This window comes from Ischnura elegans, chromosome 4 (assembly GCF_921293095.1).
Source record: "Ischnura elegans chromosome 4, ioIscEleg1.1, whole genome shotgun sequence".
Classification (NCBI taxonomy): domain Eukaryota; kingdom Metazoa; phylum Arthropoda; class Insecta; order Odonata; family Coenagrionidae; genus Ischnura; species Ischnura elegans.
This window is the reverse complement of record NC_060249.1, coordinates 134,380,388-134,452,476: the sequence shown is the minus strand read 5'-3', so window position 1 is coordinate 134,452,476 and position 72,089 is coordinate 134,380,388. Positions and strand designations below refer to the sequence as shown.

At 34.4% G+C, this 72,089-nt stretch overlaps 1 long non-coding RNA gene and 1 other non-coding gene across 2 annotated transcripts; one reads left to right on the top strand and one right to left on the bottom strand.

Moving 5' to 3' along the window:
* The first annotated feature begins 57,562 nt into the window (after positions 1-57,562).
* On the top strand, positions 57,563-57,669 carry LOC124158299. The gene has a single exon (XR_006864767.1). It is a non-coding gene; the product is annotated as a U6 spliceosomal RNA (small nuclear RNA).
* A 4,342-nt stretch (positions 57,670-62,011) lies between these two features.
* LOC124156952 lies at positions 62,012-66,885 on the bottom strand. The gene is made up of 3 exons (XR_006864466.1): positions 66,853-66,885; positions 65,901-65,999; positions 62,012-62,047 (listed from the first exon to the last, which is right to left on the bottom strand). It is a non-coding gene; the product is annotated as an uncharacterized LOC124156952 (long non-coding RNA).
* Between the last annotated feature and the right edge of the window lie 5,204 nt (positions 66,886-72,089).

The following is a 72,089-nucleotide window of genomic DNA, read 5'->3' as shown; positions in this document are numbered from 1 at the left end:
GAAATGAAAAAATTAAAAATGTGAGTTCGATATTAAGATGCTTGTTACAAACACGAATTCACCACGCGAAATGTAAAAATTAAGAAGTTTGTTTGATATGAATATTCTTGTCACAAACTTGAGTGAACAACTCGAAATGAAAAAATTAAAAAAGTGAGTGTGATATGAATATAATGGGTTGGGTTGGGTAGGTTGGATATCGGTGATAAGTTTCATTTCTAATGCTTTAATAGCTTAAAATATTCTACGACCTGTTGTCCCTTTGCGAGGTCACTGAAGGACATGAACAAAAGTCATTGAAGGTCATTGACATTTCAAGGTCATTCAAGGTCATTGACCTTTCAAGGTCATTCAAGTTCATAACCGTTCAATGTCATTAAAGGCTATTGATCGTTCAAGGTCATTCAATGTCATTGACCTTTCAAGGTCATTCAAGGTCATTGACCTCTCAAGGTCATTCAAGGTTATTTGCCCTTCAAGGTCATTGACCTTTCAAGGTCATTCAAGGTCAGTGACCGTTCAAGGGTGTTCAAGGTCATTGACCGTTTAAGGTCATTCAAGGTCATTGACCGTTCAAGGTCATTCAAGGTCATTGACCGTTCAAGGTCATTCAAGGTCATTGACCGTTCAAGGTCATTCAAAGCTAATGAACGTTCGAGGTCATTGACATATCAAGGTCATTCAAGGTCATTGACCTTTCAAGGTCATTCAATGTCATTGACCTTTCAAGGTCATTCAAGGTCATTGACCTTTCAAGGTCACCCAAGGCTTTTGATCATTCAATGTCATTCAAGGTCATTGTCCGTTCAAGGTTTTCAAAGTCATTGACCATTCAAGGTCATTGAAGGTCATTGACCGTACAAAGTCATTCAAGGTCATTGACCTTGAATGACTTTGAACTCATGACTCCTTACGGGTCGAGGTCATTCATGGTCATTGACGGTTCAAGGTCATTCAAGGTCATTGACATTTCAAGGTCATTCAAGGTTATTGACCTTTCAAGGTCATTCAAGGTCATTGACCGTTCAACGTCATTCAAGTTCATTGACATTTCAAGGTCATTCAAGGTCATTGACCGTTCAAGGTCATTCAAGGTCATTGACCTTTCAAGGTCATTCAAGGTCATTGACCGATGAAAGTCATTCAATGTCATTGACCTTTCATGGTCATTCAAGGTCATTGACCGCTCAATGTCATTCAAGGTCATTGACCTTTCAAAGTCACCCAAGGCTATTGCTCATTCAATGTCATTCAAGGTCATTGACCGTTGAAAGTCATTCAAGGTCATTGACACTTCAAGGTCATTCATGGTCATTAACCGTTCAAGGTCACCCAAGGCTATTGATCGTTCAATGTCATTCAAGGTCATTAACCGTTCAAGGTCACCCAAGGTTATTGATCGTTCAATGTCATTCAAGGTCATTTTCCGTTGAAGGTAATTCAAAGTCATTGACCCTTCAAGGTCATTCAAGGTCATTGACCGTTCAAGGTCATTCAAGGTTATTTACCTTTCAAGGTCATTCAAGGTCATTGACCGTACAAGGTCATTCAAGGTCATTGACCTTTCAAGGTCATTTACAGTAATTGACCCTTCAAGGTCATTCAAGGTCATTGGCCGTTCAAGGTCATTCAAGGTCATTGGCCGTTCAAGGTCATTCAAGGTCATTGACCGTTCAAGGTCATTCAAGGCTATTGATCGTACAATGTCATTCAAGGTCATTGACCGTTGAAGGTAATTCAAAGTCATTGACTCTTCAAGGTCCTTCAAGATCATTGACCGGGTAAGGTCATTGAATGTTATTGACGGTTCAAGGTCATTTAAAAAATTAAATTAAAAAATAATAAAAGGTTAGTTTGGTATAAATATTCTTACTAATAAACGCTAGTTCTCTACCGGAAATGATAGAATGAAAAATTTCAGTTTTATATGAATGATCTTCTTAGAAACACGAATTCAACAGTCGAAATGAAAAAATTAAAAAAGTGAGATTGATATGAATATTTTTGTTACAAACGCAAATACACCACTCGAACTGAAAGAATTTAAAAAGTGAAATTGAATTAATATTCCTATTACAAACGCAAATTCATTTCTCAAAATGAAAACATTAAAAAAGTGAGTTTTATTTGGTTTTTCTTGTTACAAACACTAATTAACCACTCCAAATAAAAATATTAAGGTAAGTTTGGTATTACTATTTTTGTTACAAACGCGAATTCACCACTCGAAACGAAAAAATTAAAGAAGTTATATCGATATTTTGTTACAAAGGCGAATTCATTTTTAAAAAAGAAAGTAATAAATAAGTGAGTATATCTTACTATAAACGCGAAGTCATCACTGGAAATGAAAAAAATAAAAAGTAACTTTGATATTAATTTTCTTGTTACAAACGCAATTTCAACTCTCGAAATGAAAATATTAAAATAAAGTGAGTTTGATGAGAATATTTTTGTAACAAACGCGTATTCACTACTCAAAATTAATAAATTTCAAAATGTGAATTTGATAGTTTTTCTTGTTACAAACACAAATTCACCGCTCGAAATGAAAAAATAAAGAAAGTTAATTTGTTACAAACAAGAATTCACCACTCAAAATAAAATAATTAAAAAGGTGAGTTTGATATGAATATTCTTGTTACAAACGTGAATTAACTACTAAAAATGAAAAAAATTAAAGTGTCTTTCATATGAGTTCATATGAAAATATTAAAAAAGTGAGTATTACATGTTTTTTTCTTGCTAGAAACAAGAAATCAACACTCGCAAAGCAAAACTTAAAAAGTGAGATTGATCTGAATATTCTTGTTACCAAAACGAATTTTTACTCGAAATGGAAAATTAAATAATTGAGTTTGATATAGTTTTTATGTTTGAAACACGAATTCAGCTCACGAAATGACAAATTAAAAAGTGAGTTTTATATAAGAATTCTTGCAAAACACTCGAATTTGCACACGAAATGAAAAACTTTTAAAATGTGAGTTTAATATTAAGATTCTTGTTACAAACACGAATTGACCACGCGAAATGTAAAAATTAAGAAGTTTGTTTGATATGAATATTCTTGTTACAAACGTGAATTCACTACTAAAAATGAAAAAAATTAAAGTGTCTTTCATATGAGTTCATATGAAAATATTAAAAAAATGAGTATTACATGTTTTTTTCTTGCTACAAACAAGAAATCAACACTCGCAAAGCAAAACTTAAAAAGTGAGATTGATCTGAATATTCTTGTTAACAAAACGAACTTTTACTCGAAATGGAAAATTAAATAATTGAGTTTGATATAGTTTTTATGCTTGAAACACGAATTCTCCTCACGAAATTACAAATTAAAAAGTGAGTTTTATATAAGAATTCTTGCAAAACACTCGAATTTGCACACGAAATGAAAAAATTAAAAATGTGAGTTCGATATTAAGATGCTTGTTACAAACACGAATTCACCACGCGAAATGTAAAAATTAAGAAGTTTGTTTGATATGAATATTCTTGTCACAAACTTGAGTGAACAACTCGAAATGAAAAAATTAAAAAAGTGAGTGTGATATGAATATAATGGGTTGGGTTGGGTAGGTTGGATATCGGTGATAAGTTTCATTTCTAATGCTTTAATAGCTTAAAATATTCTACGACCTGTTGTCCCTTTGCGAGGTCACTGAAGGACATGAACAAAAGTCATTGAAGGTCATTGACATTTCAAGGTCATTCAAGGTCATTGACCTTTCAAGGTCATTCAAGTTCATAACCGTTCAATGTCATTAAAGGCTATTGATCGTTCAAGGTCATTCAATGTCATTGACCTTTCAAGGTCATTCAAGGTCATTGACCTCTCAAGGTCATTCAAGGTTATTTGCCCTTCAAGGTCATTGACCTTTCAAGGTCATTCAAGGTCAGTGACCGTTCAAGGGTGTTCAAGGTCATTGACCGTTTAAGGTCATTCAAGGTCATTGACCGTTCAAGGTCATTCAAGGTCATTGACCGTTCAAGGTCATTCAAGGTCATTGACCGTTCAAGGTCATTCAAAGCTAATGAACGTTCGAGGTCATTGACATATCAAGGTCATTCAAGGTCATTGACCTTTCAAGGTCATTCAATGTCATTGACCTTTCAAGGTCATTCAAGGTCATTGACCGTTCAAGGTCATTCAAGGTCGTTGATCGTTCTAGGTAATACAAAGTTATTGACCTCTCAAGGTCATTCAAGGTCATTGACCTTTCAAGGTCACCCAATGCTATTGATCATTCAATGTCATTCAAGTTCATTGTCCGTTCAAGGTTTTCAAAGTCATTGACCTTTCAAGGTCATTCAAGGTCATTGACCGTTCAAAGTCATTCAAGGTCATTGACCTTTCAAGGTAATTCAAGGTCATTGACCGTTCAAGGTTATTCAAGGTCATTGACCTTTCAAGGTCACCCAAGGCTATTGATCATTCAATTTCATTCAAGGTCATTGTCCGTTCAAAGTCATTCAAGGTCATTGACCTTGAACTACTTTGAACTCATGACTCATTCAAGGTCGAGGTCATTCAAGGTCATTGACCTTTCATGGTCATTCAAGGTCAATGACATTGAATGACTTTCAACGGTCAATGACCTTGAATGACCTTGAAAGGTCAATGACCTTGAAAGGTCAATGACCTTGAATGACCTTGAACGGTCAATGACCTTCAATGACCTTGAAATGTTAATGACTTTGAATGACCTTGAACGGTCAATGACCTTGATTGACCATGAAAGGTCAATGACCTTGAATGACCTTGAAATGTCAATGACCTTGAATGACCTTGAGCTGTCAATGACCTTGAATGACTTTCAACGGTCAATGACCTTGAATGACCTTAAAAGGTCAATGACCTTGAATGACCTTCAACGGTCAATACCCTTGAATGACCTTGAAATGTCAATGACTTTGAACGACCTTGAGCGATCAATGACCTTGAATGACCTTGAAAGGTCAATGACCTTGAATGACCTTGAAATGTCAATGACCTTGAATGACCTTGAAATGTCAATGACCTTGAATGACTTTGAACCATCAATGACCTTGAATAACCTCGACCTTGAATGAGTCATGAGTTCAAAGTCAATCAAGGTCATTGACCTTTCAAGGTCAATCAAGGTCATTGACCTTTCAAGGTCATTCAAGGTCATTGACCGTTCAAGGTTATTCAAGGTCATTGACCTTTCAAGGTCACCCAAGGCTATTGATCATTCAATTTCATTCAAGGTCATTGTCCGTTCAAGGTTTTCAAAGTCATTGACCTTTCAAGGTCATTCAAGGTCATTGACCGTTCAAAGTCATTCAAGGTCATGGACCTTGAATAACTTTGAACTCATGACTTATTCAAGGTCGAGGTAATTCAAGGTCATTGACGGTTTAAAGTCATTCAAGGTCATTGACATTTCAAGGTCATTCAAGGTTATTGACCTTTCAAGGTCATTCAAGGTCATTGACCGTTCAAGGTCATTCAAGTTCATTGACATTTTAAGGTCATTCAAGGTCATTGACATTTCAAGGTCATTCAAGGTCATTGACCTTTCAAGGTCATTCAAGGTCATCTACCGTTCAAGGTCATTCAAGGTCATTGACATTTCAAGGTCATTCAAGGTCATTGACCGTTCAAGGTCATTCAAGGTCATTGACCGTTGAAAGTCATTTAAGGTCATTGACATTTCAAGGTCATTCATGGTCATTAACCGTTCAAGGTCACCCAAGGCTATAATTCGTTCAATTTAATTTAAGGTCATTAACCGTAATAGGTCACCCAAGGCTATTGATCGTTCAATGTCATTCAAGGTCATTGTCCGTTGAAGGTAATTCAAAGTCATTGACCCTTCAAGGTCATTCAAGGTCATTGACCGTTCAAGGTCATTCAAGGTTATTGATATTTGAAGGTCATTCAAGGTCATTGACCGTTCAAGGTCATTCAAGGTCCGTGACCGTTCAAGGTAATCTAAGGTCATTGACCGTTCAAGGTCATTCAAGGCTAATGAACGTTCGAGGTCATTGACCTATCAAGGTCATTCAAGGTCATTGACCATTCAAGGTCATTCAAGGTCAGTGACCTTTCAAGGTCATTCAAGGTGATTGACCTTTCAAGGTCATTCAAGGTCATTGACCTTTCAAGGTCATTCAAGGTCATTGACCGTTCAAGGTCATTCAAGGTCGTTGATCGTTCTAGGTCATACAAAGCTATAGACCTCTCAAGGTCTTTCAAGGTCATTGACCTTTCAAGGTCACCCAAGGCTATTGATCATTCAATGTCATTCAAGTTCATTGTCCGTTCAAGGTTTTCAAAGTCAATGACCTTTCAAGGTCATTCAAGGTCATTGACCTTGAATGACTTTGAACTCATGACTCATTCAAGGTCGAGGTCATTCAAGGTCATTGACAGTTCAAAGTCATTCAAGGTCATTGACATATGAAGGTCATTCAAGGTCATTGACGTTTCAAGGTCATTCAAGGTCATGACCTTGAATAACTTTGAACTCATGACTCATTCAAGGTCGAGGTCATTCAAGGTCATTGACGGTTCAAAGTCATTCAAGGTGATTAACATTTCAAGGTCATTCAAGGTCATTGACCTTTCAAGGTCATTCAAGGTCATTGACCGTTCAAGGTCATACATGTTTGATATTAATATTCTTGTTACAAACGCAATTTCACCTCTCGAATTGAAAAAATTAAAAAAAGTGAGTTTGATGAGAATATTCTTGTAACAAAAGTGAATTCACTACTCAAAATGAAAAAAATTAAAAAAAAGTGAGTTTGATGGAGTTTTTCTTGATATTTATATTCTTGTTACAAACGCAATTTCACCTCTTGAATTGAAAAAATTAAAAAAAGTGAGTTTGATGAGAATATTCTTGTAACAAACGCGAATTCACTACTCAAAATGAAAATATTTAAAAAAGTGAATTTGATAGAGTTTATCCTGTTACAAACTTGAATTCACTACTAGAAATGAAAAAAAATTAAAGTGGCTTTCATATGAGTTCAAATTAAAATATTAAAAATTGAGTTTTACATGTTTTTTCTTGCTACAAACGCGAAATTAGCACTCGCAAAGCAAAATATAAAAAGTGTAATTGATCTGAATAATCTTGTTACCAAAATGAACTTTTACTCGGAATGAAAAATTAAATAATTGAGTTCGATAAAGTGTTTATGTATGAAACACGAATTCACCTCACGCAATGACAAATAAAAAATTAATTTTATATAAGTATTCTTGCTAAACACTCGAATTTGCACACGAAATGAAAATATTAAAAATGTGAGTTTGATATTAAGATTGTTGTTATAAACACGAATTCACCACGCGAAATGTAAAAATTAAAAAGTTTGTTTAATATGAAGTCTTGTCACAAACACGAGTTAACAACTCGAATTGAAAGAATTAAAAAAGTGAAATTGAATGAATATTCCTATTACAAACGCAAATTCACTTCTCAAAATGAAAACATTAAAAAAGTGAGTTTGATATGGTTTTTCTTGTTACAAACTAATTGACCACTCAAAATGAAAAAAATTTAGGTGAGATTGGTATTACTATTTTTGTTACAAACGCTAATTCAACAATCGAAACGAAAAAATTTAAAAAGTGATTTCGATATTCATGTTACAAAGGCGAATTCATTTTTAAAAACGAAAGTAATAAAAAAGTGAGTATTTCTTACTACAAACGCGAATTCATCACTGGAAATGAAAAAATAAAAAGAAAGTTTGATATTAATATTCTTGTTACAAACGCAATTTCACCTCTCGAATTGAAAAAATTAAAAAAAGTGAGTTTGATGAGAATCTTCTTGTAACAAAGGTGAATTCACTACTCAAAATGAAAAAAATTAAAAAAAAGTGAGTTTGATGGAGTTGTTCTTGATACAAACACAAATTCGAAGGACATGAACAAAAGTCATTGAAGGTCATTGACATTTCAAGGTCATTCAAGGTCATTGACCTTTCAAGGTCATTCAAGTTCATAACCGTTCAATGTCATTAAAGGCTATTGCTCATTCAATGTCATTCAAGGTCATTGTCCGTTCAAGGTTTTCAAAGTCATTGACCTTTCAAGGTCATTCAAGGTCATTGACCTCTCAAGGTCATTCAAGGTCATAGACCTTTCAAGGTCATTCAAGGTCATTGACCGTTCAAGGTCAATCAAGGCTAATGAACATTCGAGGTCATTGACCTTTCAAGGTCATTCAAGGTCATTGACCTTTCAAGGTTGTTCAAGGTCATTGACCTTTCAAGGTCATTCAAGGTCATTGACCTTTCAACGTGATTCAAGGTCATTGACCTTTCAAGGTCATTCAAGGTCATTGACCGTTCAAGGTCATTCAAGGTCGTTGATCGTTCTAGGTCATACAAAGCTATTGACCTCTCAAGGTCATTCAAGGTCATTGACCTTTCAAGATAACTCAAGGCTATTGATCATTCCATGTCATTCAAGTTCATTGTCCGTACAATTTTTTCAAAGTCATTGGCCTTTCAAGGTCATTCAAGGTCATTGACGGTTCGAAGTCATTCAATGTCGTTGACCTTTCATGGTCATTCAAGGTCATTGACCGCTCAAGGTCATTCAAGGTCATTGACCTTAAATGACTTTGAACTCATGACTCATTCAAGGTCGAGGTCATTCAAGGTCATTGACAGTTCAAAGTCATTCAAGGTCATTGACATATGAAGGTCATTCAAGGTCATTGATCTTTCAAGGTCATTCAAGGTCATGACCACGAATGACCTTGAGCGGTCAATGACCTTGAATGTCCATGAAAGGTCAATGACATTGAATGACTTTCAACGGTCAATGACCTTGAATTACCTTGAAAGGTCAATGACCTTGAATGACCTTGAACGGTCAATGACCTTGAATGACCTTGAAATGTCAATGACTTTGAATGACCTTGAGCGGTCAATGACCTTGAATGACCATGAAAGGTCAATGACATTGAATGACTTTCAACGGTCAATGACCTTGAATGACCTTGAAATGTCAATGACCTTGAATGACCTTGAACGGTCAATAACCTTGAAATGGTAATGACCTTGAATGAACTTGAACGGTCAGTGACCTTGAAACACCTTGAAAGGTCAACGACGTTGAATGACCTTGAAATGTCAATGACCTTGAATGACTTTGAACCGTCAATGACCTTGAATAACCTCGACCTTGAATGAGTCATGAGTTCAAAGTCATTCAAAGTCATTGACCTTTCAAGGTCATTCAAGGTCATTGACCTTTCAAGGTCATTCAAGGTCATTCAAGGTCCTTGAAATTTCAAGGTCATTCAAGGTCATTCACCATTCAAGGTTATTCAAGGTCATTGATTGTTCTAGGTCATACAAAGCTATTGACCGCTCAAGGGCATTCAGGGTCATTGACCTTTCAAGGTCACCGAAGGCTATTGATAATTCAATGTCATTCAAGGTAATTGTCCGTTCAAGGTTTTCAAAGTCATTGACCTTTCAAGGTCATTCAAGGTCATTGACCGTTCAAAGCCATTCAAGGTCATGGACCTTGAATAACTTTGAACTCATGACTCATTCAAGGTCGAGTTAATTCAAGTTCATTGACGGTTTCAAGTCATTCAAGGTCATTGACATTTCAAGGTCATTCCAGGTCATTGACCTATTAAGGTCATTCAACGTCATTGACCGTTCAAGGTCATTCAAGGTCATTGACATTTCAAGGTCATTCAAGGTCATTGACCGTTCAAGGTCATTGACCTTTTAAGGCCACTCAAGGCTATTGATCATTCTATGACATTCGAGGTCATTGTCCGTTCAAGGTTTTCAAAGTCATCGACCTTTCAAGGTCATTCAAGGTCATTGACCGTTCAAAGTCATTCAAGGTCATGGACCTTGAATGACTTTGAACTCATTCAAGGTCGAGGTCATTCAAGGTCATTGACGGTTCAAAGTCATTCAAGGTCATTAACATTTCAAGGTCATTCACGGTCATTGACCTTTCAAGGTCATTCAAGGTCATTGACATTTCAAGGTCATTCAAGGTCATTGACCGTTCAAGGTCCTTCAATGTCATTGACCGTTCAAGGTCATTAAAGGTCATTGATCGTTCAAGGTCATACAAAGCTATTGACCGCTCAAGGTCATTCAAGGTCATTGACGGTTCTTGGTCATTCAAGGTCATTGTCATTTCAAGGTCATTCAAGGTCATTGGCCTTTCATGGTCATTCAAGGTCATTGACCGTTCAAGGTCATTCAAGGTCATTGACATTTCAAGGTCATTCACGGTATTTGACCGTTCAAGGTCCTTAAAGGTCATTGACCTTTCAAGGTCATTCAAGGTCATTGGCCGTTGAAAGTCATTCAATGTCATTGACCTTTTATGGTCATTCAAGGTCATTGACCGCTCAAGGTCATTCAAGGTTATTGACCTTTCAAGGTCACCCAAGGCCATTGATCATTCAATGTCATTCAAGGTCATTGTCCGTTCAAGGTTTTCAAAGTCATTGGCCTTTCAAGGTCATTCAAGGTCATTGACCGTTCAAAGTCATTCAAGGTCATTGACCTTGAATGACTTTGAACTCATGACTCATTCAAGGTCGAGGTCATTCAAGGTCATTCACGGTAAAAGGTCATTCAAGGTCATTGACATTTCATGGTCATTCAAGGTCATTGACCTTTCAAGGTCATTGACCGTTCAGGGTCATTGACCTTTCAAGGTCATTCAAGGTCATTGACCTCTCAAGGACATTCAAGGTCATTGACCTTTCAAGGTCATTCAAGGTCATTGACCGTTCAAGGTTATTCAAGGTCTTTGACCGTTCAAGGTCACTCAAGGTCATTGACCGTTCAAGGTCATTCAATGCTAATGAACGTTCGAGGTCATTGACCTTTCAAGGTCTTTCAAGGTCATTGACCTTTCAAGGTTGTTCAAGGTCATTCAAGGTCATTGACCTTTCAAGGTGATTCAAGGTCATAGACCTTTCAAGGTCATTCAAGGTCATTGAACGTTCAAGGTAATTCAAGGAAGTTGATCGTTCTAGGTCATACAAAGCTATTGACCTCTCAAGGTCATTCAAGGTCATTGAACTTTCAGGGTCACCCAAGGCTATTGATCTTTCAATGTCATTCAAGTTCATTGTCCGTACAAGGTTTTTAAAGTAATTGACCTTTCAAGGTCATTCAAGGTCATTGACCTTTCAAGGTCATTCATGGTAATTGACCTTTCAAGGTAATTCATGGTCATTGACCAATCAAGGTCATTGACCGTTCAAGGTCATTCAAGGTCATTGACCGTTGAAAGTCATTCAAGGTCATTGACATTTCAAGGTCATTCATGGTCATTAACCGTTCATGGTCACCCAAGGCTATTGATCGTTCAATGTCATTCAAGGTCATTAACCGTTCAAGGTCACCCAAGGCTATTGATCGTTCAATGTCATTCAAGGTCATTGTCGGTTGAAGGTAATTCAAAGTCATTGACTCTTCAAAGTCATTGACCCTTCAAGGTCATTGACCTTTCAAGGTCATTTAAAGTAATTGACCTTTCAAGGTCATTCAAGGTCATTGGCCGTTCAAGGTCATTCAAGGTCATTGGCCGTTCAAGCTCATTCAAGGTCATTGACCGTTCAAGGTCATTCAAGGTTATTGATCGTACAATGTCATTCAAAGTCATTGACCGTTGAAGGTAATTCAAAGTCATTGACTCTTCAAGGTCCTTCAAGATCATCGACCGGGTAAGGTCATTGAATGTCATTGACCGTTCAAGGTCATTTAAAAAATTAAATTAAAAAATAATAAAAGGTTAGTTTGGTATAAATATTCTTACTAATAAACGCTAGTTCTCTACCGGAAATGATAGAATGAAAAATTTCAGTTTTATATGAATGATCTTCTTAGAAACACGAATTCAACAGTCGAAATGAAAAAATTAAAAAAGTGAGATTGATATGAATATTTTTGTTACAAACGCAAATACACCACTCGAATTGAAAGAATTTAAAAAGTGAAATTGAATTAATATTCCTATTACAAACGCAAATTCATTTCTCAAAATGAAAACATTAAAAAAGTGAGTTTTATTTGGTTTTTCTTGTTACAAACACTAATTAACCACTCCAAATAAAAATATTAAGGTAAGTTTGGTATTACTATTTTTGTTACAAACGCGAATTCACCACTCGAAACGAAAAAATTAAAGAAGTTATATCGATATTTTGTTACAAAGGCGAATTCATTTTTAAAAACGAAAGTAATAAATAAGTGAGTATATCTTACTACAAACGCGAAGTCATCACTGGAAATGAAAAAAATAAAAAGTAACTTTGATATTAATTTTCTTGTTACAAACGCAATTTCAACTCTCGAAATGAAAATATTAAAATAAAGTGAGTTTGATGAGAATATTTTTGTAACAAACGCGTATTCACTACTCAAAATTAATAAATTTCAAAATGTGAATTTGATAGAGTTTTTCTTGTTACAAACACAAATTCACCGCTCGAAATGAAAAAATTAAGAAAGTTAATTTGTTACAAACAAGAATTCACCACTCAAAATAAAATAATTAAAAAGGTGAGTTTGATATGAATATTCTTGTTACAAACGTGAATTAACTACTAAAAATGAAAAAAATTAAAGTGTCTTTCATATGAGTTCATATGAAAATATTAAAAAAGTGAGTATTACATGTTTTTTTCTTGCTACAAACAAGAAATCAACACTCGCAAAGCAAAACTTAAAAAGTGAGATTGATCTGAATATTCTTGTTACCAAAACGAACTTTTACTCGAAATGGAAAATTAAATAATTGAGTTTGATATAGTTTTTATGTTTGAAACACGAATTCAGCTCACGAAATGACAAATTAAAAAGTGAGTTTTATATAAGAATTCTTGCAAAACACTCGAATTTGCACACGAAATGAAAAACTTTTAAAATGTGAGTTTAATATTAAGATTCTTGTTACAAACACGAATTGACCACGCGAAATGTAAAAATTAAGAAGTTTGTTTGATATGAATATTCTTGTTACAAACGTGAATTCACTACTAAAAATGAAAAAAATTAAAGTGTCTTTCATATGAGTTCATATGAAAATATTAAAAAAATGAGTATTACATGTTTTTTTCTTGCTACAAACAAGGAATCAACACTCGCAAAGCAAAACTTAAAAAGTGAGATTGATCTGAATATTCTTGTTAACAAAACGAACTTTTACTCGAAATGGAAAATTAAATAATTGAGTTTGATATAGTTTTTATGCTTGAAACACGAATTCTCCTCACGAAATTACAAATTAAAAAGTGAGTTTTATATAAGAATTCTTGCAAAACACTCGAATTTGCACACGAAATGAAAAAATTAAAAATGTGAGTTTGATATTAAGATGCTTGTTACAAACACGAATTGACCACGCGAAATGTAAAAATTAAGAAGTTTGTTTGATATGAATATTCTTGTCACAAACTTGAGTGAACAACTCGAAATGAAAAAATTAAAAAAGTGAGTGTGATATGAATATAATGGGTTGGGTTGGGTAGGTTGGATATCGGTGATAAGTTTCATTTCTAATGCTTTAATAGCTTAAAATATTCTACGACCTGTTGTCCCTTTGCGAGGTCACTGAAGGACATGAACAAAAGTCATTGAAGGTCATTGACATTTCAAGGTCATTCAAGGTCATTGACCTTTCAAGGTCATTCAAGTTCATAACCGTTCAATGTCATTAAAGGCTATTGATCGTTCAAGGTCATTCAATGTCATTGACCTTTCAAGGTCATTCAAGGTCATTGACCTCTCAAGGTCATTCAAGGTTATTTGCCCTTCAAGGTCATTGACCTTTCAAGGTCATTCAAGGTCAGTGACCGTTCAAGGGTATTCAAGGTCATTGACCGTTCAAGGTCATTCAAGGTCATTGACCGTTCAAGGTCATTCAAGGTCATTGACCGTTCAAGGTCATTCAAGGTCATTGACCGTTCAAGGTCATTCAAAGCTAATGAACGTTCGAGGTCATTGACCTATCAAGGTCATTCAAGGTCATTGACCTTTCAAGGTCATTCAATGTCATTGACCTTTCAAGGTCATTCAAGGTCATTGACCGTTCAAGGTCATTCAAGGTCGTTGATCGTTCTAGGTCATACAAAGTTATTGACCTCTCAAGGTCATTCAAGGTCATTGACCTTTCAAGGTCATTGACCTTTCAAGGTCACCCAATGCTATTGATCATTCAATGTCATTCAAGCTCATTGTCCGTTCAAGGTTTTCAAAGTCATTGACCTTTCAAGGTCATTCAAGGTCATTGACCGTTCAAAGTCATTCAAGGTCATTGACCTTTCAAGGTAATTCAAGATCATTGACCGTTCAAGGTTATTCAAGGTCATTGACCTTTCAAGGTCACCCAAGGCTATTGATCATTCAATTTCATTCAAGGTCATTGTCCGTTCAAAGTCATTCAAGGTCATTGACCTTGAATGACTTTGAACTCATGACTCATTCAAGGTCGAGGTCATTCAAGGTCATTGACCTTTCATGGTCATTCAAGGTCAATGACATTGAATGACTTTCAACGGTCAATGACCTTGAATGACCTTGAAAGGTCAATGACCTTGAAAGGTCAATGACCTTGAATGACCTTGAACGGTCAATGACCTTCAATGACCTTGAAATGTTAATGACTTTGAATGACCTTGAACGGTCAATGACCTTGATTGACCTTGAAAGGTCAATGACCTTGAATGACCTTGAAATGTCAATGACCTTGAATGACCTTGAGCTGTCAATGACCTTGAATGACTTTCAACGGTCAATGACCTTGAATGACCTTAAAAGGTCAATGACCTTGAATGACCTTCAACGGTCAATACCCTTGAATGACCTTGAAATGTCAATGACTTTGAATGACCTTGAACGATCAATGACCTTGAATGACCTTGAAAGGTCAATGACCTTGAATGACCTTGAAATGTCAATGACCTTGAATGACCTTGAAATGTCAATGACCTTGAATGACTTTGAACCATCAATGACCTTGAATAACCTCGACCTTGAATGAGTCATGAGTTCAAAGTCAATCAAGGTCAGTGACCTTTCAAGGTCAATCAAGGTCATTGACCTTTCAAGGTCATTCAAGGTCATTGACCGTTCAAGGTTATTCAAGGTCATTGACCTTTCAAGGTCACCCAAGGCTATTGATCATTCAATTTCATTCAAGGTCATTGTCCGTTCAAGGTTTTCAAAGTCATTGACCTTTCAAGGTCATTCAAGGTCATTGACCGTTCAAAGTCATTCAAGGTCATTGACACTTCAAGGTCATTCATGGTCATTAACCGTTCAAGGTCACCCAAGGCTATTGATCGTTCAATGTCATTCAAGGTCATTAACCGTTCAAGGTCACCCAAGGTTATTGATCGTTCAATGTCATTCAAGGTCATTGTCCGTTGAAGGTAAATCAAAGTCATTGACCCTTCAAGGTCATTCAAGGTCATTGACCGTTCAAGGTCATTCAAGGTTATTTACCTTTCAAGGTCATTCAAGGTCATTGACCGTACAAGGTCATTCAAGGTCATTGACCTTTCAAGGTCATTTACAGTAATTGACCTTTCAAGGTCATTCAAGGTCATTGGCCGTTCAAGGTCATTCAAGGTCATTGGCCGTTCAAGCTCATTCAAGGTCATTGACCGTTCAAGGTCATTCAAGGTTATTGATCGTACAATGTCATTCAAAGTCATTGACCGTTGAAGGTAATTCAAAGTCATTGACTCTTCAAGGTCCTTCAAGATCATTGACCGGGTAAGGTCATTGAATGTTATTGACGGTTCAAGGTCATTTAAAAAATTAAATTAAAAAATAATAAAAGGTTAGTTTGGTATAAATATTCTTACTAATAAACGCTAGTTCTCTACCGGAAATGATAGAATGAAAAATTTCAGTTTTATATGAATGATCTTCTTAGAAACACGAATTCAACAGTCGAAATGAAAAAATTAAAAAAGTGAGATTGATATGAATATTTTTGTTACAAACGCAAATACACCACTCGAATTGAAAGAATTTAAAAAGTGAAATTGAATTAATATTCCTATTACAAACGCAAATTCATTTCTCAAAATGAAAACATTAAAAAAGTGAGTTTTATTTGGTTTTTCTTGTTACAAACACTAATTAACCACTCCAAATAAAAATATTAAGGTAAGTTTGGTATTACTATTTTTGTTACAAACGCGAATTCACCACTCGAAACGAAAAAATTAAAGAAGTTATATCGATATTTTGTTACAAAGGCGAATTCATTTTTAAAAACGAAAGTAATAAATAAGTGAGTATATCTTACTACAAACGCGAAGTCATCACTGGAAATGAAAAAAATAAAAAGTAACTTTGATATTAATTTTCTTGTTACAAACGCAATTTCAACTCTCGAAATGAAAATATTAAAATAAAGTGAGTTTGATGAGAATATTTTTGTAACAAACGCGTATTCACTACTCAAAATTAATAAATTTCAAAATGTGAATTTGATAGAGTTTTTCTTGTTACAAACACAAATTCACCGCTCGAAATGAAAAAATAAAGAAAGTTAATTTGTTACAAACAAGAATTCACCACTCAAAATAAAATAATTAAAAAGGTGAGTTTGATATGAATATTCTTGTTACAAACGTGAATTAACTACTAAAAATGAAAAAAATTAAAGTGTCTTTCATATGAGTTCATATGAAAATATTAAAAAAGTGAGTATTACATGTTTTTTTCTTGCTAGAAACAAGAAATCAACACTCGCAAAGCAAAACTTAAAAAGTGAGATTGATCTGAATATTCTTGTTACCAAAACGAACTTTTACTCGAAATGGAAAATTAAATAATTGAGTTTGATATAGTTTTTATGTTTGAAACACGAATTCAGCTCACGAAATGACAAATTAAAAAGTGAGTTTTATACAAGAATTCTTGCAAAACACTCGAATTTGCACACGAAATGAAAAACTTTTAAAATGTGAGTTTAATATTAAGATTCTTGTTACAAACACGAATTGACCACGCGAAATGTAAAAATTAAGAAGTTTGTTTGATATGAATATTCTTGTTACAAACGTGAATTCACTACTAAAAATGAAAAAAATTAAAGTGTCTTTCATATGAGTTCATATGAAAATATTAAAAAAATGAGTATTACATGTTTTTTTCTTGCTACAAACAAGGAATCAACACTCGCAAAGCAAAACTTAAAAAGTGAGATTGATCTGAATATTCTTGTTAACAAAACGAACTTTTACTCGAAATGGAAAATTAAATAATTGAGTTTGATATAGTTTTTATGCTTGAAACACAAATTCTCCTCACGAAATTACAAATTAAAAAGTGAGTTTTATATAAGAATTCTTGCAAAACACTCGAATTTGCACACGAAATGAAAAAATTAAAAATGTGAGTTTGATATTAAGATGCTTGTTACAAACACGAATTCACCACGCGAAATGTAAAAATTAAGAAGTTTGTTTGATATGAATATTCTTGTCACAAACTTGAGTGAACAACTCGAAATGAAAAAATTAAAAAAGTGAGTGTGATATGAATATAATGGGTTGGGTTGGGTAGGTTGGATATCGGTGATAGTTTTAATTTCTAATGCTTTAATAGCTTAAAATATTCTACGATCTGTTGTCCCATTGCGAGGTCAATGAAGGACATGAACAAAAGTCATTGAAGGTCATTGACATTTCAAGGTCATTCAAGGTCATTGACCTTTCAAGGTCATTCAAGTTCATAACCGTTCAATGTCATTAAAGGCTATTGATCGTTCAAGGTCATTCAATGTCATTGACCTTTCAAGGTCATTCAAGGTCATTGACCTCTCAAGGTCATTCAAGGTTATTTGCCCTTCAAGGTCATTGACCTTTCAAGGTCATTCAAGGTCAGTGACCGTTCAAGGGTATTCAAGGTCATTGACCGTTCAAGGTCATTCAAGGTCATTGACCGTTCAAGGTCATTCAAGGTCATTGACCGTTCAAGGTCATTCAAGGTCATTGACCGTTCAAGGTCATTCAAAGCTAATGAACGTTCGAGGTCATTGACCTATCAAGGTCATTCAAGGTCATTGACCTTTCAAGGTCATTCAATGTCATTGACCTTTCAAGGTCATTCAAGGTCATTGACCGTTCAAGGTCATTCAAGGTCGTTGATCGTTCTAGGTCATACAAAGTTATTGACCTCTCAAGGTCATTCAAGGTCATTGACCTTTCAAGGTCACCCAATGCTATTGATCATTCAATGTCATTCAAGCTCATTGTCCGTTCAAGGTTTTCAAAGTCATTGACCTTTCAAGGTCATTCAAGGTCATTGACCGTTCAAAGTCATTCAAGGTCATTGACCTTTCAAGGTAATTCAAGATCATTGACCGTTCAAGGTTATTCAAGGTCATTGACCTTTCAAGGTCACCCAAGGCTATTGATCATTCAATTTCATTCAAGGTCATTGTCCGTTCAAAGTCATTCAAGGTCATTGACCTTGAATGACTTTGAACTCATGACTCATTCAAGGTCGAGGTCATTCAAGGTCATTGACCTTTCATGGTCATTCAAGGTCAATGACATTGAATGACTTTCAACGGTCAATGACCTTGAATGACCTTGAAAGGTCAATGACCTTGAAAGGTCAATGACCTTGAATGACCTTGAACGGTCAATGACCTTCAATGACCTTGAAATGTTAATGACTTTGAATGACCTTGAACGGTCAATGACCTTGATTGACCTTGAAAGGTCAATGACCTTGAATGACCTAGAAATGTCAATGACCTTGAATGACCTTGAGCTGTCAATGACCTTGAATGACTTTCAACGGTCAATGACCTTGAATGACCTTAAAAGGTCAATGACCTTGAATGACCTTCAACGGTCAATACCCTTGAATGACCTTGAAATGTCAATGACTTTGAACGACCTTGAACGATCAATGACCTTGAATGACCTTGAAAGGTCAATGACCTTGAATGACCTTGAAATGTCAATGACCTTGAATGACCTTGAAATGTCAATGACCTTGAATGACTTTGAACCATCAATGACCTTGAATAACCTCGACCTTGAATGAGTCATGAGTTCAAAGTCAATCAAGGTCAGTGACCTTTCAAGGTCAATCAAGGTCATTGACCTTTCAAGGTCATTCAAGGTCATTGACCGTTCAAGGTTATTCAAGGTCATTGACCTTTCAAGGTCACCCAAGGCTATTGATCATTCAATTTCATTCAAGGTCATTGTCCGTTCAAGGTTTTCAAAGTCATTGACCTTTCAAGGTCATTCAAGGTCATTGACCGTTCAAAGTCATTCAAGGTCATTGACACTTCAAGGTCATTCATGGTCATTAACCGTTCAAGGTCACCCAAGGCTATTGATCGTTCAATGTCATTCAAGGTCATTAACCGTTCAAGGTCACCCAAGGTTATTGATCGTTCAATGTCATTCAAGGTCATTGTCCGTTGAAGGTAAATCAAAGTCATTGACCCTTCAAGGTCATTCAAGGTCATTGACCGTTCAAGGTCATTCAAGGTTATTTACCTTTCAAGGTCATTCAAGGTCATTGACCGTACAAGGTCATTCAAGGTCATTGACCTTTCAAGGTCATTTACAGTAATTGACCTTTCAAGGTCATTCAAGGTCATTGGCCGTTCAAGGTCATTCAAGGTCATTGGCCGTTCAAGCTCATTCAAGGTCATTGACCGTTCAAGGTCATTCAAGGTTATTGATCGTACAATGTCATTCAAAGTCATTGACCGTTGAAGGTAATTCAAAGTCATTGACTCTTCAAGGTCCTTCAAGATCATTGACCGGGTAAGGTCATTGAATGTTATTGACGGTTCAAGGTCATTTAAAAAATTAAATTAAAAAATAATAAAAGGTTAGTTTGGTATAAATATTCTTACTAATAAACGCTAGTTCTCTACCGGAAATGATAGAATGAAAAATTTCAGTTTTATATGAATGATCTTCTTAGAAACACGAATTCAACAGTCGAAATGAAAAAATTAAAAAAGTGAGATTGATATGAATATTTTTGTTACAAACGCAAATACACCACTCGAATTGAAAGAATTTAAAAAGTGAAATTGAATTAATATTCCTATTACAAACGCAAATTCATTTCTCAAAATGAAAACATTAAAAAAGTGAGTTTTATTTGGTTTTTCTTGTTACAAACACTAATTAACCACTCCAAATAAAAATATTAAGGTAAGTTTGGTATTACTATTTTTGTTACAAACGCGAATTCACCACTCGAAACGAAAATATTAAAGAAGTTATATCGATATTTTGTTACAAAGGCGAATTCATTTTTAAAAACGAAAGTAATAAATAAGTGAGTATATCTTACTACAAACGCGAAGTCATCACTGGAAATGAAAAAAATAAAAAGTAACTTTGATATTAATTTTCTTGTTACAAACGCAATTTCAACTCTCGAAATGAAAATATTAAAATAAAGTGAGTTTGATGAGAATATTTTTGTAACAAACGCGTATTCACTACTCAAAATTAATAAATTTCAAAATGTGAATTTGATAGAGTTTTTCTTGTTACAAACACAAATTCACCGCTCGAAATGAAAAAATAAAGAAAGTTAATTTGTTACAAACAAGAATTCACCACTCAAAATAAAATAATTAAAAAGGTGAGTTTGATATGAATATTCTTGTTACAAACGTGAATTAACTACTAAAAATGAAAAAAATTAAAGTGTCTTTCATATGAGTTCATATGAAAATATTAAAAAAGTGAGTATTACATGTTTTTTTCTTGCTAGAAACAAGAAATCAACACTCGCAAAGCAAAACTTAAAAAGTGAGATTGATCTGAATATTCTTGTTACCAAAACGAACTTTTACTCGAAATGGAAAATTAAATAATTGAGTTTGATATAGTTTTTATGTTTGAAACACGAATTCAGCTCACGAAATGACAAATTAAAAAGTGAGTTTTATACAAGAATTCTTGCAAAACACTCGAATTTGCACACGAAATGAAAAACTTTTAAAATGTGAGTTTAATATTAAGATTCTTGTTACAAACACGAATTGACCACGCGAAATGTAAAAATTAAGAAGTTTGTTTGATATGAATATTCTTGTTACAAACGTGAATTCACTACTAAAAATGAAAAAAATTAAAGTGTCTTTCATATGAGTTCATATGAAAATATTAAAAAAATGAGTATTACATGTTTTTTCTTGCTACAAACAAGAAATCAACACTCGCAAAGCAAAACTTAAAAAGTGAGATTGATCTGAATATTCTTGTTAACAAAACGAACTTTTACTCGAACTGGAAAATTAAATAATTGAGTTTGATATAGTTTTTATGCTTGAAACACGAATTCTCCTCACGAAATTACAAATTAAAAAGTGAGTTTTATATAAGAATTCTTGCAAAACACTCGAATTTGCACACGAAATGAAAAAATTAAAAATGTGAGTTTGATATTAAGATGCTTGTTACAAACACGAATTCACCACGCGAAATGTAAAAATTAAGAAGTTTGTTTGATATGAATATTCTTGTCACAAACTTGAGTGAACAACTCGAAATGAAAAAATTAAAAAAGTGAGTGTGATATGAATATAATGGGTTGGGTTGGGTAGGTTGGATATCGGTGATAAGTTTCATTTCTAATGCTTTAATAGCTTAAAATATTCTACGACCTGTTGTCCCTTTGCGAGGTCACTGAAGGACATGAACAAAAGTCATTGAAGGTCATTGACATTTCAAGGTCATTCAAGGTCATTGACCTTTCAAGGTCATTCAAGTTCATAACCGTTCAATGTCATTAAAGGCTATTGATCGTTCAAGGTCATTCAATGTCATTGACCTTTCAAGGTCATTCAAGGTCATTGACCTCTCAAGGTCATTCAAGGTTATTTGCCCTTCAAGGTCATTGACCTTTCAAGGTCATTCAAGGTCAGTGACCGTTCAAGGGTATTCAAGGTCATTGACCGTTTAAGGTCATTCAAGGTCATTGACCGTTCAAGGTCATTCAAGGTCATTGACCGTTCAAGGTCATTCAAGGTCATTCAAAGCTAATGAACGTTCGAGGTCATTGACCTATCAAGGTCATTCAAGGTCATTGACCTTTCAAGGTCATTCAATGTCATTGACCTTTAAAGGTCATTCAAGGTCATTGACCGTTCAAGGTCATTCAAGGTCGTTGATCGTTCTAGGTCATACAAAGTTATTGACCTCTCAAGGTCATTCAAGGTCATTGACTTTTCAAGGTCACCCAATGCTATTGATCATTCAATGTCATTCAAGTTCATTGTCCGTTCAAGGTTTTCAAAGTCATTGACCTTTCAAGGTCATTCAAGGTCATTGACCGTTCAAAGTCATTCAAGGTCATTGACCTTTCAAGGTAATTCAAGATCATTGACCGTTCAAGGTTATTCAAGGTCATTGACCTTTCAAGGTCACCCAAGGCTATTGATCATTCAATTTCATTTAAGGTCATTGTCCGTTCAAAGTCATTCAAGGTCATTGACCTTGAATGACTTTGAACTCATGACTCATTCAAGGTCGAGGTCATTCAAGGTCATTGACCTTTCATGGTCATTCAAGGTCAATGACATTGAATGACTTTCAACGGTCAATGACCTTGAATGACCTTGAAAGGTCAATGACCATGAAAGGTCAATGACCTTGAATGACCTTGAACGGTCAATGACCTTCAATGACCTTGAAATGTTAATGACTTTGAATGACCTTGAACGGTCAATGACCTTGATTGACCTTGAAAGGTCAATGACCTTGAATGACCTAAAAATGTCAATGACCTTGAATGACCTTGAGCTGTCAATGACCTTGAATGACTTTCAACGGTCAATGACCTTGAATGACCTTAAAAGGTCAATGACCTTGAATGACCTTCAACGGTCAATACCCTTGAATGACCTTGAAATGTCAATGACTTTGAACGACCTTGAACGATCAATGACCTTGAATGACCTTGAAAGGTCAATGACCTTGATGACCTTGAAATGTCAATGACCTTGAATGACCTTGAAATGTCAATGACCTTGAATGACTTTGAACCATCAATGACCTTGAATAACCTCGACCTTGAATGAGTCATGAGTTCAAATTCAATCAAGGTCATTGACCTTTCAAGGTCAATCAAGGTCATTGACCTTTCAAGGTCATTCAAGGTCATTGACCGTTCAAGGTTATTCAAGGTCATTGACCTTTCAAGGTCACCCAAGGCTATTGATCATTCAATTTCATTCAAGGTCATTGTCCGTTCAAGGTTTTCAAAGTCATTGACCTTTCAAGGTCATTCAAGGTCATTGACCGTTCAAAGTCATTCAAGGTCATGGACCTTGAATAACTTTGAACTCATGACTTATTCAAGGTCGAGGTAATTCAAGGTCATTGACGGTTTAAAGTCATTCAAGGTCATTGACATTTCAAGGTCATTCAAGGTCATTGACCTTTCAAGGTCATTCAAGGTCATTGACCGTTCAAGGTCATTCAAGGTCATTGACATTTCAAGGTCATTCAAGGTCATTGACATTTCAAGGTCATTCAAGGTCATTGACCTTTCAAGGTCATTCAAGGTCATCTACCGTTCAAGGTCATTCAAGGTCATTGACATTTCAAGGTTATTCAAGGTCATTGACCGTTCAAGGTCATTCAAGGTCATTGACCGTTGAAAGTCATTTAAGGTCATTGACATTTCAAGGTCATTCATGGTCATTAACCGTTCAAGGTGACCTAAGGCTATAATTCGTTCAATTTAATTTAAGGTCATTAACCGTAATAGGTCACCCAAGGCTATTGATCGTTCAATGTCATTCAAGGTCATTGTCCGTTGAAGGTAATTCAAAGTCATTGACCCTTCAAGGTCATTCAAGGTCATTGACCGTTCAAGGTCATTCAAGGTTATTGATATTTGAAGGTCATTCAAGGTCATTGACCGTTCAAGGTCATTCAAGGTCCGTGACCGTTCAAGGTAATTCAAGGTCATTGACCGTTCAAGGGCATTCAAGGCTAATGAACGTTCGAGGTCATTGACCTATCAAGGTCATTCAAGGTCATTGACCATTCAAGGTCATTCAAGGTCAGTGACCTTTCAAAGTCATTCAAGGTGATTGACCTTTCAAGGTCATTCAAGGTCATTGACCTTTCAAGGTCATTCAAGGTCATTGACCGTTCAAGGTCATTCAAGGTCGTTGATCGTTCTAGGTCATACAAAGCTATAGACCTCTCAAGGTCTTTCAAGGTCATTGACCTTTCAAGGTCACCCAAGGCTATTGATCATTCAATGTCATTCAAGTTCATTGTCCGTTCAAGGTTTTCAAAGTCATTGACCTTTCAAGGTCATTCAAGGTCATTGACCTTGAATGACTTTGAACTCATGACTCATTCAAGGTCGAGGTCATTCAAGGTCATTGACAGTTCAAAGTCATTCAAGGTCATTGACATATGAAGGTCATTCAAGGTCATTGACCTTTCAAGGTCATTCAAGGTCATGACCTTGAATAACTTTGAACTCATGACTCATTCAAGGTCGAGGTCATTCAAGGTCATTGACGGTTCAAAGTCATTCAAGGTGATTAACATTTCAAGGTCATTCAAGGTCATTGACCTTTCAAGGTCATTCAAGGTCATTGACCGTTCAAGGTCATATATGTTTGATATTAATATTCTTGTTACAAACGCAATTTCACCTCTCGAATTGAAAAAATTAAAAAAAGTGAGTTTGATGAGAATATTCTTGTAACAAAAGTGAATTCACTACTCAAAATGAAAAAAATTAAAAAAAAGTGAGTTTGATGGAGTTTTTCTTGATATTTATATTCTTGTTACAAACGCAATTTCACCTCTTGAATTGAAAAAATTAAAAAAAGTGAGTTTGATGAGAATATTCTTGTAACAAAGGTGAATTCACTACTCAAAATGAAAATATTTAAAAAAGTGAATTTGATAGAGTTTATCCTGTTACAAACTTGAATTCACTACTAGAAATGAAAAAAAATTAAAGTGGCTTTCATATGAGTTCAAATTAAAATATTAAAAATTGAGTTTTACATGTTTTTTCTTGCTACAAACGCGAAATTAGCACTCGCAAAGCAAAATATAAAAAGTGTAATTGATCTGAATAATCTTGTTACCAAAATGAACTTTTACTCGGAATGAAAAATTAAATAATTGAGTTCGATAAAGTGTTTATGTTTGAAACACGAATTCACCTCACGCAATGACAAATAAAAAATTAATTTTATATAAGTATTCTTGCTAAACACTCGAATTTGCACACGAAATGAAAATATTAAAAATGTGAGTTTGATATTAAGATTGTTGTTATAAACACGAATTCACCACGCGAAATGTAAAAATTAAAAAGTTTGTTTAATATGAAGTCTTGTCACAAACACGAGTTAACAACTCGAATTGAAAGAATTAAAAAAGTGAAATTGAATGAATATTCCTATTACAAACGCAAATTCACATCTCAAAATGAAAACATTAAAAAAGTGAGTTTGATATGGTTTTTCTTGTTACAAACTAATTGACCATTCAAAATGAAAAAAATTTAGGTGAGATTGGTATTACTATTTTTGTTACAAACGCTAATTCAACAATCGAAACGAAAAAATTTAAAAAGTGATTTCGATATTCATGTTACAAAGGCGAATTCATTTTTAAAAACGAAAGTAATAAAAAAGTGAGTATTTCTTACTACAAACGCGAATTCATCACTGGAAATGAAAAAATAAAAAGAAAGTTTGATATTAATATTCTTGCTACAAACGCAATTTCACCTCTCGAATTGAAAAAATTAAAAAAAGTGAGTTTGATGAGAATCTTCTTGTAACAAAGGTGAATTCACTACTCAAAATGAAAAAAATTAAAAAAAGTGAGTTTGATGGAGTTGTTCTTGATACAAACACAAATTCGCCCCTCGAAATTTAAAAAAATTAAGAAGTGAATTTGTTACAAATACGAATTCACCACTCAAAATGAAACAATTAAAAATGTGAGTTTGATATTAAGATTCTGGTTAGAAACACGAATTCACCACGCGAAAAGTAAAAATTATAAACTTTGTTTGATATGAATAGTCTTGTCACAAACACGAGTTAAAAACTCGAATTGAAAAAATTAAACACGTGAGTTTGATATGAATATTCTTGTTACAAACGCAAATATTCACTCGAAATGAAAAAATAAAAATTTGAGTTTGATATGAATATTCTTGATCCAAACACGATTTCCCAACTCGAATTGGAAAAATTGAAAAAGTGAGTTTTATATGAATATTCTTGTTACAAACGCAAATATTCACTCGAAATGAAAAATTAAAAATATGAGTTTGATATGAATATTCTTGATCCAAACACGATTTCCCAACTAGAAATGAAAAAATTAAAAAAGTGATTGTGATATGAATATAATGGGTTTGGTTGGGTAGGTTGGATATCGGTGATAAGTATCATTTCTAATGCTTTAATAGCTTAAAATATTCTACGACCTGTTGTCCCTTTGCGAGGTCACTGAAGGACATGAAAAAAAGTCGTTGAAGGTCATTGACGTTTCAAGGTCTTTCAAAGTCATTTAAGGTCATTGACCGTTCAACGTCATTCAAGGTCATTGACCGTTAAAGGACATTCAAGGCTATTGATCGTTCAATGTCATTCAAGGTCATTGACCTTTCAAGGTCATTCAAGGTCATTGACCTTTCAAGGTCATTCAAGGTCATTGACATTTCAAGGTCATTCAGGGTCATTGACCGTTCAAGGTCATTCAAGGTCTTTGACCGTTCTAGGTCATACAAGGCTATTGACCGCTCAAGGTCATTCAAGGTCATTGACCTTTTTAGGTCATTCAAGGTCATTGACCGTTCAAGGTCATCCAAGGTCATTTACCGTTCAAGGTCATTCAAGGATATTGACCGTTCAAGGTCATTCAAGGTCATTGACCGTTCAAGGTCATTCAAGGTCATTGACCTTTCAAGTTCATTCAAGGTCATTCACCGTTCAAGGTCATTCAAGGTCGTTGACCTTTCAAGTTCATTCAAGGTCATTGACCTCTCAAGGTCAGTCAAGGTCATTCACCGTTCAAGGTTATTCAAGGTCATTGATTGTTCAAGGTCATACAAAGCTATTGACCGCTCAAGGTCATTCAAGGTCATTGACCTTTTAAGGTCACCCAAGGCTATTGATAATTCAATGTCATTCAAGGTCATTGTCCGTTCAAGGTTTTCAAAGTCATTGACCTTTCAAGGTCATTCAAGGTCATTGACGGTTCAAAGTCATTCAAGGTCATGGACCTTGAATAACTTTGAACTCATGAATCATTCAAGGTCGAGGTAATTCAAGTTCATTGACGGTTTAAAGTCATTCAAGGTCATTGACATTTCAAGGTCATTCAAGGTCATAGACCTTTTAAGGTCATTCAAGGTCATTAACCGTTCAAGGCCATTGACCGTTCAAGGTCATTCAAGGTCATTGACATTTCAAGGTCATCCAAGGTCATTGACCGTTCAAGGTCATTGACCTTTCAAGGTCACTCAAGGCTTTTGATCATTCTATATCATTCGAGGTCATTGTCCGTTCAAGGTTTTCAAAGTCATCGACCTTTCAAGGTCATTCAAGGTCATTGACCGTTCAAAGTCATTCAAGGTCATGGACCTTGAATGACTTTGAACTCATGACTCATTCAAGGTCGAGGTCATTCAAGGTCATTGACGGTTCAAAGTCATTCAAGGTCATTAACAATTCAAGGTCATTCAAGGTCATTGACCTTTCAAGGTCATTCAAGGTCATTGACCGTTCAAGGTCATTGACATTTCTAGGTCATTCAAGGTCATTGACCGTTCAAGGTCATATATGTTTGATATTAATATTCTTGTTACAAACGCAATTTCACCTCTCGAATTGAAAAAATTAAAAAAAGTGAGTTTGATGAGAATATCCTTGTAACAAAAGTGAATTCACTACTCAAAATGAAAAAAATTAAAAAAAAGTGAGTTTGATGGAGTTTTTCTTGATATTTATATTCTTGTTACAAACGCAATTTCACCTCTTGAATTGAAAAAATTAAAAAAAGTGAGTTTGATGAGAATATTCTTGTAACAAACGCGAATTCACTACTCAAAATGAAAATATTTAAAAAAGTGAATTTGATAGAGTTTTTCCTGTTACAAACTTGAATTCACTACTAGAAATGAAAAAAAATTAAAGTGGCTTTCATATGAGTTCAAATTAAAATATAAAAAATTGAGTTTTACATGTTTTTTCTTGCTACAAACGCGAAATAAGCACTCGCAAAGCAAAATATAAAAAGTGTAATTGATCTGAATAATCTTGTTACCAAAATGAACTTTTACTCGGAATGAAACATTAAATAATTGAGTTCGATAAAGTGTTTATGTTTGAAACACGAATTCACCTCACGCAATGACAAATAAAAAATTAATTTTATATAAGTATTCTTGCTAAACACTCGAATTTGCACACGAAATGAAAATATTAAAAATGTGAGTTTGATATTAAGATTGTTGTTATAAACACGAATTCACCACGCGAAATGTAAAAATTAAAAAGTTTGTTTAATATGAAGTCTTGTCACAAACACGAGTTAACAACTCGAATTGAAAGAATTAAAAAAGTGAAATTGAATGAATATTCCTATTACAAACGCAAATTCACTTCTCAAAATGAAAACATTAAAAAAGTGAGTTTGATATGGTTTTTCTTGTTACAAACTCAAGACCACTCAAAATGAAAAAAATTTAGGTGAGATCGGTATAACTATTTTTGTTACAAACGCTAATTCAACAATCGAAACGAAAAAATTTAAAAAGTGATTTCGATATTCATGTTACAAAGGCGAATTCATTTTTAAAAACGAAAGTAATAAAAAAGTGAGTATATCTTACTACAAACGCGAATTCATCACTGGAAATGAAAAAAATAAAAAGAAAGTTTGATATTATTATTCTTGTTACAAACGCAATTTCACCTCTCGAATTGAAAAAATTAAAAAAAGTGAGTTTGATGAGAATCTTCTTGTAACAAAGGTGAATTCACTACTCAAAATGAAAAAAATTAAAAAAAGTGAGTTTGATGGAGTTGTTCTTGATACAAACACAAATTCGCCCCTCGAAATTTAAAAAAATTAAGAAGTGAATTTGTTACAAATACGAATTCACAACTCAAAATGAAACAATTAAAAATGTGAGTTTGATATTAAGATTCTGGTTAGAAACACGAATTCACCACGCGAAAAGTAAAAATTATAAACTTTGTTTGATATGAATAGTCTTGTCACAAACACGAGTTAAAAACTCGAATTGAAAAAATTAAACACGTGAGTTTGATATGAATATTCTTGTTACAAACGCAAATATTCACTCGAAATGAAAAATTAAAAATATGAGTTTGATATGAATATTCTTGATCCAAACACGATTTCCCAACTAGAAATGAAAAAATTAAAAAAGTGATTGTGATATGAATATAATGGGTTGGGTTGGGTAGGTTGGATATCGGTGATAAGTATCATTTCTAATGCTTTAATAGCTTAAAATATTCTACGACCTGTTGTCCCTTTGCGAGGTCACTGAAGGACATGAAAAAAAGTCGTTGAAGGTCATTGACGTTTCAAGGTCTTTCAAATTCATTTAAAGTCATTGACCGTTCAACGTCATTCAAGGTCATTGACCGTTAAAGGACATTCAAGGCTATTGATCGTTCAATGTCATTCAAGGTCATTGTCCGCTCACGGTTTTCAAAGTCATTGACCTTTAAAGGTCGTTCAAGGTCATTGACCGTTCAAGGTCATTCAAGGTCATTGACCTTTCAAGGTCATTCAAGGTCATTGACCGTTCAATGTCATTCAAGGTCATTGACCTTTTAAGGTCATTCAAGGTCATTGACCATTCAAGGTCATTGATCGTTCAAGGTCATTCAATGTCATTGACCGTTCAAGGTCATTCAAGGTCATTGACCTCTCAAGGTCATTCAAGGTCATTGACCTTTCAAGGTCATTCAAGGTCAATGGACGTTCAAGGTTATTCAAGGTCATTGACCGTTCAAGGTCATTCAAGGTCATTGACCGTTCAAGGTCATTCAAGGTCATTGACCGTTCAAGGTCATTCGAGGCTAATGAACGTTCGAGGTCATTGACCTTTCAAGGTCATTCAAGGTCATTGACCTTTCAATGTCACTCAAGGTCATTGACCTTTCAAGGTCATTCAAGGTCATTGACCGTTCAAGGTCAATCAAGGTCGTTGATCGTTCTAGGTCATACAAAGCTATTGACCTCTCAAGGTCATTCAAGGTCATTGACCTTTCAAGGTCACCCAAGGCTATTGATCATTCAATGTCATTCAAGTTCATTGTCCGTTCAAGGTTTTCAAAGTCATTGACCTTTCAAGGTCATTCAAGGTCATTGACCGTTCAAAGTTATTCAAGGTCATTGACCTTTCATGGTCATTCAAGGTCATTGACCGTTCAAGGTCATTCAAGGTCATTGACATTTCAAGGTCATTCAAGGTCATTGACCGTTCAAGGTCATTCAAGGTTATTGACCGTTCAAGGTCATTCAAGGTCATTGATCGTTCAAGGTCATGCAAAGCTATTGACCGCTCAAGGTCATTAGAGGTCATTGACGGTTCTAGGTCATTCAAGGTCATTGACATTTCAAGGTCATTCAAGGTCATTGGCCTTTCATGGTCATTCAAGGTCATTGACCGTTCAAGGTCATTAAAGGTCATTTATCTTTCAAGGTCATTCAAGGTCATTGGCCGTTGAAAGTCATTCAATGTCATTGACCTTTCATGGTCATTTAAGGTCATTGACCGCTCAAGGTCATTCAAGGTCATTGACCGTTCAAGGTCATTCAAGGTTATTTACCTTTCAAGGTCATTCAAGGTCATTGACCGTTCAAGGTCATTCCTGGTCATTGGCATTTCAAGGTTATTCAAGGTCATTCACCTTTCAAGGTCATTCAAGGTCATTGACCGTTCAAGGTCATTCAAGGTCATTCAAGGTCATTGACATTTCAAGGTCATTCAAGGTCATTGACCGTTGAAGGTCATTCAAGGTCATTGACCTTTCAAGGTCATTCAAGGTCATTGACCGTTGAAAGTCATTCAATGTCATTGACCTTTCATGGTCATTCAAGGTCATTGACCGCTCAAGGTCATTCAAGGTCATTGACCTTTCAAAGTCGTCCAAGGCTATTGATCATTCAATGTCATTCAAGGTCATTGTCCGTTCAAGGTTTTCAAAGTCATTGACCTTTCAAGGTCATTCAAGGTCATTGACCGTTCAAGGTTATTCAAGGTCATTCACCTTTCAAGGTCATTCAAGGTCATTGACCGTTGAAGGTCATTCAAGGTCATTGACCTTTCAAGGTCATTCAAGGTCATTGACCGTTGAAAGTCATTCAATGTCATTGACCTTTCATGGTCATTCAAGGTCATTGGCCGTTGAAATTCATTCAATGTCATTGACCTTTCATGGTCATTCAAGGTCATTGACCGCTCAAGGTCATTCAAGGTCATTGACCGTTCAAGGTCATTCAAGGTTATTTACCTTTCAAGGTCATTCAAGGTCATTGACCGTTCAAGGTCATTCCTGGTCATTGGCATTTCAAGGTCATTCAAGGTCATTCACCTTTCAAGGTCATTCAAGGTCATTGACCGTTCAAAATCTTTCAAGGTCATTGACAGTTCAAGGTCATTCAAGGTCATTGACCGTTGAAGGTCATTCAAGGTCATTGACCTTTCAAGGTCATTCAAGGTCATTGACCGTTGAAAGTCATTCAATGTCATTGACCTTTCATGGTCATTCAAGGTCATTGACCGCTCAAGGTCATTCAAGGTCATTGACCTTTCAAAGTCGTCCAAGGCTATTGATCATTCAATGTCATTCAAGGTCATTGTCCGTTCAAGGTTTTCAAAGTCATTGACCTTTCAAGGTCATTCAAGGTCATTGACCGTTCAAGGTCATTCAAGGTCATAGACCTTTAAAGATCATTCAAGGTCATTGACACTTCAAGGTCATTCATGGTCATTAACCGTTCAAGGTCACCCAAGGCTATTTATCGTTCAATGTCCTTCAAGGTCATTAACCGATCAAGGTCACCTAAGGTTATTGATCGTTCAATGTCATTCAAGGTCATTTTCCGTTGAAGGTAATTCAAAGTCATTGACCCTTCAAGGTCATTAAAGGTCATTGACCGTTCAAGGTCAATCAAGGTTATTTACCTTTCAAGGTCATTCAAGGTCATTGACCGTTCAAGGTCATTCAAGGTCATTGACCTTTCAAGGTCATTGACCTTTCAAGGTCATTTAAAGTAATTGACCTTTCCAGGTCATTCAAGGTCATTGGCCGTTCAAGGGAATTCAAGGTCATTGGCCGTTCAAGGTCATTCAAGGTCATTGACCGTTCAAGGTCATTCAAGGCTATTGATCGTACAATGTCATTCAAGGTCATTGACCGTTGAAGGTAATTCAAAGTCATTGACTCTTCAAGGTCCTTCAAGATCATTGACCGGGTAAGGTCATTGAATGTTATTGACCGTTCAAGGTCATTTAAAAAATTAAATTAAAAAATAATAAAAGGTTAGTTTGGTATAAATATTCTTACTAATAAACGCTAGTTCTCTACCGGAAATGATAGAATGAAAAATTTCAGTTTTATATGAATGTTCTTCTTAGAAACACGAATTCAACACTCGAAATGAAAAAATTAAAAAAGTGAGATTGATATGAATATTTTTGTTACAAACGCTAATACACCACTCGAATTGAAAGAATTTAAAAAGTGAAATTGAATTAATATTCCTATTACAAACGCAAATTCATTTCTCAAAATGAAAACATTAAAAAAGTGAGTTTTATACGGCTTTTCTTGTTACAAACACTAATTGACCACTCGAAATAAAAATATTAAGGTAAGTTTGGTATTACTATTTTTGTTACAAACGCGAATTCACCACTTGAAACGAAAAAATTAAAGAAGTTGTATCGATATTTTGTTACAAAGGCGAATTCATTTTTAAAAACGAAAGTAATAAATAAGTGAGTATATCTTACTACAAACGCGAAGTCATCACTGGAAATGAAAAAAATAAAAAGTAACTTTGATATTAATTTTCTTGTTACAAACGCAATTTTAACTCTCGAAATGAAAATATTAAAATAAAGTGAGTTTGATGAGAATATTTTTGTAACAAACGCGTATTCACTACTCAAAATAATAAATTTCAAAATGTGAATTTGATAGAGTTTTTCTTGTTACAAACACAAATTAACCGCTCGAAATGAAAAAATTAAAAAAGTTAATTTGTTACAAACAAGAATTCACCACTCAAAATAAAATAATTAAAAAGGTGAGTTTGATATGAATATTCTTGTTACAAACGTGAATTAACTACTAAAAATGAAAAAAATTAAAGTGTCTTTCATATGAGTTCATATGAAAATATTAAAAAAGTGAGTATTACATGTTTTTTTCTTGCTAGAAACAAGAAATCAACACTCGCAAAGCAAAACTTAAAAAGTGAGATTGATCTGAATATTCTTGTTACCAAAACGAACTTTTACTCGAAATGGAAAATTAAATAATTGAGTTTGATATAGTTTTTATGTTTGAAACACGAATTCAGCTCACGAAATGACAAATTAAAAAGTGAGTTTTATATAAGAATTCTTGCAAAACACTCGAATTTGCACACGAAATGAAAAACTTTTAAAATGTGAGTTTGATATTAAGATTCTTGTTACAAACACGAATTGACCACGCGAAATGTAAAAATTAAGAAGTTTGTTTGATATGAATATTCTTGTTACAAACGTGAATTCACTACTAAAAATGAAAAAAATTAAAGTGTCTTTCATATGAGTTCATATGAAAATATTAAAAAAGTGAGTATTACATGTTTTTTTCTTGCTACAAACAAGAAATCAACACTCGCAAAGCAAAACTTAAAAAGTGAGATTGATCTGAATATTCTTGTTACCAAAACGAACTTTTACTCGAAATGGAAAATTAAATAATTGAGTTTGATATAGTTTTTATGTTTGAAACACGAATTCACCTCACGAAATGACAAATTAAAAAGTGAGTTTTATATAAGAATTCTTGCAAAACACTCGAATTTGCACACGAAATGAAAAAATTAAAAATGTGAGTTTGATATTAAGATGCTTGTTACAAACACGAATTCACCACGCGAAATGTAAAAATTAAGAAGTTTGTTTGATATGAATATTCTTGTCACAAACTTGAGTGAACAACTCGAAATGAAAAAATTAAAAAAGTGAGTGTGATATGAATATAATGGGTTGGGTTGGGTAGGTTGGATATCGGTGATAAGTTTCATTTCTAATGCTTTAATAGCTTAAAATATTCTACGACCTGTTGTCCCTTTGCGAGGTCACTGAAGGACATGAACAAAAGTCATTGAAGGTCATTGACATTTCAAGGTCATTCAAGGTCATTGACCTTTCATGGTCATTCAAGGTCATTGACCGTTCAAGGTCATTCAAGGCTATTGATCGTTCAAGGTCATTAAAACTCATTGACCTTTCAAGGTCATTCAAGGTCATTGACCACTCAAGGTCATTCAAGGTCATTGACCATTCAAGGTCATTGACCGTTCAAGGTTATTCAAGGTCATTGACCGTTCAAGGTCATTCAAGGTCATTGACCGTTCAAGGTCATTCAAGGTCATTGACCGTTCAAGGTCATTCAAGGTCATTGACCGTTCAAGGTCATTCAAGGTCATTGACCGTTCAAGGTCGTTCAAGGCTAATGAACGTTCCAGGTCATTGACCTATCAAGGTCATTCAAGGTCATTGACCTTTCAAGGTCATTCAAGGTCATTGACCTTTCAAGGTCATTCAAGGTCATTGACATTTCAAGGTCATTGACCTTTCAAGGTCATTCAAGGTCATTGACCTTTCATGGTCATTCAAGGTCATTCAAGCCTTCAATAACCTTGAACGGTCAAAGACCTTGAATGACCTTGAAAGGTCAATGACCTTGAATGACCTTGAAAGGTCAATGACCTTGAATGACCTTGAACGGTCAATGACCTTGAATGACTTTGAACTCATGACTCATTCAAGGTCGAGGTTATTCAAGGTCATTGACGGTTCAAAGTCATTCAAGGTCATCGACATTTCAAGGTCATTCAAGGTCATTGACCTTTCAAGGTCATTCAAGGTCATTGATCGTTCAAGGTCATTCAAGGTCATTGACATTTCAAGGTCATTCAAGGGTATTGACCGTTCAAGGTCATTCAAGGTCATTGACCTTTCAAGGCCATTCAAGGTCATTGACCGTTGAAAGTCATTCAAGGTCAATGACCGCTCAAGGTCATTCAAGGTCATTGACATTTCAAGGTCATTAGAGGTCATTGACCTTTCAAGGTCATTCAAGGTCATTGACCGTTCAAGGACATTCAAAGTCATTGACATTTCAAGGTCATTCAAGGTCATTGACTGTTCAAGGTCATTCAAGGTCATTGACCTTTCAAGGTCATTCAAGGTCATTGACCGTTCAAGGTCATATATGTTTGATATTAATATTCTTGTTACAAAAGCAATTTCACCTCTCGAATTGAAAAAATTAAAAAAAGTGAGTTTGATGAGAATATTCTTGTAACAAAAGTGAATTCACTACTCAAAATGAAAAAAATTTAAAAAAAGTGAGTTTGATGGAGTTTTTCTTGATATTTATATTCTTGTTACAAACGCAATTTCACCTCTTGAATTGAAAAAATTAAAAAAAGTGAGTTTGATGAGAATATTCTTGTAACAAACGCGAATTCACTACTCAAAACTAAAATATTTAAAAAAGTGAATTTGATAGAGTTTTTCCTGTTACAAACTTGAATTCACTACTAGAAATGAAAAAAAATTAAAGTGGCTTTCATATGAGTTCAAATGAAAATATTAAAAATTGAGTTTTACATGTTTTTTCTTGCTACAAACGCGAAATCAGCACTTGCAAAGTAAAATATAAAAAGTGAGATTGATCTGAATAATCTTGTTACCAAAATGAACTTTTACTCGAAATGAAAAATTAAATAATTGAGTTCGATAAAGTTTTTATGTTTGAAACACGCATTCACCTCACGCAATGATAAATAAAGAATTAATTTTATATAAGTATTCTTGCTAAACACTCGAATTTGCACACGAAATGAAAATATTAAAAATGTTAGTTTGATATTAAGATTGTTGTTATAAACACGAATTCACCAAGCGAAATGTAAAAATTAAAAAGTTTGTTTAATATGAAGTCTTGTAACAAACACGAGTTAACAACTCGAATTGAAAGAATTAAAAAAGGGAAATTGAATGAATATTCCTATTACAAACGCAAATTCATTTCTCAAAATGAAAACATTAAAAAAGTGAGTTTGATATGGTTTTTCTTGTTACAAACACTAATTGACCACTCAAAATGAAAAAAATTTAGGTGAGATTGGTATTTTTTTTTGTTACAAACGCTAATTCACCAATCGAAACGAAAAAATTTAAAAAGTGATTTCGATATTCATGTTACAAAGGCGAATTCATTTTTAAAAACGAAAGTAATAAAAAAGTGAGTATATCTTACTACAAACGCGAAGTCATCACTGGAAATGAAAAAAATAAAAAGAAAGTTTGATATTAATATTCTTGTTACAAACGCAATTTCACCTCTCGAATTGAAAAAATTAAAAAAAGTGAGTTTGATGAGAATATTCTTGTAACAAAAGTGAATTCACTACTCAAAATGAAAAAATTAAAAAAAGTGAGTTTGATGGAGTTGTTCTTGATACAAACACAAATTCGCCCCTCGAAATTTAAAAAAATTAAGAAAGTGAATTTGTTACAAATACGAATTCACCACTCAAAATGAAATAATTAAAAATGTGAGTTTGATATTAAGATTCTTGTTAGAAACACGAATTCACCACGCGAAAAGTAAAAATTATAAACTTTGTTTGATATGAATAGTCTTGTCACAAACACGAGTTAAAACTCGAATTGAAAAAATTAAACACGTGAGTTTGATATGAATATTCTTGTTACAAACGCAAATATTCACTCGAAATGAAAAAATAAAAAATATGAGTTTGATATGAATATTCTTGATCCAAACACAATTTCCCAACTCGAATTGAAAAAATTGAAAAAGTGAGTTTTATATGAATATTCTTGTTACAAACGCAAATATTCACTCGAAATGAAAAATTAAAAATATATGTTTGATATGAATATTCTTGATCCAAACACGATTTCCCAACTAGAAATGAAAAAATTAAAAAAGTGATTGTGATATGAATATAATGGGTTGGGTTGGGTAGGTTGGATATCGGTGATAAGTATCATTTCTAATGCTTTAATAGCTTAAAATATTCTACGATCTGTTGTCCATCAGCGAGGTCACTTAAGGACATGAAAAAAAGTCGTTGAAGGTCATTGACATTTCAAGGTCTTTCAAAGTCATTCAAGGTCATTCAAGGTCATTGACCGTTCAAGGACATTCAAGGCTATTGATCTTTCAATGTCATTCAAGTTTATTGTCCGCTCAATGTTTTCAAAGTCATTGTCCTTTAAAGGTCGTTCAAGGTCATTGACCGTTCAAGGTAATTCAAGGTCATTGACCTTTCAAGGTCATTCAAGGTCATTGACCGTTCAATGTCATTCAAGGTCATTGACCTTTCAAGGTCATTCAAGGTCATTGACCATTCAAGGTCATTGACCTTTCAAGGTCATTCAAGGTCATTGACCATTCAAGGTCATTGACCATTCAAGGTCATTCAAGGTCATTGACCGTTCAAGGTCATTCAAGGCTATTGATCGTTCAAGGTCATTCAAGGTCATCGACATTTCAAGGTCATTCAAGGTCATTGACCTTTCAAGGTCATTCAAGGTCATTGACCTTTCAAGGTCATTCAAGGTCATTGACCGTTCAAGGTCATTCAAGGTCTTTGACCGTTCTAGGTCATACAAGGCTATTGACCGCTCAAGGTCATTCAAGGCATTGACCTTTCAAGGTCATTCAAGGTCATTGACCGTTCAAGGTCATTCAAGGTCATTGACCGTTCAAGGTCATTCAAGGTCATTGACCGTTCAAGGTCATTCAAGGTCATTGATCGTTCAATGTCATTCAAGGTCATTGTCCGTTCAAGGTCATTCAAGGTCATTGATCGTTCAAGGTCATTCAAGGTCATTGACCGTTCAAGGTCATTCAAGGTCATCGACCGTTGAAAGTCATTCAAGGTCATCGACCTTTGCTGGTCATTCGAGGTCATTGACCTTTCAAGGTCATTGACCTTGAATGACTTTGAACTCATGACTCATTCAAGGTCGAGGTCATTCAAGGTCATTGACGGTACAAGGTCATTCAAGGTCATTGACCTTTCAAGGTCATTCAAGGTCATTGACTGTTTAAGGTCATTTAAAGTCATTGACATTTCAAGGTCATTCAAGGTCATTGACCGTTCAAGGTCATTCAAGGTCATTGACCTTTCAAGGTCATTCAAGGTCATTGACCGTTGAAAGTCATTCAAAGTCATTGACCTTTCATGGTCATTAATGGTCATTGACCGCTCAAGGTCATTCAAGGTCATGACCTTGAATGACCTTGAAAGGTAAATGACCTTGAAAGGTCAATGACCTTGAATGATTTTCATATGTCAATGACCTTGAATGACTTTGAACTGTTAATGACCTTGAATGACATCGACCTTGAATGAGTCATTAGTTCAAAGTCATTCAAGGTCAATGATCTTGAATGACTTTGAACGGTCAATGACCTTGAATGACCTTCAAAGGTCAATGACTCTGAAAACCTTGAACGGACAATGAACTTGAATGACATTGAATGATCAATAGCCTTGAATGGTCAATAATCTTGAATGAACTTGACGGTCAGAGACCTTGTAAGACCTTGAATTGTCGATGACCTTGAATGACCTAGAACGTTCAGTGATGTAAATGAACTTGAACGGTCAATGAACTTCAATGACCTTGAACGGTCAATGACCTTGAATGGTCAATAATCTTGAATGAACTTGAACGGTCAGAGACCTTGTACGACCTTGAATTGTCGATGACCTTGAATGACCTTGAACGGTCAATGTCCTTGGATGACCTCGAACGGCCAATGACCTTGAAAATCCTTAACCTTGAATGACTTTGAACGGTCAATGAACCTTAATGACTAAAATTGGTCATTGACCTTGAATGAACTGGACCCATCAATGACCTTCAGTGACCTACAAATTTCGATAATATTCATTGACCTTGAAATGTCAATGACCTTCAATGACCTTAAAATGTTCTTGTCCTTCAGTGACCTTGCAAAGGGACAACGCAGATCGTAGAATATTTTAAGCATTTAAAGCATTCGAAATGAAACCTATCAACGATATCCAGCCTACCCAACCCAACCCATTATATTCATATCAGTCTCACTTTTTTAATTTTTTTCATTACGATTAGCGATTTCGTGTTTGTTAGAAAAAAATTCATATCAGACTTCCTTTCTTAATTTTTTCATTTCGAGTGTTGAATTCGCGTTTGTAACAAGAATATTAATATCAAACTTAATTTTTAATTTTTTTATTTCGAATGGTGACTTCGCGTTTGTAGTAAGATATACTCACTTTTTTAATACTTTAGTTTTTTAAAGTGAATTCGCCTTTGTAACAAGATTTTAGGCCTCACTTCTTTAATTTTTTCTTTTCAAGTGGTGAATTCGCGTATGTAACAAAAATAGTAATACCAAACTCACTTTTTTAATTTCTCGTTTCGAGTGATGAACTTGCGTTTTTAACAGGAATATTAAGACCAAACTTACTTTTTAATTTTTTCATTTCAAATGGTGAGATCTCGTTTGCAGGAAGATATACTTACTTTTTTCATACTTTAGTTTTTAAAAGTGAATTCGCCTTTGTAACAAGAATTTTTAACTCACTTCTTTAATTTTTTCGTTTCAAGTGGTCAATTAGTGTTTGTAACAAGAAAAACCATATCAAACTCACTTTTTTAATGTTTTCATTTTGAGAAGTGAATTCGCGTTTGTAATAGGAATATTCATTCAATTTCACTTTTTAATTGTTTCAATTCGAGTGGTGTATTTGAGTTTTCAACAAGAATATTCATATGAATCTCACTTTTTTAATTTTTTCATTTCGAGTGGTTAATTCGTGTTTCTAAGAAGAACATTCACATCAAACTGACTTTGTTCATTTTATCATTTCCAGTAGAGAACAAGGTTTTATTTGCAAGAATATTCATTCCAAACTAACGTTTTATATTTTTAAATTTAATATTTTGAATGACCTTGAACGCTCAATGACCTTGAACCGTATGGACTTTGTATGACCTTGAACGGACAATGACCTTGAATGACATTGAACGGTCAATAATCTCGAATGTCCTTACCCGGTTAATGACCTTGAAGGACCTTAAACAGTCAATGACCTTGAATGACCTTCAACGGTCAATGACTTTGAATGACATTGAACGGTCAATGAACTTGAATGACCTTGAATGACATTGAACGGTCAATGAACTTGAATGACCTTGAACGGTCAATGACCTTGAAAATTTTGCATGGTCAATGACCATGAATGACCTTGATAATCAATGACCCTTAATGACCTTGAACGGTCAATGACCCTGAATGATATTGAACGGTCAATGACCTTTAATGACCTTTAACGGTGAATGACTTTTAATGACCTTAACGGTCAACGACCTTTAATGACCTTGAACGGATAATGACGTTGAAAAACCTTGAACGTTCAATTACTTAAAATGATCTTGAACGGTCAATGACATTCAATGACCTTGAACGATCAATGACCTTAAATGACCTTGAACGGTCAATGACGTTGAATAACCTTGAATGGTCAATGACCTTGAATGACCTTGAACGGTCGGAGACCTTGAAAGACCTTGAACGGTCAATGACCTTGAATGACCTTGAACGGTCAATCACCTTGAATGACCTCAAACGGCCAAGGACCTTGAATAACATTAACGGTCAATGGCCTTGAATGAACTTGAACGGTCAATGACCCTTAATGACCAGAAATGGTCATTGACCTTGAATTAATTGGACCCATCAATGACCTTCAGTGACCTAGAAATCACGATAACATTCATTGACTTTGAAATGTCAATGACCTTCAATGACATTAAAAAGTTAATGTCCTTCAGTGACCTCGCAAAGGGGCAACACAGATCGTAGAATAGTTTAAGCTATTAAAGCATTCGAAATGAAACCTATCACCGATATCCAACTTACCCTACCTAACCCATTATATTCATATCACACTCACGTTTTTAATTTTTTCATTTCGAGTTGTGAATTCGTGTTTGGAACAAGAATATTCATATCAAACTAATATATTTAATTTTTTTTATTTCGAGTGAAAATTTGCGTTTGCAACAACAATATTTATATCAAACTAACTTTTTTAATTTTTACATTTCGAGTTGTGAAATCGTGTTTGGAACAAGAATATTCATATCAAACTCAAATTTTAATTTTTTCAATTCGAGTTGTTAACTCGTGTTTGTACAAAGAATATTCATATCAAACTAACCTTTTTAATTTTTACATTTCGAGTGGTGAATTCGTGTTTGTAACAAGAATATTCATATCAAACTCACATTTTTAATTTCTACATTTCGAGTGGTGAATTCGTGTTTGTAACCAGAATATTCATATCACTCACATTTTTAATTTTTTCATTTCGTGTGAAAATTCGCGTGTGTAACAAGAATATTCATATGAAACTCACTTTTTAATTTGTCATTTTGAGAAATGTATTCACCTTTCTAACAAGAATATTCATCTCAGATTCACTTTTTTTATTTTTTCGTTTGAGTAGTGAAAACGTGTTTTGTAAATAGACTATTCATATCAAACTCACATTTTTAATTTTTTCATTTCGGGTGGTGAATTCGCGTTTGTAACAAAAATATTAATACCAAACTCACTTTTTCAATTTCTTCGTTTCGAGTGGTGAATTTACGTTTTCAACAAGAATATTGATACCAAACTCACTTTTTTAATTTTTTCATTTCGAGTGTTAATTCGCGTTTGTGGCAAGAAAACCCATATCAAACTCACTTTTTTAATTTTTTTCCATTTGAGTGGTGAATTTGTGTTTGTGAGAAGAATATTCATGTCAAACTCACATTTATTATTTTTTCATTTGTAGTGGGGTATTCGCGTTTGTACAAAGAATATTAATACTAATCTTCTTTAATTTTTGCATTTTGAGTGGTGAATTCGTGTTTGTAAAAAAAACCATATCAAACTCACTTTTTTAAATATTTTTCCTTTTGAATAGTGAATTTGCTTTTGTTACAAGAATATTCATATAAAACTCACTTTTTTAATATTTTCATTTGAACTCATATGATAGTCACTTTTTAATTTTTTTCATTTTTAGCAGTGAATTCACGTTTGTAACAAGAATATTCATATCAAACTCACATTTTTAATTTTTCCATTTCGGGTGGTGAATTCGCGTTTGTAACAAAAATATTAATACCAAACTCACTTTTTCAATTTCTTCGTTTCGAGTGGTGAATTTACGTTTTCAACAAGAATATTGATACCAAACTCACTTTTTTAATTTTTTCATTTCGAGTGGTAAATTCGCGTTTGTGGCAAGAAAACCCATATCAAAATCACTTTTTTAATTTTTTTCCAATGGAGTGGTGAATTTGTGTTTGTGAGAAGAATATTCATGTCAAACTCACATTTATTATTTTTTCATTTTATATTATTCGCGGGTATTCGCGTTTGTACAAAGAATATTAATACTAAACTTCTTTAATTTTTGCATTTTGAGTGGTGAATTCGTGTTTGTAAAAAAAAACCATATCAAACTCACTTTTTTAAATATTTTTCCTTTTGAATAGTGAATTTGCTTTTGTTACAAGAATATTCATATCAAACTCACTTTTTTTAATTTTTTCATTTCGATTAGTGATTTCGTGTTTGTAAGAAGAATATTCATATCAAACTTACTTTCTTAATTTTTTCATTTCGAGTGGTGATTTCGTGTTGGTAACCAGAATATTCATATCAATCTCACTTTTTTAAGTTTTGCTTTGCGAGTGCTGAAATTACGTTTGTAGTAAGAAAAAACATATAAAACTCACTTTTTTAATATTTTCATTTGAACTCATATGATAGTCACTTTTTAATTTTTTTCATTTTTAGCAGTGAATTCACGTTTGTAACAAGAATATTTATATCAAACTCACTTTTTTAATTTTTTCAATTCGAGTTGTTAACTCGTGTTTAAACAAGAATATGCATATCAAACTCAACTTTTTAATTTTTTCATTTTGAGTGGTGAATTCGTGTTTGTAACAAACTCACTTTCTTAATTTTTTCATTTCGAGTGGTAAATTTGTGTTTGTAACAAGAAAAACTCTAACAAACTCATTTTTTTAAATTTCTTCATTTTGAGTAGTGAATTCGCGTATGTTACAAGAATATTCACATCAAACTCACTTTTTATAATTTTTTCATTTCGAGAAACAAGAATACTAATATCAAACTTTCTTTTTAATTTTTTCATTTCGAGTAGTGACTCCCCGTTAGTAGTAAGATTACACCATATAATACTCACTTTTTAAATACTTTAGTTTTTAAAAGTGAATGTTTTCATTTTGAGAAGTGAATTCGCGTCTGTAATAGGAATATTCATTCAATTTCAGTTTTTTAATTCTTTCAATTCGAGTGGTGAATTCGTGTTTGTAACAAGAATATTCATATCAAATTCACTTTTTTAATCTTTTTTTTTCGATTAGTGAATTCGTGTTTGTAAGAAAAATATTCATATCATATTTACTTTCTTAATTATTTCATTTCAAGTGGTGATTTCGTGTGGTAACCAGAATATGCAATCTCACTTTTTTAAGTTTTGCATTGCGAGTGCTGATTTTGCGTTTGTAGGAAGAGAAAACGCAAAACTTACTTTTTTAACATTTTCATTTGAACTCATAAGAAAGTTACTTTTTAATTTTTTTCATTTTGAGTAGTTAATTTGAGTTTGTAACTAGAATATTCATATCAAACTCACTTTTTTAATTTTTTCATTTTGAGTGATTAATTCATGTTTGTAACAAAAATATGCATTTCAAACTCATTTTTTTAATTTTTTCATCTTGAGTGGTGAATTCGTGTTTGTTACAAGAATATTCATATTGAACTAACTTTTTAAATTTTTTCATTACGATTGGTGAATTTGCGTTTGCAATAAGAAAAACCACATCAAAGTCACCTATGTAATTATTTCAATTCGAATGGTGTATTCGCGTATATAACAAGAATATTCATATCAATCTCACTTTTTTAATTTTTCATTTCGAGTGGTGTATTCGTGTTTGTAAGAAGAACATTCATATCAAACTGAATTTTATTCATTTTATCATTTTCATTAGTGAACTCGCGTTTATTAGCAAGAATATTCATACCAAACACACGTTTTTATAATTTTAAGTTTAATTTTTTAAATTACGGTTCTGACATGAAATCGGTTGAAAAATAAGGATTTGACGGTCGGAGGGTAAAAAATTGGAATTTTGCCTTTTTGAAATGATTCGTTATATTTTCCAAAGTTTACGTTGCAATTCAATTATATTCCGCATCCTAGTGCTTCGCGTACAAACACACATTTTAAAAGTTATTCGATTGTAATCGATTGATAAATAAGGATTTTACGGTCGTAGGGTCAAAATTTTGAATTTTGCCTTTTTGAAACGATATGCAATTCAATGATCTTCTACAGCATGGTGCTTCACGTAAAAACACACATTCTAAAAGATATTCGATTGAATGCGGATGATAAATAAGGATTTTACGGTCGGAAGGTCAAAATTTGGAATTTTGCCTTTTTAAATGATTCGCTATATTTTCCAAATTTTACGTCGCACTTCAATGATATTCTACAGCGTGGTGCTTCACGTAAAAGCATACTTTTAAAAAGTTATTTGATTGAAATCGGTATATAAATAGGGATTTTGAGGTCGCAGGGTCCAAATTCGGAATTTTGCCTTTTTCAAATGATTCGTTCTATTTTCCAAAGTTCACGTTGCAATTCATTGATCTTCTACAGCATGGTGCTTCATGAAAAAACACACATTCTAAAAGTTATTTGATTGAAATAAGTATTAAAATAAGGATTTTGAGGTCGGAGGGTTCGAATTGGGAATTTTGCCTTTTTCAAATGATTCGTTCTATTTTCCAAAGTTGACGTTGCAATTCAATTTTATTATACAGCATGATATTTCACGTAAAAGGACACATTGTAAAAGTTAATTGATTAAAATCGGTTGATAAATAAGGATTTTACGGTCGGAGGGTCAAAATTTGGAATTTTGCCTTTTTGAAACGATATGCAATTCAATGATCTTCTACAGCATGGTGCTTCACGTAAAAACACACATTCTAAAAGATATTCGATTGAAATCGGCATATAAATAAGGATTTTGAGGTCGGAATGTCCAATTTTAGAATTTTGCCTTTTTCAAATGATTCGTTATATTTTCCAAAGTTGACGTTGCAATTCAATGATATTATACAGCATGATGTTTCACTTAAAGATACATATTTTAAATGTAACTCGATTGAAAGTGGTTGATTATTAAGGATTTTACGGTCGTAGGGTCAAAATTTGGAATTTTGCCTTTTTGAAACGATTCGTTATATTTTCCAAGGTTGACGTTGCAATTCAATGATATTAAACAGCATGATGTTTCACGTAAAGACACACATTCTAAATGTTATTCGATTGAAATCAGTTGATAAATAAGCATTTCACGGTCGGAGGGTCAAATTTTTGAATTTTGCCTTTTTGAAACGATTCGTTCTATTTATCAAAGTTTACGTCGCAATTCAATGATATTCCGCAGCATGATGCGTCGCGTAAAAACACACTTCTTAAAAGTAAATTGATTGAAATCAGTTGATAAATAAGGATTTAACGGTCGGAGGGTCAAAATTTGGAATTTAGCCTTTTTGAAATGATTCGTAATATTTTCCAAAGTTTACGTAGCAATTCTATGATATATCACAGCATGATGCGTCGCGTAAAAACACACATTTTAAAAGTTATTTGACTGTAATCGGTTGATAAATAAGGAATTTACGGTCGGAGGGTCAAAATTTGGAATTTAGCCTTTTATAAATGGTTCGTTATATTATCCATAGTTTGCATCGCAATTCAATAATATTCCGCAGCAAAATGCTTTGCGTAAACACACACATTAAAATAAATCGATAAATAAGGATTTAACGGTCGGAGGGTCAAAATTTTGAATTTTACCTTTTTGAAACGATTCGTAATATTTTCCAAAGTTTACGTTGCAATTCAATGATCTTCGATAGCATGGTGCTTCACCTAAAAACACATATTCTAAAAGTTTTTCAATTGTAATCAGTTGATGAATAAGGATTTTACGGTCGGAGGGTCAAAATTTGGAATTTTGTCATTTTGAAACGATACGTTGAATTTTCCAATGTTTACATCGCATCTCAATTATGTTCCGCAGCATGATGCGTCGCGTAAAAACACACATTTTTAAAGTTATTCGATTGAAATCAGTTGATAAATAAGGATTAAACGGTCGGAGGGTCAAATTTTGAAATTTAGCCTTTTTGAAATGATTCGTTACATTTTCCAAAGATTACGTGTCAATTTTATTATATTACGCATCATAGTGCTTCGCAAATAAACACACATTTTAAAAGTTACTTGATTGAAATCGGTTGAGAAACAAGGATTTTACGGTCGGAGGGTCAAAATTCGGAATTTTGCCTTTTTGAAATGATTCGTTATATATTCCAAAGTTTACGTAGAACATGGTTATTTATTCAAAAATACACATTTTAAAAGTTTTTCCATTGAAATCGGTTAATAATGTAGGATTTTACGGTCGGAGGGTCAAAATTTGGAATTTAGCCTTTTTCAAATGATTCGTTATATTTTCCAAAGTTTACGTCGCAATTCAACGATATATCACAGCATGATGTTTCGCGTAAAAACGCATATTTAAAAAGTTATTTGACTGAAATCGGTTGATAAATAAGGAATATACGGTCGTAGGGTAAAAATTTGGAATTTTGCCTTTTTGAAATGATTCGTTCTTTTTTCCACATTTTACGTCGCAATTCAATGATATTCTATAGCATGGTTATTTACACAAAAAAACACATTATAAATATTTTTTAATTGAAATCGGTTGATACATAAGGATTTTACCGTCGGAGGGTCAAAATATGGAATTTTGCCTTTTTGAAATGGTTCGTTATATTATGAAAATTTATGTCGCAATTCTATAATATATCACAGCATGATGTTTCGCGTAAACACACATATTTTAAAAGTTATTCGACTGAAATCGGTTGAGAAACAAGGATTTTACGGTCGGAGGGTCAAAATTTGGAAGTTTGCCTTTTTGAAATGCTTTGTTATATTTTATAAAGCTTACGTCTTAATTCGATGATATTCTATAACATTGTTATTTACGAAAAAATACACATTATAAAAGTTATTCCATTAAAATCAATTGATAAATAAGGATTTTACGGTCGGAGGGTCAAAATATGGAATTTTGACTTTTAAATGGTTCGTTATATTATGCAAATTTTACATCGCAAATCAATAATATATCACAACATATAGCTTCGCGTAAAAACACACATTTTAAAAGTTATTCGATTGAAATCTGTTGAGAAACAATGTCGGAGGGTCAAAATTCGGAATTTTACCTTTTTGAAATGATTCGTTATATTTTCCAAAGATAACGTCGCAATTCAAATATAATCTGTAGCATAGTGCTTCGCGTACAAACACACATGTTAAACGTTATTCGATGGAAATCGGTTGAGGAACAAGGATTTTACGGTCGGAGGGTCAAAATTCGGGATTTTGCCTTTTTGAAATGATTCGTTATATTTTCCAAAGTTTACGTTGCAATTCAATGATATTCTATGGCGTGGTTATTTTCGCAAAAATACACATTATAAAAGTTATTGAATTGAAATCGGATGATAAATAAGGATTTTACGGTCGGAGGGTCAAAATATGGAATTTTGCCTTTTTAAATGGTACGGTATATTATGCAAACTTTACGTTACAACTCAATGATATATCACAGCATGATGTTTCGCGTAAAAACATATTTTAAAAGTTATTTGACTCAAATCGGTTGATAAATAAGGAATTTACGGTTGGAGGGTCAAAATTTGGAATTTTCCTTTTTTGAAATGATTCGTTATATTTTCCAAAGATTACGTCGCAAGTCAATTATATTCCGCAACGTTGTGCTTAGCGTACACACACACATTTGAAAAGTTATTTGATTAAACTCGGTTATGAATCAAGGAATTTACGGTCGGAGGGTCAAAAATCGGAATTTTGCCTTTTTGAAATGATTCGTTATGTTATCCAAAGTTTATATTGCAAGTCAATTATATTCCGCAGCATGATGCATCGCGTACAAACACATATTCAAAAAATTATTCGATTGAAATCAGTTGATAAGTAAAGATTTAACAGTCGGAGGGTCAAAATTTGGAAATTTGCCTTTTTTTGAAATGGTTCGTTATATTTTCCAAAGTTTACGTCGCAATGCAATGGTATATCACAGCATGATGCTTCGCGTAAAAAAACATATTTTAAAAGTTAATCGACTGAAATTAGTTGATAAATAAGGATTTAACGTACGGAGGGTCAAAATTTGGAATTTTGCCTTTTTGAAATGATTCCTTATATTTTCCAAAGTTTACGTCGCAATTCAATGATATTCTATAGCATGGTTATTTACGCAAAAAAACACATTATAAATGTTTTTTAATTGAAATTGGTTGATACATAAGGATTTTACGGTCGGAGGGTCAAAATATTGAATATTGCCTTTTTGAAATGGTTCGTTATATTATGAAAAGTTTATGTTGCAATTCAATGATATATCACAGCATGATGCTTCGCGTAAAAAAACATATTTCAAAAGTTATTCGACTGAAATTTGTTAATAAATAAGGAATTAAACGGTCGGAGGGTCAAAATTTGGAATTTTGCCTTTTTGAAATGATTCGTTATATATTATACAAAGTTTACGTCGCAATTCAATGATATTCTATAGCACGGTTATTTACGCAAAAAAAAACATTATAAATGTTTTTTATTGAAATCGGTTGATACATAAGGATTTTACGGTCGGAGGGTCAAAATATTGAATTTTGCCTTTTTGAAATGGTTTGTTATAGTATGCAAAGTTTATGTCCCAATTCAATGATATATCACAGTATGGTATTTCGCGTAAACACACATATTTTAAAAGTTATTCTACTGAAATCGGTTGAGAAACAAGGATTTTACGGTCGGAGGGTCAAAATTTGGAAGTTTCGTTTTTGAAATGATTCGTTATTTTTTCCAAAGTTTACGTCGCAATTCAATGATATTCTATAGCTTGGTTATTGACGCAAAAATACACATTATAAAAGTTATTTAATTGAAATCAGTTGATAAATAAGGATTTTACGTACGGAGGGTCAAAATTTGGAATTTTGCCTTTTTAAAATGATTCGTTATATTTTCCAAAGTTTACGTCACAATTCAATGATCTTCTATAGCATGGTGCTTGAGTTAAACGCACACATTCTTAAGGTTATTCGATTGAAATCGGTTGATAAATAAGGATTTTACGGTCGGAGGGTCAAAATTTGGAATTTTGCCTTTTTGAAATGATTCGTTCTTTTTTCCAAATTTTACGTCGCAATTCAATGACATTCTATAGCACGGTTAAAAAAGGAAAAATACATATAATAAAAGTTATTCGATTGAAATCAGTTGATAAATAAGGATTTAATGGTCGCGGGGTCAAAATTTGGAATTTTGCCTTTTTGAAATGATTCGTTATATTTTCCAAAGTTAGGGTAAGGGGTAGGGTTAGGGTTGGGGTTTGGGTTAGGGTTAGGGTTCGGGTTAGGGTTCGGGTTAGGGTCGGGTTCGCATTAGGTGAAAGTGGGAGATATTTTAGTTTTCTTGTACTAAGCTGCAAGGTTTTCATACTCGACTGATATCGGAATGATGACACTAAATGTTCAGAGAAGCCAATTTTTGAAAAAAAAAATTTGTGTAATTAACAGCAGTTTTCAGGAAATTTATTTTACGACCTACAGGCAAACCCGAGATTGGAGATTGAAGAAATGAAATACGTGAGGAAAGTCATCCAAAATAACCCCGTAATTAGGGAGCAAGATTTCACTAATGCATCACGAAGGCTTCACACCCTATGGACCCGGGTTAATATCCTTTCAGAGGCGGAAAGCTTTCAGATATGGCTGTATCCCTGCTTGAGAGTAGTGTGGACGGAACTTCCAGTGCAACACACTGTCTGGCAGATGGGACGTTAAGCCCTGGTTAAGCCTATTGTTACAATCACTTATTTCAACACAGGGTTTATGTACTCCCTTCCTTACCTCGTGGTGAAAATGACCCCAGCTGTCCGTTTCCTCCCTCTAAATACCATGCCATATATAATATGAAGCACCCGGTAGAGGCGTAATTATGGTTGGGGGATGAGGGGATAGATCCTTCTCCAAAGCCTCAGAGAAATTTAAAAAAATTAAACAAAAGTCTAGCTTTGATGAACAGCAACTGCATCTTCGTAAAGCTAAATTTTAGGTTCCAAAATGATGCAAAACGTATTTACAGGCATGCGTTTTTTTAATTTCATGGGATACCTAGTTGACTCCGGGGGGAGGGGGGGTGAAGTCCCCCCCCAGGTACTACCATCAACCCCAAAGCATATTCCTAGTTACGCCTCCGGTACCCGGGATATTCCGTGACTAAGACCTTTCCGGTGCTTAGATCACTTCGTTTAATTGAGCATTTGAAATAATCGCGCAACTGCTGTCAGTGATGAATGAACAAAAATAGATTATGAGCCCGGGAAAAAACTCTCCTCACAATAATGTTTACGCACTAAAAAAGAACTTTCCCATGATATTTTAACAATAGTAGATTGAATCTACCGGGTATAGTTTCTCTGTCGGCATTCTTCCGCGAATTCAGCGCCGTAAATTTCGTCTTGCCAGCCGTGTGACTAATCTTCACGAAATATTTTGCTTCCCCGTATCTGATAACAACACCGGACACTTTTTGTACTTCGATATAATGGTTTTAAGTCATTCCTGAGTCGAAAGGAACTGAATCTTTTTCGCGTGTTGAATTTGACTTAAATGATTCCGTTACTACTGACAACGCACAGTGGGCTGAAATCGAAAAAAGCTGGCCAAAAATCAAAATATCGACTTTTTAATTTCGAACTGGGAATGGTATATTATCATTTTAGAAGGTTTTGGGCATCTAAAACTGAATTTAATTTTTTCTCAAAATTTTTTGTTTAATTTTTATAGCCTGCCAAAAATCAATAAAAATCTATGAAATTGTGAGTGCGCGATTTATACGTAAAAGTTTAACGTTTGTTCCCCCGTCAATGGAATATAATTCATAATTCGGAATTTTTGAGCATATTTGATAGAACCATTCTTTTAGCTCATTAGAGTGAACTTTTGTTTTAGTCAATTGTTATTTATTAACTTTATAAATTGCTAAAAATATCAGTTTTTCTTTATTTTTTTACCTAATGCTAGGATAAAAGTAGTTACCGCCACTTGCCGCCCCTAAGATATTTACTCCAAGAGTTAGACTGAAGTCTATATTATAGGACGGGAAAGAAAAATCTTGCTCCAACTTAAATCTTGCTCCAACTTGCTCCCCTCCGATTTTTTTGTGGTAAAGCAAAATGATGTCGGGCTGTTTTCGCTCCCCGTGAGCCGCAATACACCGAGTAGGCACTCGGGAACTTAGGATGACATGCGTCGAAGTACTTTTGAGAGACTGGATTATCCCTTAAGTGTGAGTGCATTGTACTCAACTACTTCTTATTTGCTGTTATTTATGGTTTGTACCCTCTTCTGACGATTATATCCCTGGGTCCGCGGGAGCCGCGTGCGGATGGTAAAAACCTAACGGTTCGCGCGCCCTCCAAGCCGTTTTTCCTCGGCGGCTACTACAATGCACCCAGATTTGTTCTCTTACTATGGACACGTGCAAGTGTTTCCATTCTACAAATTAGGTTTTCCCAAAATATGCCGTCTATGCGATTGGCACGCTCATTTCCAGCCGAGTGGTCAGTATCAGTTTCCCTTCAGTATTCCTTGCTGAAGTTTGTGCCGAAGGACGTTCACAGTTAATTATGGATACAGCATTAGTGACTCGCCAAGATTTACATAGTGTTATATTGGCAAATAGAAGGGGCACCATCAAGCAGAAGAAATTGTTAAGTCAAAAAAAGTTAAGTAAAATGGTTAAGTCAAATCTGAGCGTTAAAGTGGTAGTCAAGCTAAACCATGGATTCCCCTCGGGTAAAAAGTTAACGTGAAGTTTAAACTGTTGAAAATGGCGGATGTTTTGAAATGCTGAAGTACCCTTCGATAATATACGGAAGAATTTATCGACCAAGTGCAGCATCCTCTGTTTTTATCCGTATCTACGATATCAGCAATCAATTTCCAATATTTTTAGCACCATAATAGCAATTAAATAAGTGAAATATTTCCATAAGACCGGTGATATATCCGGAACGGACCACTCTTTTCATGCTATTCGACGTATTCTACGGTATACGCTACGAAATCCTTACAAACATCTCAAGTTTGATAATAATCGCCATACAATAAATAATATTGTCTATTCTATGAACTGCAGTCGGAGATCGTGTGCTAAACCCCTGAAAATGTTGAAGTTATGCAATATTTGCGCCGCGTTAGGAGTTTGTTATGATTTGTGCCAGCCAAGTGAGTTGATGAAAAATACTAGAATTACATATCGGAGGGAAGGAAGGAGGTGTAACAGGAGTGTAGGTATAAAAATCTGTTATTACCTGGTTTTGCTGACTTCATCAACGAATTTAAAATGTGTCGGTGTTTACAAAGACAGTTTGAATTAGAAGAACAGCCAAGTTTCTTATTTGGCAATTGAAAGAGAGAAAGAGATCGTACCTACTGATTGCATTCTGATTAAATAGCATGTGATGTCACTATAGAATTCATAATTAATTCTGAGGATATATGTTATGAGGTGAAAATATTTTCGTATTTCCTTTTCCAAAGGATATGTTGGTCAAAGTACTACAATAAAAATTGTAGGTAAGTCCATTAACAATATCTGGTGTACGGCTTGGTATTTCTTCGAGATAAATATATAGGAATAAGTGAGGCAAGTGAAAGATTGCGTGACAAAGAAAGGATTTAGCAAGTTTCGTACGTAATGTATACAAGATACTGTTCGAGTTTTCTTTGGATGCTGAGAAAGGCAAATTGATGCAACCAATACAGCGCGTGTGGGTAAAATAGTGAGAATGACTGATTTGCTCATAAGATGGTATGACATATTTATGAATTTGTAAGGCAAATGAGCCTTTAGAGTGTGGAAGTTTACTAATCATTGTACTTTTTGTGACTAAAGTAAAATGACCTCTCATTCTTTTGATAGAAAAAGATTTGGAAAGGCACCGTAAGCAAGAGAAGTCTTCTCTTCTCTGTGTGTTCTGATGTGTAGCCTTCAACGGAAAAAATTGCGACTTTATTGCCTAAGTGCTGTTCGTAGCCAAACACAGGTTATGTACTATTAAAACCTCCTAGCAAATTATCTACCATCAAAAGTAGCTTCAGAGCTATAGAATCAGTGGTGCATCTACCATCAAAAGCTGTTTCAGAGCCATAGAATCAGTGGTGCCCATCTAGATACCTCATGTTAAAATATAAGAGTGCCAATTTGGTTACCAATACTTATCTTATTTCAGGTTTGAATATTTTAATATAGTGAAAGTAAACAATTCGATACTTTATCCTGAAAAAGATTGGTTTTATTTCACACATTTGAGCCTTAATTCAAGGAGAGAATTTGGACCCTTGCACCTGAAGACCGAGGAACATCAAAGCCAGATTAATCAAAGAAATATTATTTTAAGGTTCTTAAGCATTGTCTGCTAAGGGAATATATTTATTGAGGTTCTCAAGCATTGTTTCAAACATTCCCTTAGCAGACAATGCTTGAGAACCTCAATATTGTTTGTTTCAAACTGTTGATTTTTCTCCTCTGATCAAACCTCTGATTGTTTCAAACATTCCCTTAGCAGACAATTTAGATTTTAGCATTCCCTTAGCATTTAGATGGTAGACAGAGTCAGTTGTATTTCTTACAATATTGAGCCAGCTGGGCTACTCTTGCTTGCTATTGGGGAAAGCTGTTGTCTGTGTACATATGTATTTGCTCATGAGGTTGAATTTACAGGAAATGACTGCGCATTCACCACCATTCCATTCGTTATTTTCCATGCTCATCAGTGACCACTGAAATTTTTTCATCGATAAGCTCTTTCAAAGTATCTTGTATGATGTTGGGCAAGATATAGTGGAAGTTTCATTGCAGTGGAAACTCAGTGGAAAACATTGCAGTATTTCCACTGAGTTTTATTATAATAAAATCAGTGGAAATATTGCAATTTCTAATTTTACTAATAACTCTTTCAAAGCCTTAAGTGGGATCCTTGGTATGGTTTCTTCCTAAAATATTAACCCTTTCTACTACTTGTCGACGTTCGAACCTGTGTGGCGTGAGGTTGAAGCGAATGGAGAAAAAAAAGGAACAATTTCGCACGTGCTGAAACGGCGAACCGCACATTTCTCGCGTTTTCTGCTACAATTCACGCCAATTTTTTACAAACAGCACTTGTCATCTACGCCGACAGCTTTCTTTTACTACTTCTCCTCTTTATTGCACTGAAAATTAAGTTAATTCGTCCAAATAATTAAATATATCGAAAAAAGAGCAGGCATACACAAAATTGTTGACTGCGCGTAATATCAAAAACTTGTGAATATGGGCTATTCTTAAAAAGAAATATCTTCCCCCACGTTTCCACAATAAATTCATCATATTACATTACTTGATTAATAAAAAAATTCGATATCTGGCTCATTTTATTGTTTGATGAAATCTATCTAGATATATAAAAGAACGAGTATATAGGCGCTTGAATTCATCAAACGGGGGGTGGGAACATAGTTGTGTCAAGTGTTGTCGAGTCATGTGCACATGAGTGGTTTAAATGGCTAATAAAACATTCACAATAACGTTTAAATGAGTGAAATAGGCGGGCAATACTCTCATTCACAGTCAACATTACTTAAGACCTTCTTAGTAACCACGGTGATAAATGCTTCGGGAAACCGTTTTGATGTGAATGATTTACGTTGTGTAGAAAAATATAGTAGATGAACTTATGAAATGTAGCCGATTTTTCGTATTTCTGCCCTTACCGTAGGATTGTATCACCTCGTGATTTTCTCACCCATTTTTTATTTATGATGTTTGAATACAGCAAACTAAATGAAATTAAAAACATCATTTTTAGAAAATAAACGAACAGAGACTAATGAAATGATTATCCGAATATATATGTCTCAAATAATGAAGTAATGTTCGGATTCCACTGACGATGTATGTCTCTCAATGCTCTAATTTTTTATATCTAAGGAAGGTTTATAACAAGAAAACGAATTGATTACAATAAATATATGAATACGGTTAAGAAACTTGAATTGGAGAAAGAAGCAAAGAATGTTCAACTGTCCCCGTAGATGTTAAATTCTATGATATATTTCACAAAAACGTAGATTTGATATGTGTCGAATGGGGGCTTGGAAAGCAAATATATTTAATTGGTGCAGCATGAACAATGCTATAATAAACATATTCATAAAATTTCTTCGGTTTAACATCATTAGTTAGACAGATACAAAAATTTGCATATTTGCTACCATAATCATATCGAATTATCAAGTATACTGACACGTGAAATTAAAATTTCGCAATCCTATTCATTTATCTTCCCGTTTGGTCATCTATCCTATATTTCATGGTCAAATACGCCCGCGGATGTAAAATCCTGCATGTTATAGCAATTCGATATATTTTAAGAAAACGCTGAATTGATATATATCTAATGAGACACAACATGCAAAACATATTTCGATTGGGGTTTGTGAAGAATATCAGGATGTACACATTCACCAAATTTCATTGGTCCAAAGGATATACGAATCAAGTTATGCCAATTTGCGTATTTTCTATAATAATCGATTCGATCATTCGACTATACTGCATCTGTAATGTAAAATCCGCAATGCTTTTGATTTTAATTCCGGTCTATGGCCATTTACCATATAATTCCTGGTCAACTTTGCCCGTTAATGTAAATTCCTATGTGTTATAACAATTCCATATATTTTAAGAAAAAGCAGATTCGATATATATCGAATGAGAGACTATATACAAAAAATGTTTCCATTGGGAATTATGAGGAATACCAAGTTGTACCCATTCACCAAATTTCATTGGTCCAACGCATATACTATTCAAGTTATGCCAATTTGCGTATTTGCTACAATAATCGATTCGATCTTTCGATTAAAATGCCATCAGCACTGTAAAATCCGCAATGCTGTACATTATAATTCCTGTTAATCGTCATCTACTCTATAATTCCTGGTCATCAATGCTTGTGGATGTAAAATCCTAAATGTTAAGGCAAATCGATATAATTTGGAAAATGAAGATTCGATATATATCGCATGTGAGACCATATACAGAACATATTTCTATTGGGCATTGTGAGGAATATCATGATATACCCATTCCCAAAATTTCTTTGGTCCAACTTATATTGCAATCAAGTTATGCAAATTTGCGTATTTTCTATAAGTATCGAATCGATCTTTCGAAAATACTGCCATCTGTACTGTAAAATCCGCAATCCTATTGGTGTAACTTCCAGTCTATGGGTATCTACTATATTATTCCTGGTCAACTATGTCCTTGGATGTAAAATCTTATATGTTCTAGCAATTCGATATATTTGAAGAAAAAGCATATTCGATATATATCGAACGTGAGACTACATACAAAACATATTTCCATTGGGCATTGTGAGGAATACCAATATGTACAGTCAGATTCAAAAGTATTGCAACAAATGGAGCGGCGCCACTTTCGCCGCAGTTTTGAAATCGAGTTTTCGTATTTTCTATAGTGGGAGGGAAATTTGAACAACATTCCCACTTCCCGAAATATTTTTTATAACAACATCATTAAAGGGAAATGTATGCGAGGTATGTGCAGTGTTTAATACCACATAAATTGTGCAGCTCATGCTAGATAATAAATCTACGTCCAGAAAGTCAATTTACCTTCTCTCGTAAGCTGGCCGATCCGTCGAAGTATGTTGTCTTACAATTAACGCTGAAGCTTTTCGATAAGCGATAGCGAACAAAACATACACATAAAATATCCGCCGCAATATCACAGCAAATAATGCCACTGAGTGTTAAAATTCAGTTTGATTTAGTGACACTAGAATACTGGTTCATTCCCTTTCCTGACAAAGATCGTAATGAATCCCCTTCTGAGTCAACGTACTCGCTTCGGCGGAACATATACTAAAATTGGAACGATACAGAGAAGATTAGCATGGACCCTGCGCAAGGATGACACGCAAAATCGTGAAGCGTTCCACATTTTTAAGCAAATATTCATGTATTCAAGAAATCTCTGACACGCACAGGAAACGACAAATTAGTAGATCTCTGGGACTATACCCCGGACCCAGGCTCCAGACATCGTACGCCAATCTCGGCCCTAATCCCAAACCACATCCCTTCCCCATAATTAAAAAAAAAAACAATCAGAAATACTGAAAAGAAAATGACTATTTAAATAGCAGAAACCACATTTACAGAAATCCACTGGAGACAGCCAGAAGGCTGGGGCTAGTGATAATAATCAAAACAGAAATTCCGGCGAGGCGAGGCTTCTGAGTCAACGTGTGAGATGGACTAGTGGTGAAGGAGCAGACTTACCGCGGTAGTAATCCGAAGTAGGTGTTTCGAACCTCTCGGCAAAATTTTTTTTTCAGTTACACGGGATGGCAGTAACAATTTTTTAAATCCATTTAAACGCATATTAACTTAATTTAACACTGCTGTCGTTATAAAAATTTTAATGGAGAAAATTCTCTTTTTGATTTCCGCAGATATCATTTCCTACCTTTGGATTCATATTTGGACTCACCTTTTACCTGTTACCAATACGTGGCTCCGTAGCCGCATAGGTCTATACTATGCGCTGTAACTTCATGAGAATTTTGCGAGGGATCAAGTCCGAAGTGATCAATTTTTTTCATTTTTTAAACAATATTATTGCAAAAGAATGCAGTTTATTTTATCAACATAATAATGATGGTGACTACGAAAAATTCAATACTGGATTTTTTTAAGGAGTAAAGTTTTCTAAATGTAGACCCCGAGGTGATCCACACATGCGTAAATCCTCACATCACATGAAGTAAATTTAGGAGCAGTAATTCAGGGAAAGCTATTATATCTAAATTGATTAGCACTCTCATAGTGATACATTCATCTTATGAACAGTGAAGAAAAGAACCGACCGAAAGGTAATCTAACATATGACATTAACTTTGACATATGACATAACTTTGACATTATGACTATGACATTAACTTTGTCGCAATTAACTGTCATAGCGTTATAAACAGTGCTAAAATCGGGTGTAAATTTCAGGACGCAGACATGGTCATAGGAACAGAGAGTTGACTTATGAAGGATATAAGCGACAGCGAAGTTTTCCCTCCAGGATTCTACAAGTCCGATCCAGAGTCGATGAGATGCTGCAGTTCAGAGGTGGCGTCAGTGATGAAAAGGCGGCTGACAGCAGGGCGCTTGCCGCGTTTACCAACTACCCTACATGTTTTCCGCGAAGCTACATGGGGACACACAGCGATGCGCCTTCTCCGCAAACCTCGCATGATAACAGCATAGCCCGTCGCTGGATGAAGGACGGGAGTTCGCACGGGAGCGGCTGCGGGAATTGTCTCGCCGCTCTCGACGGCGATGTATGACACTTAGTGACCATATGAGATTGCTCTTGCACACTCAAATATGTACATATAATACTGGATATTACTGCATCTGGTTTCTTGGGGTACCTACCTTACCCTACCAAGAAGTGACAATATATAAATATAACTAATAACTTACCATCATAGGGGGGCACGAGGGCCCGTGCCCCCCCAGACCCTCAAAAAAATTTGCAATATTTTTAATACGGTCCCATTATCATTGCGTTCGCTTTGTATTACGAAGTATCCTTGTGCCCCCTAGAACAAAATCCTGAATACGGTCACGCTTGTGCCTCCCCCCCAAGAAATAAATTCCTATATCCGCCCCTGCTTACCATTATATGTATAAATATTTCAGGATATTCCTCTATGATGTGTGTTACACAAAAATGTCCCAGGTTGGGCGCACACAGTAAAATACACACTTAAAGATGAAAATAAATAAATTTTCAGGGGCAACTACCACCTTCCTCAGAGTTAGTTAAGATTTTTATTAAATTGTCTTGTACTGTGCGTGCCCAACCTGGAATATTTTCATCTCATATGTATAAATATTCGAGGCTAATATCCCAAAGCCCCTTCCCCTCCATCTTACTGTCAAACAGTGTTAGATATTAAAAAAAACACAATACAAATTTGCTATGCAAATGAGGCTCTGATTGCCATGGTTGAACTGACGTGGCAGATCGCTGCCGAGTTCTCAATCAGCCACATAACCAGAAAGGTACTAAGAGTTTGGGTGTTATGCGGTTTGCCTTTACTGATTCTCTTTTGTCGTTGTCGCTTCGGAGGTATCAGACAACGATACACTCGTTACAAACTTTTCAGCTACTTAACGATGAAATAATCTTTCAGCATTATAACAATTCATTGATTACTGGAATACATAAGTCGTTACATATACGAAATGTAACAACATAATTTGAAAATTGGAGTGCTGGAGGGTTTGTGGTCTTTTCAGCAGATGCGTTGCAGACAGTTACCTCCAGGGGAGAAATATGAGGGATGTTTATGTCCCCAGAACACCCCTATGGTTATAAAAAATTAAAACATACATTATTAAAATCAATTTATACTGATCAAGCATTACCAGTACTATTACACTTATTCACAAAATTACATTCATCCATTGTTAAAGCCCTACCTAACTAAATACCTCAACATGCACGCCTGAATTAATCTAACGCCATAATATAGACTCATTGCACGATGTCCAAAGGCCTGCCTAGTTGAGTTATACATGTTATTATTCTTTTTGTGTAACAATGTCCTATTATCATCACAAAAATGGATTAACAATGTTAACAAATTGCCTATTTGCATACAGTTGAATGAATTAAAATATAGTTATGCACACAATATATGCCCAATGTAATTGCACTTGATGGATGCTTTCTGAAAATGTTCACTTTATTTAGGTTAATTGTCAACCGGCGAATGTAAAATTTTGTCAATGCTTTAAAGACATTCCATTTTACTGGATTTGTACCAGCACTTTAATTTTCACAAAAATTACATGTAAAATATTTTATGTCACCAATCACAATATTTTATTTTTATAAACAATAAAATATTTTATTTTTACAACATCTCCTTTGTAACATAGTCAATTGTATACAGAAAATAGTTTTATTGCCTTTACTTGTACAAAGTAGTAGGGAGAAATTACATGCACACAATTTAATAGTATTTAAAATTCTTAAATTAATAATTTTAAATGCTATTAAAATAATATCATTAAAAAAATCGAGACAAATTATCAACAACAATAATACAAATTGACCTTAGCAATGGCTACAATTTATTCTGGTCAAGGTGTTACTTAATTATATTTTCATGGTCGCAAATACGAAGACCTGCCTATTCTGAGTCATTTCTAAACAACTGTCAGATGCAATATTAAATCCCTACTCTCCTGCCCCAAGTCTAAACTATAGCTGGCAAAAATACAAGCAATAGTTACAAAAATAAAAGAAGGCTCTGTACAATATTATCGAAAAACCACAAAAACAGTAATGCAAATAGTACTTAGCACTGGAATAAAGAACACAGCGTCATATAATATATTATATTCAATGATTTCACATATTTAAATACAAATCACAAATGCACCAACTGTTTTAGCCAGGGATAAGTCATATTTGCATGTTATCAAATAACATTTACAATTTGCAACTGATGCGGAAAAACCATAAACTTTGAAAGAAAAAATAATCTATAACATTCCCAATAAGGGTGCAATTTTGTAAGCATTTGGCGTAAATTAATGACTTATCCCTGTTACACCCCCTCCCCACGATGAGGGAACAGTTTGGATTTGAGGGGGGCATGCACTACACTACGACCAAAATTAATAAGAATAAAAAAACTACACAAAAAAGAATGAGCAATTCATAACAATCAAGCACTACTACTACTAATATCATTCATTCATTCATTCATAAACCACATTCCATTCACTCATTCATCAAATCACATTCCACCCTCTCATTCATAAAATCACATTCCATTCACTCATTCATAAAATCACATTCCATTCACTCATTCATAAAGTCACATTCATCCATTCGCACAGCCCTGCCTACCTAAATACTTCTTTATACGCCTGAATTAATTAAACGCCTAAATACGGAATCGTGGCCACGATATACGAAGACCTGCCTAATCTGAGTTATTTCTACTCCACGGTAGGACGCAATATAAAGTCCCTACTCTCCTGCCGCAAATCCTATCTATAGCTGGAAAAAATTACATGCATAAATAAAAAATATACAAACACCCTGTACAATAATTGCAACAAAAAAATGCAAAAAAAAAACAACTATCTTCAGGCTTGGTGTCTTCTTTCTTCCTATCTTCATTCTTCCCTTCCTCACGATAAATCAAGTCTCTAGTTGTCGGCGCAGTAACCTTCAGGTGTCCATTTCATGGACCTCCACAATTGTCTCCAAAAGCAATCGCTGTCGTTGTCCACAAGCATGACCTGTGGTAATATAACAAAAAAATCTGAAAATCCAACGAAGGGGAGACCTAAAAAGTTGACTCTCAGCTCAGAAATATCATTTCGAGGAAGGCGTTGAGAAAATATTAACTTTGTAATTGTCAAGAAATTTTTATAATTAAAAAAATGCAAGAGCGGGTAATTCCAAATTATTTGACGCTTATCTCATTGGCGATATTTCAATGTATTTTCATTATTCTTTAAACATTTTAAAGATATGATCAAGCAATATTAAAAATTTTCCCGGAAATCATTACAGTGAGCTGAGTCTGTTATATATATATACCTTTTTTACGACTTACTTGGACTTCATTGGTATTACTAAAAATTGATAGCAAATATACACCATTCTGCATTTAATATATGTACTATTATATGAATTGGAAAACAATAATGAAATTATAAAAATCAATACGATGAAATTATTTAAAAAGACGAAAGTTACAAATATGGCATCCATAATAAGGACACAACACCTATCCAGGAGGATGTATTTTAATAATTTCTTTTAGGATGTAATTTAATAATTAAGTCTTCTGATACGAAAGAAATAATATAAGTTAATTCTCAAGATCATGCAAAGAGCCAGAGGTCAAAGTATCACTTCAGAAAAAAACAGCCGAAAAAAAATGAAAAATATATACTGATTTTTTTCCGACACCATTGGCTTAATAAATATTTAATAGCAAGGAAAAACGCGTCACCAGAAATTAAGTACCCAAAATTAAACACAAAAGAGTATCAATCATTGTAACATTATTGTTGCGACTTTTTGTAAAATATGTCACTTATACTCATTAAATTGATGGAAAAATTCAGAAAGGTAGAAAATATTACCGGAATCTCATGTTTCCCCCAGGTAGGGTCTCCGAGGAAGTAATTACTTGAGCGCGCATGACGGTCACTGAGTTACCAAAAGCAAGGCCAATATGGAAACCTCGACCTCCACATTACAATGAGAAAATTAAAGAGAAAAGTAAATAATTATGATAGATTCACGAAAATCCCCATAATTGTGCTTCATTCGAATTATTAAATTTAATGGAAATGAGGTATCAAACCGAAATATATGAAAGCAAACGCTATCGTCGTCGTCAACCAATCAATGCCTTGAGATTCAGCGCGGGATTTAACCCATTAATGCCCAGGAGATTTTTTTCAAAATATTTTACTTTTTTTGCTTAAATTATGATTAGACATCATATTTGATGCGGGAAAAAAATGTTTTAAAAAATCTCTAACATTTGCATAGTACTTAATCCTATATGTATCTTAAGATACGTCTGGGCACTTAAGGGGTCAAAAAAATGTACATTATCATTTAATTGTGTTAATGCACGTTTTTGCTATATAATTCATTACTAATGCCTTCATCAGTAGTTTCTTAATATAGTAATGAAGTAATTATTGTGAATTTTAATTTTTATTCATCAAATAATATAATGTTGAGTATTATTATAGTATTCTTGCGTGAACAATTTGCATTTGCATTTTGAAATTTTACAGCTTTTGATTTTTGAAATTCTGCTTTTTCTGGTAGGTTATATACATTATTGATTCTATTTTCACGAAGTGTTCCAGTGCCACACAAGCTCATTCCAGTCAACTTTCTAAGCAGCTTTTCTTAGGTGAATAAGTTGTCAACAAGTATGTTTGTACCTGGTGGTAATTTACACTCATCCACGAGTCCTAAAACTACATCTCATCCTTGACCAAGATCTGTTCTCTCAAGGTTCGCTCCAGCATGGTAAAGGTTGACTTGATTCAGAAATACACCATAATTTTAACCCAAATCTTACTCCTTTCCCTTTAATGCATTGCTTGCAGCCGTATCTACCATAGTAGGGGTTGATTGATTCATCCACCAAACAGTATCCTCCAGGGCTTACAATTTTAAAAGTCTTGATTAAAATCTCAAACAAAAGTTGAACTCTATGTAGCCTATCCTTGCCATCATTCTTTCGATTATAATAAGTATCTGACAAATGCAGAAACCTTAAAATTTCTTCAAACTTGTTCCTTCGCATTGATTGAGAAACTATTCCAATGGTGCAGTCTGGAAATGACCTCCGATAAAGCCATCGACTAGGAAGACGGTGGTAACCTGAGAGTAACGATATTCCTTTATAAATTTCTTCGATTTGTGCGTTCGAATGTACTAACATTTTTAACAATTGTTCAGAAAACTTGCCTTGAATTTTTGTTTTGACAGCATTGATGGTAGAGCTATTTCAGATATGTTTCACCTCTGCTCATACACGAAGTTACGTCTCCTCTTCTCAGCGGTAAATGGGAGCCCCTATGATGTTTTCCTGACTCACATAGCAAGGGGTGTGCAACAAAAGTAACAAAAAATCATTTACAAAAGAGATGGTAGAGAAGTTTTTAAAGCACCGATTCCTCCTTATGTCGGGTGTATCCATCGGAGACTCGAATACAAAATACAAACTTTTGGGTGACATAGCGTGGTACATAGTTTCTTTACCAATGTTCACTAAATTTACTTATTTCCTACACCGATTTCTGGCTTGCCAATTGGATTTCATTGCCAGCGGAAATTTTAACGAGAAGCAAAGTAATCAATCCATTCCACCGTTGGCGATAAAGAATACAAGTGATGCCACGACAGTGGCAGATAAACATGGGGGAAGGGGGTGCGCGCCCCCCTCTTACGTGGCCGCCTGCATTGTCTAACATTGCAGAACTACAATTGTAACTCCTTCACATCATAAGATAGCATTACCTTGTACATATATGTGTATAATCATTTTAAATAACTTTCCTAAACTTTGAATGTGACTTGATTATTTTTCGTTACGATACAAGTATAGGTAGCTCAAGATATCTTTTGCACCCCCTTGAAATTTTTTTTATGTTTCCGCTACTGTGCTAGGATAGGCAACTTGATATTGCAAGCATTTGCGCCTCCAGAAATTCAATACTGATATTCATTACAATACAATCATTTCATGCTTCCATTGAAGGTAATTTATCACAATTCAAATGAGGATACACCACAATTCTGAGAAAATACCTGTTTTTGCTGTATTTACCTAATTGTTCAATATTATACTTCATGAAATGGCAGAAATATAAAATTGTCTTCAAGCTATCACATAATTAGGCTTGTAAAATAATTATTTATTTATTTTATCAATAAATAAGATGAAACATACCAATAAGTCAAAACTTGAATTTTTAGTGCCACAAGTGCCCAGACGTATCTTTAGATACGTCAAAACTTTACTGATTAGTTTTCTAATGAGCTTGAAAGAAAAATGAATTTCTTTATACAGATAATATTTCTTATATATTTAAGATAAAACAGGTAAAAACTGGATTCAGATAACTAAAATACTTTGTACGAAAATTAAATTTTCACATGACCATAGCGTAGCGATTTCAGAGTAGTTCATGATCAGCCATGTGAAATTAAGCATAACAATTGCAAATATTGGCTTAAATAACCGAAATCACTTTTATACCATTTTAAGACTTTCTTTTTTCATATTACATAAATAAATTGCGAAAACAACATACTAAAGAGTATTTAGGAATTTTTAAAGTATGACGTATCTAAAGATACGTCTGGGCATTAATGGGTTAAGTGTTGTGAGTGTAGCAAAAATAGCGCTAGATCTTAATTTTTGGTGCGGTTTAATTAAATATTTTCGCGTTGGAAAAGTGAAAATATTTATTTATTTATTTTATTACGCATTCATTACTTTTATCATCGTGGTTCCTGAATGTAAAAATTATAGTATACCTTTGTGATCACTAAATAATGGTTCTGAACTGAACTCAAAACTTGGAAGAGGAATGAATGAAATCTTACCGTCTGCCTGCGGCAACGAGCTGCATTCTTTCGATCTTTTTGCACGTGATTTCACCGAGGCCTCGAGTAGTCAACTCACACAAGACAATCCAACGAACTCTGCAATGGAAAAAAACGAACACTCATAAAGAGACAAATCAATGTCCTAGAAAATAGGCCTCATGGCTGAATCAATCAATAAATTTTCTTATGGCGCATAGACGTTAGAGAGTAATAAGGCTCACCTTTTAATTAGATTTAAAAAAACTTCGAGTAAAAAATAACATTTCCCGTAGTGCAGGGGAAATTAAAATAATATTCAATTAATTTATAATACTTATTAAAATAAAAAATTAATTCCAATTAAATGGAACTATATATTTGTTTAAATAGGAAAAATTAAGGATTGATTTTGAAGTGGGTAACCTTTCACAGGATAAAAATGGTTAAATAATTCAGAATGAAAAATCAAAATAAAATTTATAATGAATAAACAGATAATTACAAACTGATTACAAATAAAAGTATTTCGGACTGCTTTATAATGTGAAAATATTTTGCGGAAACTGTTGAGGTGATATTTTGACTTGAAAATACTTGTAAAGAAAATACGTTAATAGGTGATTATGAGTCATCCAGAAAAATGTTGGCACAAAAAAATATTTTGCCCATTGCAATATATTTCATAAGTTTTCAATTCATTTCGAAGTTAATTGGTCAATGAAATATCACTTCCAGTTACTTAGTACAAAGTACAATTTTCAAACTAAGTAGTCAATGACTAAATTGAGGGGGATATTAAGTTTATTTGTTAATTTTGATGGCATTATGGGCAAATTAGAAGTTCAGTATAAGCATGAGCACAATTGAGTTCCGTTAATGAATGCAAAATTGAACATTCTCAAGCAACTCGTCAAGTTAAAAATTTGCATTGGAAAAATGAACCAAATTTGAATGAGTATTGAGATCATACCGCTCCTTATCTGCTGCAACTCATGTAGAGCCGCAAGAAGCCAGCTCGGTAATGTGCACCATCCAATCTTCTTCCAAGTGCCTTCTTTCTCCTTATCATCATGTCCAGCAATGAATCGCGCCTAAGGAGAGAGCGGGTTAGTGCATACACAAATAAATAACCCTTCCGAGGATTTGCACCACTCCAAAGCAGCACACAAGAACGTGACAATGGCATCGATAGGAAATCATAAATTTCCTACCTAGCCACAGCCACATTCCTGCATGACGCAATGGAATCCGTAATGCAAAACCACGGCACAAAAAACTACAACTAACGCGCAAAAAAAACGCCTAGCCTTACGCAAATTTATGTTAACTGGCCAGAAGGGCCCAAAGCTAAGATGTCGTCTTCTTCTGGTCCTGCGATGCCATCCTCTTCTGTCTTCTCTTCTTCCGATGAATCTTCATTCTTCTCTTCACATCCAGCGATGGCTTGCGGACCTAGGGAGAGAGCGGGTTAGTGCATACACAAATAAATAACCCTTCCGAGGATTTGCACCACTCCAAAGCAGCACACAAGAACGTGACCATGGCATCAATAGGAAACCACAGATTTCCTACCTAGCCACAGCCACATTCCTGCATGACGCAATGGAATCCGTAATGGAAAACCAAGGCACAAAAAAACTAAAACTAACGCTCGGAAAAACGCCTAGCCTTACGAAAATTTTTGTTCATTGACCAGAAGGGCCCAAAACTAAACCGCAAATATCGCACACGTCTTCTTACGATGCTCCTCTTCTTTCTTCTGTGAATACTTGGGTCATCAATCTTCTCTTCTTCGTGCAGTCTTCACTCTTCCTTCCTTGAAGTCCAGCGATGGCTTGAATCTGTGAAGAGGTAAGATTAGTGCATGCACAAACAAATAAATAAATAACACTAACATGTAAGCCCTAACGTAACGCAACGGAAAAATAATTGCAGCACACGCAAATATAAATAATCACACGCAGAAAAATATCACACGAAATCACATGATAGATTAAAAAACACACGCAATCGGATCCTTGCCGTTCTTCGAGCTCAATTTGATGTCTTCATTCTTCATGGCTGGAAGGGTAAGAGTTACAGACATGTTACAATGAAGTACAAAAAATACACTCATTTCAGGAGAGGGATTATCAATGTCCACTCATTCCCGATATACACCTGCACATTGTCTTCACTCTTCATTCTTCGAGGCCCCCTGCGATGTCTTCTATCTTCGGGGCCTCAGCTACGTCTTCTTTCTTCATTCTTCATTCCTGCAATAAATGGTGTTAGTACAAAACCCACCCAAATACCTTAAAAAAATTACACACACAAAAATACCCACATGGATTTCCTGCCTAAGAATGCATTCTTTGTCTCCTAGGACCAGTCTCATTCGTAGAAAATAACTTTAAAGTGCACTTTCTGGTACCTTAGTTTCAGCGGTGTTTCGAAACCTTTTTGAACTTGCTCCTTAGAGCCGTTACCTTTCGTGTACTGTTGTTACCTAGAGGTCGTGCTTTGATAATAGAGTGTGGATTCACCAGGAGTCTCTCATAACTCCAAGTGTGTGGTTCAGGTAGGCCCTAATTTACCATTTCATGTTCAAGATAACCTGATGAAAACCTGATACGGCAATGACCAACGTCCGAGGAAAACTGCATTCTTCCCAGCATTCAACTCAAGTCGATGAATGATGTTCCAATTCTTCAATATTCATTCTGAAATTGAAAAAGCAAAAATGTGGATTAAAATTCGAGTCAAATCTCTCCGAATAACATAAAAGGAATTAGCATTGGATGTCCCGCGAGGCCACCGTCTTCTTCTCTTCTTCATTCTCCCTGCTCTACCCTTCATTCTCCCCCTCACGTCCGGGGATGGCTTGCACCTAAGGAGAGAGCAAAATTTTTAATTAAATTCGGGGGTTAGATTATTAAATAAGGGTCACTCCACCTAAATTCAACAAGCGTTTGTCCCTAAGAGTCTCAGATTTTGTTATCTGTATGGGTCTACATCAACCTCAAACTAAATACCCTGAGATCTTTTTTTATGTGGTTTTAATACGTTATCGGTTTTTTCCAAAAAATTGCCTTAAATCATATAAATCCCACAATTTAACTATCAAATTGTCGTATAGCCATTCTATATTGCTTTTTTTACAGCTAAGTCCTTTCGGCAGTCACTCAGAGTAAAATATTTATAAAGTGCACTTCTCTATTATTGTTATATTTAAATTTAAAAAAATTGTTAATCAACTTTTCTCAAAATAATCCATCTCAGAATTGGCCCACGCATTTATTATTTAGAATGTAGGCTCATTCATTACCTTAGAATTACAAAAATTAAATTTAAATCACCTCCTGAATGATATTTTTTTGAGAATATTAAAACGTTTACTTTTTCTCCCGTGCGGCTTTCCGATTACTTTTAATACTAGTCTACAGACCTGCACTCATAGACTGGTAGTCTATATCATAGTAGTATGACCTACAGCGTCAACTATAAAATATCAACCATGAATTCATCAAAATCTGAGACCCTACGGGACAAGCTTTTTTGGAATTGAGGTGGAATGACTCAAACTATTATACCCGTCTGTCTTTAAAATTCGTGGAAATGGATGCAAAAACAAAGGCTGTTTATTTAAAAAGAAGGATACTCAAAAAATTCTCTAGAAATTCACATATTTGTTCAATGACTTTTAAACAACAGGCTATTTTTTAGGGAGCTTGCTAAAGTGATATTGAATAGGGTAGGTATATTAAAATCTCTCTTAAACAGATTAAATTATTGTAATTTAATGTGAAATTCTTTATATCCAATTGATTTTAGCAGTGAAAGATTTGTATAAATATGTAAAATGGCTTAGAAATATATTACTTTAATTATTCCAATAGAAACACTAGGGAATTCGTAGAATAAGCAGTATCAAGAAACACATAGCAAACAAACATTTTGGGAAATATTACATCGCATTAACTATTTTGTTTTAAAAAGTAGGCAGACAGCAAAATTTAAATTCATGACTAAAAAATTGAAGTTATTGACCACTTGATGTTAGTGTATTACAACTTGAGCAAGATTCTTGATCTATATTGGATTTGTACAAATCGGAATTCAAAGTCGCTTTGTTCCACCGAGATCACGATTTAACTTTATCTAGTTTATTTTGGATACATTTATTATGGATACATAGTATGGAAGCTCATTTTTAATCAATAATCTCAGTCAATATTTATACAAAAATTTCCTTCTCTCTTCATATAAATCGTTGGAATTGATACTGGAAACAAATAGGGCAGTCAAGTGAACCTTATTTCTATATTTCACGGGTTATCTTACTGGTAAAATGAAAAATCAATAACTTAAAACCATGCCCCATAAGCATGCGTTGTTATCGCGACAGAATTGAATGCGTATTTTCAGTATAAACACGTTAATCTAACCTTCATTCGTTAGATTTATTAAAAAACAATGTGTTATCATTTTTTTATAAAATAAATTACGTGATACTTGCGAGGACGTGAGATTGGGTAAGAATCGGCTTGACCCCATCGCCCATCCTAAACACCACATCTGACTAACCCTTTCGCTACTAACAAAGTAAATATTCGCCCGGACGGTTTTTGACGCGGAAGACGAAAGCGACAAATTTTCGTCTAACATTTTCCTACGCAGGCGAATGAATGCCGCAAATATCTCTTTCGTTGCCCTTTTATGCTGGTCGCAGCTATGCGAAGTCTTATCGGAACCCAACAAAGCGGGGACATAGGCCGTACCCTCGAAATCCGGGAGCAGGTACCCGGACTCCTCGCCTTCTATTACCCTTTTTGTGGTAAGGGATAGCGATCATTTAGTCAGTTTTTGAAATCCTATTGAGTTCCTTTCTCAAAAAATATAAACTAATAATGGGGTAGTTTACTTAGTCAAAGAAAACGAAAGGCATTGATTGCGATTCGTTACCCACCATTAGTATATTCATAATATATAAATTATTTCGCTTTAGAAATACCGGTTTAGACGAATGGCTATGGTCCATTTTTATCCTCATTTGAAAAGGGCCAGATTGGTACCCATGCGATGCCACTCCACGTGACATCACAGGGACCTAGTTTCTATAGGAGAAGATAGGAGTTGTACATCATCTGAGGTTACCACTGCATGCATGAGGCGCAGAGCTCAGAGAAACATGCCTCAGTAATCACTTATTAAAACTGGTTTAGGTCGGAAAGTTTTCTTCGTTTGATAAGGTATTAATAATCCTTATTTAAGCCAAGCGCTACCAGCCAGCAGGGTACTCAGCTACCCGCTAGCAGCCTGCGTCGTATCAGCGCTAAGCCTCGCCTCAAGGTCACCTCACAGGGCGGCAGCGGGAACCTGAAATACGTCGTACTGAGAGATTTCCCGGCATTCATACTTACGCGTCGCGTTTTCGCGCGCTTGAAAATTTTCACTTTTCATTTAACCGCGAAAAACAGGTATCGTCATTTAAAAATCTAAAAGTGTGAAATACGTACCCCAGGAGTAATAATCTTTCGATTCAGGCAATAAAAAAATAATAGGAAACCACCCTATTGAGTTCTTTTTTGTCTTTTAAGGAGCGCTTACAATTTTTTAATGAAATTTTACCATAATCATTAACTTATATCTCGATTTTGATATAAACATCAACATAGAAATTGTTGGTGCATTAAATTTGTTAATTAGGACGGTATATCTCCGTTCAAAAGTTGACAATGTACAAAAAAACCGAGGAATTGAATTCGAAATCTGCAAAATACGGGTAAACAACAATTATCCATGTAGCTAATTTACAAAAACTAACAACGAGTTGACCCGGCACTAAATCCGCTGCTAGGGCTGTCAACCCGGAAAGGAGGAAGACCAATTATACTTTGAGTCCGAGATAATGCGGAGTCCCCGCTAGGAAAAGTCGAATAAGGTTGGCGCTGAGAGAGTGTGATTATCCGTGAGACCCTTCTTAACCAATGTCCTGCAAAAATGGTCCGTACAGAGGGGACGGAAGAGAGAAGGACCCTTGGGGCTCAGTCCAACAGTCATGGTAAGGAAACAACACCACGGTGTCGAAAGGGTTAATGGATACCCACAAAGATGTCATATTCGTAAGAATTAGCTTGTATGATACAAAGTAAATATATAGTTGACAGACGAAAGTGGTATATTTTGCTTGAATGTTGAAAAAAATAAGAAAATAAAATCCTTTCA